Here is a 60948-nt window from a genome sequence, read left to right on the forward strand (position 1 = left end):
ACGAGGCATCTCTGCTTCTGCACACTTAATTTTACACGCGTTTTCAACGCAGCCGCATGTTTGGTGAAAGCAACAAGTTTGTCACCTCATAAAAAAACAGAATGAGATACAGAAAAACACTTGATGAAATGCAAATAAGCTGAATAAAAGATGAGATTTCTGGAAAAACAATATTCATGTGAACGAGGTTGATGCATTATGTGTTAGATCATTTATATTATAGGAATCCAAATACAAGACAACATCCTATTTCACCAGCCTCATATCCAGTAAACTGTTTCGTGACCCTAATCTAGTTTTTATGAAGGCATTCGTTTTATTGTCTAATAAAAAGATTAGAAAATAGTGTGAAAGAAGCAGCTGTTGTTAAAATGTTTCAGATGCAGGTAAGGAGGGCGCACACGCACTTAATAGTTTCACTCTGTTGCTGCTCTCATGCTCCAGTCAGCATGTCGTCCTCGCTGCCGTCCAAAGCATCTGAACCCCCCCGAGCGTCTTGTTAACACCGTCCTGCTGGTGTAGCAGGCTTCTCATCACCCCGGTGGGATCACCGTTCGTTTGACTGGCTCAGTCATTGTTCTGAAGCACTCGCCTCTTGTTTCTTTGGTCTTCACACTGGTGTTATTCCAAACCCAAATATTAGACTTTCTCTGATCTATTTCCAAAGCAAAGTCTCATTTTCTGATCAATACTCCATAAGTCACCCAGTCATATTCAAGTTTTCACATTTTTATTTTAGTACTCCGAGTCAGGATTACTCAGGACTCGTGACTTAACTAAATTCCCTTTGGATCGTTATGAAATATTATTACAACTTCTATATGTGGACCTAAGTTAAGAAATGCCCCTGTTATATATAATCTCACTGTTTACTCCCACATGAAGCTCTTCACACAGGCTCATTAAAATTAGCGTCAATTTGAGGAGCATTAAAAAAAAACCTCCTGCCTCATTAATTCTCCATGTTTAGCCTTGACATCAACTTTCACTACTACACCCACAGCTTGCATCATCTTTTATTTTCTAATCTAGTTGGTTGTTCTGTAATTTTTTGAGCTTGGTTAATTAATCCTCCATCAGACCTTCAATGAAGACAAACCTGTAGATATTAAAAATGTCAGAAGGATAAAGAAGCGTCTCTCATTGCTCTTTTTCCTGAATAAAGTAGTGGGCCTCACACAGAGCAGCCACAAAGAGAGTTTTGGGTGCCAATCTCTTTTTTTATGTTAACAAATTGTGAAGTTAGCACTTTTCTTTTAGCGTAGGCCAAACGCCACACACACACACACACACACACACACACACACACACACACACACACACACACACACACACACACACACACACACACACACACACACACACACACACACACACACACACACACACACACACCAGCCTGCTGCTGTAGGACACGATTGTATGAAACGGCCCGTTTCCTCAGTCTGATTACATCATTTTTCCAGTTGAGAGATCAGATTGTTCCATTTAAATAAACACTGAATAACATGATCGGATTGATGTGGACTATAAAATCTGATCCTCGTCAATCCCACATTGCTTCACACTGTAATGTTGGCTGTTTCTCAAATACACACATGATCCCACTTCACTCAGAAGCCCACTAGTACTGACGATCGCTTTGTTCGCTCAACTGGATACGCTTCTTTTTCCTTGAATCTGCACCACCACAGAAACATCCTCCTCACTCAGAGTCTGGTCAGAGCGGTTTTTTACGTGTCGTTTCCTCCATGAAAACACTGAAGCATCACATGTGGACAATCCTCCATCAGTGGGAACGATCTGACTCAGTTTACATGAACTCAGATCGACTCGTAAACCAGGTTACATCTCCTCCGCTCTTCCATTGTAATTTGAAGTGGCTCGGGTCAAACTGATTAGATGTTTACATGATGACATTTTAGTAGGTTGACTTTTGGTCCATGCAACTGCAGCTACAATTCCCCGTCAGGTGGAGGAATTCTTATGGGCCTTTCTCGTGTGTAGTGATGAATGTTGCTTCCCCAAAAAGATGCTGACGGGAGACGGTGCTTCTTATTCGGTCACATCCTTGTCTGGTCCTTTCCGATGTCTTTAGTTTGAGTCGTCCCCTCCAACAGAGTACAGCGAGGAAACCTTCTCCAGCTCCACTAATGTGGCTCGCAGCAGTGTTACATACAGATGGCGACGTTTTAATGCTTGAACCAAAATGCCGATGCAGTAACATACGAATAAAACCTGCCAACGGTGAATCGACCCTCTTCCTGTGTGTGGCTGCAGACCTCTGATTTGTTCTGAAGCCAGAATCGAGGCCACGTTATACTACTGTGTCCGATTCAGGACGGCTGCTGATTTCTCTGGGTTAGGGCGGGGTCAAACAAGGAATCTATCAAAAGTGAGCGCAAGAAGGCTAAAACAGTAAATCCTCATTTATGGGGAGAGAAGACTGGCCCGTGTTGCTTTGCTGCCGAGTGAGAACCTGCTAATGGAGGTCTGTTTCTGACGTCTTGCAGGGAAAGAAACAGCTGAAGAGGAGCCACTGTTTCCCGCCCATGAACCGAGAACATCGGAAGATCATCCACGAGCTGGCCGAGGTCTACGGCGTGGAGAGCGTGAGCTACGACAGCGAGCCCAAGCGAAACGTGGTCATCACGGCCAACAAGTACGGCCAGTCGCAGACACCCGAGTGCAGCCGCCGACTGTGGCTCTTGAGGATGTGCCTGTATATCTTTGTTTTGTTCCCAGGGGGAAGTCGGCCTGCCCAAACGCCACGCTGACGTCCCTGATAGAGCGAGAGACGGTGGCGAGGGCCCCTCCACCCATCGCTCATATCAAACAGCACAGCAGCAAGTAGGCCTTTGTTTTTGCTCAAAAGAGGATGTTTTGTAAATCTATAACAGCGAATCTGTAACATTTTATGTTTACGCTCTTATTCCAAAATGGATTGAAATATTCTTTCCTCAAAAGGTTCAAACGACTTTTAGGATCACCTGTGAAACCAGTACAGTTTACAGAACTGGTTATTTGCCCACGTCTGATATATAATCAATTTTAAGGCCTCCAACAGCCATATATTTCAACAGACGTATGTTGGTGTGAATCAAGCTGTATTATCCTCATTGCAGAGCTGCTGGTGGGAGTTCCTGGTCGAAGGCAGTGAAGGAAGAGCCTGTTATCGATTATTTTGACGTCCAGGACTAACATGGAGCCAACAAACAAGAAGAAAATCCTCAGGTTCTACTTGAAACATTAAATCTACCATATCCAGAAAGTCTCATTTGTATTAATCCAATATCAATCAATATTTCCTCTGGCTTCACAATCAAATAAAGACGCATTTGCAGGTATTTCAATCGTGTGACCGTTTCTTTTTACATGTGAGAGTGAACGCGTTCTGAGACGAGGAGTTTAATGGTGCACAGATCCAGAAGAGGGATCACTTAGAAAGTCTCCTGTCTGTGTTCTTTGCCTCCTCTGGCTTATTTAGATATTCAATATTCTGCTATATCGGCATTGAAAGCTGCTCAGATGTGGACAGGGAAGGTGCTCTCTCTGGTTTAAGATTCTTGAGCATTCGGACGACGCCGTTGTTCAGCTCTTAGAAAATCTTTTGTTCTCTGAGCCGGAGCTTCAGTAGTGAACCTGTGCAGTTTGAGGTGGCAGGTGGGTGGGAGTGGGAGTGGGCTGCACTGCAGAAAGAAAGCTTTGTTTCAAAAAGCACGACTATGACCCAGAAGTGCTGCTCCGCTCCCTGGAAGCTCGATCTTCTGGTGAGAGCCTGATGGTATTTTCAGGTCAGACTGACCTGATCTGGACTCGCTGTTCCCACCGAGCTCTGGGATCCTTGTTCCCCAGCTAATGGACTGTTTCATGCTCGCTCCTGCAGCCACTCGGGTGGAGAGAGAGAGAGAGAGAGAGAGAGAGAGGGAAGAGCGTTCAGGTGCTGACTCAGAAGTCGGTGACTAATGTGCTGATAAGAGAGAAACTGGCCGCTCAGTAGACGCTGGAGATTTCTTTTTCAGGCGGCACGGACAGCATTCATCTTAAATTCAACCATTAAATAAAACAGCTTCTGCTTATTGATCTGCTTCATTTACATGTTTTTCTGCTTCAGCGCCCCTGAGTCAGAGGAATAATTCCTCATTAACAGAAGCCGTTTGGCATGTTCAAGCAGAGAAACGCCAGAAACATGCTGCTTTCACTTTACCGATCAAACATCAGGTGGTTTAAATTTGTTTGTTTTTTTAAACAGTAATTAAACAGGCATCACTCTATTTGTGGGTGAAAAAAAACATTTGACACTACAGTGGCAGATAAACTAATAGAATCCTATTCATCCTGACAGATTCATCAAATAGATGAGATTGCCTTCACAGCTAAAAACAACTGCTTCATGTGGAACAGGGAAAAGCATGTTTTATACCTTCGCCTCAAGCACGATGACAAGACTTTAATGAAAATAACTCGTCTTGTATTGATATTTATTAAATGCATGCAGTTGTAGCTTCGGTGCCAAATTCAGGAAACATTAAAATGTTGTTTTGGGATTTAGAAATTAGTTTAAAGTTGAAGAGAAAAGGGTTTTTTTTCACCTTGTTTTTCCTCAAAATGACTAATAACTTAATGATAATCACATTTACATAGCACTCCTCACACACAAAGTGATGGTTTGGTGACCTGTCCAGGCTTCAGAAAGTGTAAATCATGTTTGTACTGGCCACTATTTATACATCATGTCCTTGGGCTTCTGACTGGGTCACTGCAGACTAGCAGGGGCCCGGGGGCATCGCTTTGGAAACCAAACATTTGACTTAGCATCTATCGGGTACATTTATAATCTTAAGGAAAATACTGCGTTTTGACATTAGTCCAGTCTGGAAGGTGCTCATCAACACCCTGCACATGGAGGGAACCCACCGAGGATCACTGGTGAGAGTATACGCTGTTCACAGAGCGCTGGATTGAAGCAGGTTCATAGAAACTTGACCAGAATATAAAGTATCACACTGATGGGTTTAGGAAAGCGACCGTTGCCTTCCAGGTAGAAAGTCACTCGAGCCAGAGGCAACAGTGAAAACATCCTGAATGGACTGGACTTCACCTTGTTTAATGCCATTAAAGAGATACAGAGATGCTTCATGATGCCCAATTAACATGTTTGAAAATAAACATTAAATTTATCTATCTATCTATCTATCTATCTATCTATCTATCTATCTATCTATCTATCTATCTATCTATCTATCTATCTATCTATCTATCTATCTAATCATATTTGTAATGTTCATACTTTTTAAAAATGTTATAAAAAGTAAAAGTCCAAATAGGAAAAAAAAAAAAAAATCCATTTCCACTTTATTCTCGACATTGTATTTTGACTTTTATCTGGAGGTGCATGATAAAAAAATGTAATCTATTTTTTTCTTCTTCTTCTCATGAGTGGCCCTGGTATTGTTCTGTAGAAAACAGTATGAACACCAAGAATCAATAATTTTGTTTGAATGATGAATATGGTTCATTCTGGCTTTGTTTGTTTGTCTTAATAAACCATGATGTGATCTTATTCAGAAAGTGGTCCAGGTCTGTTTTTGTGCTTAGGGATCAGTTGGAGCTCCTTTGTTGCTGTGAAAAGGTTTTAACCTGCACCTCTTTTGTTCTTCCACTTCACTCACACATTATAATAAAGCCAACATTCTTTGTGCGCAGGATGAGGTGTCATCGCCGTGTGTGTCTAGTTGAATGAATATTCTTTTTTTTAATTTTTTTTTTATAATAATAATAATAATAAAGCAGAAAAAAGAAACCGAATTCAAGCAGAACGCTTGCTGGTGATAATTTGCAGACACTCCCTGCCACTGGGTGATTTTTCATGATCTCCAGCAGACACCGCGCCTGCGCTCCTGCTTCCCTTCCCGAACAAGGCTTCACCAATCCGGGCTCTGGCTCCATCCCCGGCTCGGCGTCCCACAGGCCAGCGCTAATAAGTCTCCTCGGCTGTCCAGTAATGGGGAAGTGAGGGAGGACAGACCGCCGCTGTGTGTGAACGCCGTGAGGAAGTTAAAGCTTTTGCACGCCGCGCCGGACCGGACAGCTGCACACAGACACATCCGACAGTTGCTGTTGTTGAGTCGATCTAGAAAAAAAAAAAAAAAAAAAAAAGAGAGAGAGAGAGAGAGAGCATAGTGATGGAGAGAAAGGTATGGACGCTTCTGCTACCTTGTGTTACATTACCGCGTTTGTTTGATTCCTCATCACTTTGCCTTTTTTTTTTTTCTTTTTTTTTTTCCCCCCCTGCTTCTGTGTCCGCATCCACCATTGCAACTCTCCTGTCTTGTGTTTTCTGTTCCGAGCAGCAGGATCAGTGCGCACCGGAGAGTTCTCTCCTCGTCTCGCTCTCATTTATTGTGCGCCTCAGTTTTTTTTTTTTCCCCCTTCCTATTCTAATCTGCGGGGAGAATTTCCACCTCGTGGTTCATTTTTTTTTTTTCCCCCTCTCAGGCTTGATCAGTGTTGTTGGTTGATGTAGGGTTTTTTTTTTTTTTTGGTTTTTTTGGGGAGGGAGGGGGTATTTCAGGCTTCAGTCGCCTGTCTGCATCATCACAGTCAGTGTGTAGTTGCAGCACCTCGCCGCCCCCCCTCCACCTCCACCTCCACCCCCCCTCCTCCTCCACCCCTCCCCGGTTTTTGCAGCCGACGCAGACACCAGCCAGAGCGGCTTGTTAACCTTGACTGGTGTGGGAAACAGACACTTGAGGAGTGGAGACAGAGAGAGAGAGAGAGAGAGAGACTGAACTGAAGCCCCCGCAGACAGTGCGCACCATCCATCCTTTTTTTCTTTCTTTTTTTTTTTTGCATGCCTTTAATTCATTACCTCTCTTCCGTCCCGTCCCTCCCCCGCTTTGATTTACAGTCGCTGCTTCATGCACACGTTCAAGTTCCCCCCCCCCCCTACAAGTGTGCAACAGCATTAGATGTTGCAGGAAAAGTTTCAGTTTCAGTGTGTTAATCTCCTGGAGGGAGGTGGGGGCAGCAGCATCAGCAGGGGGGTGTGGGGGACTGGTGGGGGGGTGGTCTGCTTCTGCTGATCCCAAGGAAAATCTAATTTTTGTAGTAACGCAGGAGTCAGCAACATATTCACTTGGGCTGGAACTGAATCTTCTCTGTGACTGCAGCCGGGGCCTTATAAAGGAGCCATTATCCTTTTTGTTGAAGGAATAGTTTCGGCCTCGGCCGCGTGAATTAAACTAAAAGTAATCCATGACTCTGGAGTACAGAGCAAAGACAGAGATACTTAAGTTACACCCGGAGCTGGACAGGCCGTATTCAGTACACACCCTCCTCGTTTCATTCAGGAGTTTATTTGGACGGGACAGTGCATTTTAATGAACAGGCCATCTCTTCTTAACTTTTCTGCGTGTAGCAGTTCTTCGAGGAACCGCTCTGGGCCTTGTCACGCCACACGTACTTCATCTCATGCCAAGTAGTAACCTTTGGTTGAATTCTGGACTTCCTGATGTTCTTCCATAATATAACATGTTATAGCTGCTGTTCTGATCCAAAGGTATTGAAAAGCTCCTCTTGTGCTGTATTAGTCTTTATATCTAGTCTGTGGCTGTCATATTATTACACATATGGTCCGTCTCTGAAGCCTTTTGATCATTTTAATTGGTCTACATAGGAATTATAACACATTTGAATCTAAATCAGTTTAACTTATTGCAATAATTAACTCTTTTACCTTCACATTTGTACGTCTTATCTGTATTTTGTTTGAAAATCAAACGTTGAAGTTGATTCATTCCTCAGAACTCCAGATATTTTCTGTAGAACCCTAAAGCTTTCTGGTGTCCATCCATCCATCCATCCATCCATCCATCCATCCATCCATCCATCCATCCATCCATCCATCCATCCATCCATCCATCCATCCATAGCATAAGCACAGCAAATCTTAATCCACAATTGAAATGATCAAATGTTTCATTTGTGTCTACAAACTATGTTAAAAGCAAATGTTTGTTGCTTTTATCTTTTACCAAATCAATTGTTAAGATTGTATTTGGCTATAAGCTACAGAAATTAGTCCAGAGAAAATATTTCCAGCTGCGACTTTATCGGGATGGAATGTGTAAGTTCTAGCGGGTAATAGTTGCCACGTAATGAAAGGATCTGCGATATTGTGTATCGTGTTAATAATGGCAAACACATTTGCTCTGATAATTAACAGTGCTCTTTCTCTTTACACCAGCGCTGACTGGGCTCTCGTTGTTGTTGTTGTTTATTTTCCAGTACATCGCAGCATTTCAGTTGTTTTTTGGTCATTTTTCCTCCATATGTGTGCGTCTAACTTCCCCTCTGTGGCCACCAGGTTTGAAATAACTTTGCAGTAACGAAGTGAAATACGATCCGAGATGTTATTTTGTGTGTGTGTGTGTGTGTGTGGGGGGGGATGACCCGATTCATGAGGCATCTGGTGTGGCAGCTTCCTGTGCGGTTCGATCTCCTGTGCGTGAATAATTGACATATTGTCCGTGGAGTGAAAGGCGAGCTGCTGCAGGTGGAAACACGATCATTGTATAGAACGCAGACCTGAAACCCTCCGCACTGAGGGAGCTGTTTGGGCTATTTTAAGTCTCTTTCTTTTGCCGGTTGTCGTGATTGTAGTCGTTGTTCTGGCTTCAAGCAGAACTAGAGTTTCTGTCCACATATCAAACCAGTATGCAGCTTCCAACTGGGAATGTCATTTCCCAGTGGTCACGCACATCAACCAAGAGGAAATTCACTGAAGTGTTGAGCGGGAAGAGTCGTCCTTTATTTCTAGGAGGAAGTGCCAAAATAAGGTGAAAATGGCTTATTCATGCACAGGCTGAGTGCATTTCATAACTTGGATGTAAAACCGCTGTCAGGTTGAGTAACGTCAGTCCCACTGCAGGAGCAATCCCAAAACCAAAGACTTTCCCTGTGGGAAGTTCATAGCTTCATGTTTCCACCTGGGAAAGTGGGAATTTTCCCCATTTCCCATGAAGACAGCAGCAGCTTTAAAAGAGAGATATTTGTGTACTGGATAGAAACTGCAGTTAACAAGTAGACCAGCTATTTATGATAACTCATTTCAAGTAAAGGTCCGTATTTACAGACATAAAGGGACTAAATAGAAACACCGGGACAAGTTGATCAGACGGGAAAAGCTGAGCCAGTTGATTATCTAATAGACACCCTGGGTGAAAATTAAAGAATTCTCAGTTTTCATTAAAACCTTCTACTAATTAAATCTCACACACACACACACACACACACACACACACACACACACACACACACACACACACGCACACGCAGCTTTATCAGCTTTTTGATTAATTATTTTCGTTCATTTTAAGACATGATTCCAATATTTAATTACGCTGCCATCGTCTCACTGTGTCACTGTGCTGCAAGAAGCACTCAGGATCCTGGGTTTTCTTTACCACTGCACTTCTATATTAACTGTAAATGTGCCCGTCGAAGCCCCCCCCCCCCCCCCCCCCCCTCCATTTCCTTCCTGCTCTGACTTTTATGTCTGATGTTGACTTATGGAGGACTTGGTGACTCAGCTACTTGCTGATTCCACGGCGCTCTCAGATGTTCTTCATTTTGATGCTGTTTACAAATCATATTCGGGCACTTGGGTGCAAATAGTCGCCGCACAGCATTGCATAACTGTGGTATTTAGAAAGAAATGGCTGCACGCACGTGTTAGTTTTTCCATGGATTCAGTGTCTCAGAAGTGATTTCCCCCACATTTCCAGGGAGTTTGCCCGCGTACGATACACATTGCATTCCTCGGGAGCTTCCACGTTTTCCTCGTTGCACCGTGATTTGACTGAGTGTGAGGAGCGAGATGCTTTCTCAAGCTGACATTTTCTGTTAAAAAAGAAAAAAAAGAAATAGGTCTCCGGAACCAGAATAGCCGAGCTAGAACTGCAGTCTTCCCTGACCCAGCTTCTGGCACAGATATTCCTTTCTTCAGTAGAAAGAACAGAGCCATTAGTATGCGAGGGGCCGTCACAGCTTCTGAGGTCTGATCGGGGATCAGAGGACCAGCTCCTTTTCACAGCCCTCTGAATGCTCGACCTGGCACGCACACGCACACGCACACGCACACACACACACACACACACACACACACACACACACACACGCACACACCCCTCAGTCACTGTGTTCACTCATGTTTGAAATTCTCATTGGGACACGCATCAAGGTCCGACAGAGCCTCTCATGAGTTTGTCAAACTTATTTTTCGCACTGTTTCTCACACCTCCCGCAGTGAAACCGATTAATCAGACTGGACACACACACACACACACACACACACACACACACACACACACACACACACACACACACACACACACACACACACACTGGCTCTGTTTCCTAAATAGTATGTCACCCAATTAAATGCTCGCTGGCTTTGTGTTTTGTGTTATTTGCAGGGATAAATGGACAATGGAGCACTTCCTTTTTCTTTTTTTTTGGGGGGGGGGGGGGGGGGGGGGCTGATGAGGAATGTGTTGGCTCAGTTTCTGTGTGTTACCCTGGAAACAAATGAGCTTCCTGTTAAACGCTGAAAAATTAATGATTTTATTGGCCAGCCGGGCTGGAACGGAGTGTGATTTTTATCATTAAGTTGTGATTTCAGTCCTGGTTTCAAAAGAAATGAATGGAGGAAAATCACATCGGCTGCTACTTTTCTGTGTTTTTTTGTACGATTTAAAGAAGCTGGATATCTTTACAATTAACACCTATTACATCATTTTACATTTTAAATGCAACAGCGGGACATTCACTCGTAAAAAAAAAAAGTAATTAGTCAAAGCTTCTAGGCAAGTTTTGCACATTGCGAGTATGCGACACACGGCTCTTTCAAAACGCCACAAATACAGATTAATTTCTCCAATAAACTCCATTTTCACTCTGCCCTGTGAGATTATAGATTTTAAGCCCTCTTTGTAACCTAATTTCACATGTGGCCCTCTCTGCCCAACAACAGATTATCAAGCTTTTTTTTCTTTTTTCTTTTTTTAATCGCTGCTATAATACCTGAAGCCCTCACTCGATGCATACGTGTGTGTGTATATCTGTTTTTTTTGGACTCTTGTATATTGCTTTTTAAGGCGTTTATTGCTCCCATTTACAATGCAGGTAATGAGATTGTGCTCTGGGCTCTGAGACAAACTGTCTGCGTCCTGGTGGTGCTCCAGTTCAGCGAGTGGATGGTTTGACCCAATTAGACGCTCACGCTCGATATCGCGCCGTGCTGTGTGTGTGTGTGGAGTTTGGTGCAGTCGAACATTTACGAGCTGCAGTGTGTGTGTGTGTGTGTGTGTGTGTGTGTGTGTGTGTGTGTGTGTGTGTGTGTGTGTGTGTGTGTGTGTGTGTGTGTGTGTGTGTGTGTGTGTGTGTGTGTGTGTGTGTGTGTGTGTGTGTGTGTGTGTGTGTGTGTGTGTGTGTGTGTGTGTGTGTGTGTGTAGACAGCAGAGCTGCTGTTCACACATATAAATGTGAATAAATGTCAATGTGCCATTTTGGCTGGAAAAGTTCTTAATTATTTATAGTGGGGGAGGCAGCAAAAGGATTTTCTTAAAGTGTGAGATAGAGCGGCCGTGTTGGCTTCATCCGCGCCTCATCTTTGTGAACAAGTGTGCCGTTGTGGCTTTTCGCCATCATTTAACGTGCAAATGTTTTTCTCGAAGCATTTGTGAACGCACGACGTCGTCTCACCGGAATGTAAAGACCCGATAGGATGAAATATACATTACTTCAGTTATCCAGTGAATGTTTATTTATCTTTTGATCTGTACCACATTTGTGGTCTGAAAGAAACCTTTTCCATGTATTCCGGCATCAAATGGAATGCTTTTCTTTTTGTGGAAAACAGTATTGAATGTCTGATGACTCATGGCTGCGCTAGTGGGCGTTTCTCATCAACTCTCATGCAGCCTCACCTGAACATTTCCTTCTTTTAAAAGGGGTTTGCCTAATGAATCAGCTCATTTCAATGAACTTGTTAGAAACCGTGTGCGTTTTCTCTCTGGGATTTAAAGCAGCCGTTATGTAGCTCGGTTCCTGTTTACGACACGTCTTCAGCCGAAATAGAAGCTTTCTTCTTTTAACGGCGGTTTTGATTTTTTAGGAAAATGGCTGCGGCTGTGCAACGTTTTCAAACCGCCTCATTTCTGTGTGTGACTGGTCCGCGAGGCGGCTAAACGCTCAACCCCTTGCTGGCGACATCCCGGTGCGAGGCGCCGCGTCACTGTCAATGTGCCTGCCCGCCACTAGTCGGAGCTACAGAGCCATCAGACAGTGGCCACGGCACAACGAAAAAGAACGAGGCAGCATGAAGATTATGAAAAAAAAATGCTAAAATGGCTAAAATATTTCAAACTCAACCATAAAAGTTTAGAAACTTTCACTCGAATATCTTATTATGAGTTTAAAAAAAAAAAAAAAGCCAATTTACTGAACACGGCTAAAATGGCAAAGAATTATTAAAATGACCAAAACAGTTTGAATCCAAAAATGAATCTTAAAGAAAAGATGATTGGCTAAAAATTGTCTACCATTTTAAATTGTAGTTGATTTAAGAACGAATACAACCTGTAGTTTATGTACTATATACTGTACGGAAACCTACATCAAACCTTGCGGTTTGCCTCATCCTCATTTAACGATTGTGTGCGAGTGCATGTTATTGCACATTGTGGACCAGTGGCCTGTCATGGGAACCTCTTCTTCTTTTTGTATGACGGTTGTCACCATCTGCGTGCCACTTAACCCAAATGAATTCAGAAGACCTTGATCTCGTCTATCTGGTGGGCGGTACATGTTCATTTTAAGGGATTTAAAGCAATAATGGAGTCTTCTCTCTTTACATCTGGACTGACTTGCTTTCATTGGAATTACAGAACCTAGAAGCCGTCAGATGTTGTTGGACTTTGAAGGCGCCACACACGGTTGCATAAACATCCAGCCGGCAAAAGCAACGCCGCTTCCAAAAGACGCTGCACAAACGGTTAAATCCCGTCTTTATCGGGTTGTATTGTATGATGCGAGAGCCCAGTTTGTGCGTCTCGTGTTTCACTGGTACGGTGGAGTCACAGAGCGCAGCATCGATTTTTTTTCTAAAAATATAAACCTGTCAATCTTTTTAAAAAAAAAAACTAAAGAGAAGGTCACTTTCACCAGGAGCTTTTCCCGGAATCGTCGTCTGACTTCTCGATGAAAACAAATGTCCATTGAACAATACATTTCTACAATGCTGAACCAACATTGCAGATCATTTCAGATGTGAATATATAATATATAATGAATATATTTGACATTTTCATACAAACAGGCTAATGTGGATCAGTGAGTGTTTTGGAAAGCCGGTCTGAGCCGAGTGTTCACAGATCTCCCGGGGCGTTCTTGGACAGAACAATCGGCTCTTCATCTCCCGACCGATGACCAGACGTGGCGGCGTGCCTCGCCGTCTCGTTCCCGCTCTCAGTTCTCAGTTCTGCCCTCGATCTGTCGCCTCTCTCTCCCATCCTGAGCGAGCAGAGCGGCGCTGAAAGATTGGGGCTGAAGCAGCTTTTTTGGATGCGGCGTAGGAAAGAAGAGAGAGCGAGAGAGCTTGAGCTGGAGGAATTACACAGAGCGTCCTGCCAGTTTTTATATTTCATCCTGTGGAGTTTTTCTTTCTTTTTTCTTTCTTTCTTTCTTTCCTTCACTGTGTTTGTGTCAGCGTTGATCCCGGTGACCTCAGCCATGACTAACCCAGCAGTGAGTTAGTTCTCTCGCCCTTCTTTCCCAACTCTTACAGTTCGTCTCTGAAATAGTTCCTCTGCTCAGTTCGCCAGCTGCTGCTCCAGTTTTGAAGTGGTCGAAGTCGGCGTGCCTCTCCCCCTGATTGGTCGCTGAGCCCCAAACGCGGGTGCAGATTATCCCGTTGTCATGGCTACAGCAAACAGGAAATGGCCCCGGAGCAGGTACCGCTCCGGGCTCTTCCCGGCGAGCCTGTGTGTCGCTCGCGGGGAGAAACTTGGCTCATTACGGCTGCGTCGTCTTCCCATCTGCTCCCACAATGCCCGCTTCTTTCAGAGCGGCGGGAGCCCAAGCGTAAACGGCGCCCGGATAGAGATGCTTTGTCCCAAACGGGCCCCTGAAACCCAAGGTCGACTCTAAACTCCTTATCTGCAGCTTCTTAGGTGAGGTACTTAACATACCTCCACAACAGAAATATCTGCGGGAAGAGAGCGGCTTTGTGCGAGCCTTCGCCGCCTCGCATCGCATTGTCCAAAATCGCTTTGATCACCAAATATCAACAGATGCTCTATTATCAAGCGGCCGTCATGGGAGACTTTCTTTTTTTTCTCTCTCTCTCTCTCTCTTTCTCTGCAGGTTCCTCTTCATTACATGTGCCTAGCTGCAAGAAATCACTGCTGAGATGCACTTCTCTGCTGGCTAATCCGCACTCGGCGAAGGTGCGGGCCTGCGTGCTTTGTACAGTCTCTTTGATGCCGGCTGATGGCTATTGAGTAGCTTTTCCGAGAGCTCTGGCCTTTAAGCAGCTTGAGCTGGGTTTTGTCTGCGGCTCTTAAACTGAAGAAAGAGAGGAGAGAGGCCCAGCAGTGGGGAGGGAATCAGACTTCCCCTCGTGCCCTCGGTACAGTCTGGATTCCCCCTTGTGCGCCCCATCTGTCCGTGACAATAACGTTGACGAGGGCAGGTTCATGATTTCTGGTATGTAAACGCTGCCACTGGGAGCCGAACGTGAGACTCCAGCGTGACATTTTTCTCTGACAATATTCCCCTTTTTCCTCATTCTGCGAGGTGAGTGTAGAATACAAGGCCAAAACCACTTCGCTGAGGATTTCCTCTTTCTTTCCTTTTCTTTCAGCTCCGTGTAAACACTGACGTCAGGCTGCAACGAAAATCCTCGCACGCAGATATTTCTTAAGGAATTGAGTGAGATTAGCAGTTAATCTCTTATTGGTGACCTGCTTTAATAAATGGTGCGTCAAAGTAAATGGTAATTAAAGAGGAGAAATGTAATAATAGTTATTGACATCGCTGGCTTTTTTTGTGTTTTCTAGTGTTTTAACTTTCTATTTTTAAACAGTGTTAATCATATTTTGAGTACTTTTTTGTAAATAACACAATGTATTGTAGGACAATTGTACGAAACAAAAACTGTTTGAGATTGGCTAAAACCCATTTTTTCCCTAAAAACGGTTAAATATGTGTTATTTTCCTCAGTGTTTTTGTCTCTGCAAGACATTTGTTTTCATAATTGACATTTAATGATGTATCTTCATACTGACTTTAGCAAAAACCTTCGAGTCAAAATGTTGAATTTACTCATATATTTTAGTTTTGCTCTATAAAGAGTTTAATGAATGTCAATCAATGTCAATGCTGTAACGTAAAACCTTGTTGAGAGAAGTGGACAATATTCACATGTCTTAACCTTAGATTGTGTTAAATAGGCTGTTGAAGAAGTTGCTGTTCTATTTAGTGTGACTACAAACTCGTATGCCAACAAACCATTATAGTGTGAATTGAATAAATGTCTTCTCACGAAGCTTTCTTCACATTCGACCCTCTTCATGAGGACTGTGAAGGAATTTATCACATTCAACACCAATCGGGGATTTTTTTTAGTGGTTTATACTTTACTTTACTTTAACAAACAGAAATCTTGACAAAATTTAATGATTGGAGTGAAATTATCCCATTAAAACTTAAAGTTTTAGGACTGAATTTATTACAAATTTGTACGAAAGGAATGAAAACTATGAACTATGAACAGATGCAGACTACATACACTTGTTAGATTAGGAATCGCCAGTTCATTCATAAGATAATAGACGGTACAGTAAATTATTGCTATTTTCATAATGGATAAATTGGTGAAGTCACTTTCAGGTATTATTCTTCTGCACCAGTATCAAGTTCTGAAGTATTTTTCTCTGTCTTGTATCTCTAAAAAATGTGCACATCGAATTGTGTTTTTTATGAATACTGACTTGTGGGGAAGGATTTTCCACTTCCATGAATATGTAATATCACTATTTCTGCTTGCTCGCTCAGATTGTCATTCTGAAGGTTTTATCATGGCTTTTATGAATGAGCGAATGCTTCCAGTATTTACTGGGATCTTGTACATTGTCTTTTGTTGAGGAGTTGATGGGGCAGCTGGTATTTATTGCAGAGTAGAAAACAGACTGGTTCCTGTCTTGTGCTGTATGTGTGGTGAGCTCTTTGTCTCCCTCGCGTGGCTAAATGAGGAAGTGTAGATTAAAAAAAAAACAATTGAGGCAAATAATTTATTGGAATTAAAAAAAAAAAATCTGTTCTTAATTAATATTTAGCTGTGTTTCATCTGCTGTATTTAGGAGTTCATACTCTGTGTTGATTGGGATTTATTCTACTGAGGCTCTCTGCCACCTCAGGACGCTTGTTTGCTCCCCCTCTTGGTCATTATTAACACTACTGCAGCTCCCTTACCCCCTGCTAGCCCCCCCCTCTGCCTCCCCCTGCCCCCTCCTGCCTGCTACACTAGGACATTACCATTTGGTGAGCCTGACTGGCTTTGGTGAGGGAGATGATGGGGCTCCAGCAGGGGGTACTGCTGCGCTCAAGCCTCTCTTTAGCATGGCCGCCCGGGCTGCTGGATCTCTTTGTTATCGTTGAACGCCCAATGTGTCCCTGCCGGAGGAACGGGAGATTGACACAGCGAACACGAGCTCCTCAGAGCTGAGCTTATAACCTTGTAGAAAAGTGAGACTCACACCTTTGAGTGATTAATACAGTTCCACAACATGTGTAATGAAAAGTCCCCCAACCCCCCCACCGGAGCAAAGGACTGATTCTGCTGCTGCTTTTGGCCCCGGGGAAGATGGCTCGAGGAAGAACTGAATGGGTGAAGGTCTAGACAGTTTTAAACTTCGCAGTTTGAAAGCAGCAGTACCCCCATCTGGACAGCAGGTGTCACCAGCATGCAGACTAATGCTTGCGACCTGTCAGAAGCGTGGCAGAGCCCACTTTTCTTATCAATATCTTCATCATAAGAACTGCTGAGCGGAGTGTGTGTGTGGGGGGGGAGTCATTTTTAGACTGCTGCTACTTCCCCCTCATGTGTACGAGGTTGTGTGAGACTAGCGTGGGTCTGAATTTGAGACACAGTGCATCCTCCAGAAGGTCATGACCTCTGAACTAGAGGTCACACACCCAGAAAGCAGCTGCCCACGATTGCACGGTTTTACGGTCAATGTTGTTCAAGAGTGGAGCCAGCAGGTTTGATAACCTAAAACGTGCCCCATTAAAAAAAAGAGATTCAGTGCTAATTGACTGTTCAAACTCTGTGAAGATCAGTTTTTTTTTTCCTACTCTGACACCCGCTCCGACACTTTTCCACTGTTCTTTGCACCCGCAGAACAAGAGGAAGTGGAAACAATAACTGTGACAATTTGCCTTCATGTGTCACGAAGCCAAGCCCCCTATTTGAGTCTGCCCCACTTCACCTCCTTTGTCATTCAAATAACCTCATGAATATTTCAATCCTCTGATCTGACTGAAGGAGGAGGGAGAGGACGAGGAGCCCGGGCGACGGAGCAGGCTTGAAAGAGTCATAATCTTTAGCGTGGCGTGGTTTTAGCCGGAGTAATGACCTGTGTGCCGACGGGCGAGGGATCATGTGTGTGTGTAATTAGACTGTGGGACAGCGTGTTACGTCACAACGTGGAAAAGCACAGAAACAACTCCTCAATGACTCTTTTCTTCGCTGCCTCTGTCAGTGAAGTGATGGTGTATCTGGGTTTTTTCATTGTTGTTTGAGTCGGGGGTGTTTCTTGTTTCTGCGGAGGGAAAATCACAACCTAATTACATGTCAAGTGACACAGTCACCTTGCTGCTCAGGCCGGCCTGTTTGTTTGCCATGACAGTGTAGCCACTGCCGGAGTGCAGCCCGCCGCGGACGACTACTGGGTGAAAGGTAAAAGCTAATGAGGAAACGGTTGTAACCTACGAATGCACCTTGACAGAAGCACAGGAAGTGAAGGTGCTCTTGACTTGGCCCTGTTGCCTTCTGTTGAAGAGGCTTCCGAGAACACACAAGTGTGTGATCAATTCTCTGAAGTGGCTGGGCTTTGAATTATCACTCATCCTCGTCATTAACCCCGCTTCATATAAGGCAGTTTCCACATGCGTTAATGAGATGCGGCGTGGCCCCTTTAAGAGCCCAATGTCCTTTTTTTGAGAATGAGCCCAGACTCTCAGCTCTCAGCTCTCTGTGTGTGTGTGTGTGTGTGTGTGTGTGTGTGTGTGTGTGTGTGTGTGTGTGTGTGTGTGTGTGTGTGTGTGTGTGTGTGTGTGTGTGTGTGTGTGTGTGTGTGTGTGTGTGTGTGTGTGTGTGTGTGTGTGTGTGTGTGTGTGTGTGTGTGTGTGTGTGAGCCGGCTCTGGCCTCCGGGTTGGTCACTACAGGGGAGGGGGGAGGGAGAGGGGCTGCAGCAGAGGAATGGCTCCCCAGCCCCCCTCGCGGTTCAGACCAAATGGCAGCTTCACTGTGCTGCATGCTCTTATCTACCAAAGGAATGCAACAGCTGTGCTGGGGAGCGGCATGGTGGGCTGGCTGAAACCCCCCTGCCAGACCCCCGCATGGCTTCTCCTCTCTCTCTCTCTCTCTCTCTCTCTCTCTATCCCTCCCCTCTCTACACCACCACCCCCACCTCCAAGCGACGTGCAGGGCTCCTGAAAGGCAGCTCAACTAAAAAGTGAGCGAGACACAGTGAGAGACAGTCACGGCCCTGCTGCACATTCAAAACAGAGGGAGGAGAGGGAGGGAAGAGAGAAGGAGAGAGAGAGAGAGAGAAGGAGAGTCAGGGACAGGCAGTGCTGAAAAGGAGAGCACAAAGAGAAGGAAAGTGGAGCAGGGGAGGGGAACAGGAGGCTGGGAGAAGGGAGAGGGAAAGACAAAAGAAGGAGAAGGGGAGACATAGCGGGGTGAACGGAGGGGACTAAGCAAATGGCTACGGAGGAGACGGCGGGGGGAGCCAGGAAAGCCACCAAGAGCAAACTGTTTGAGTTCCTGGTCCATGGAGTGGTGAGTGGCGCTGTCCGTCTTTCCTGTGAACGGAGCTGGGCTCTGGCATGCATCGTCTCTCTGTTTGTGTGTGTGTGTGTGTGTGTGTGTGTGAGTCGGCGCAGCCTCAGCAGCAGCAGCAGCAGCAGTGGCGGTCTGTGTGTGAGAGATAGCTGGGTAAAAGCTTGGCCATGTGAAGGTTATTTCCAGCCCCCCTCCCTCCCTCCCTCCCTCCCCACCTCTCCCTCTCTCTCTCTCTCTCTCTCTCTGGATCTCAGCCTGTTCGGAGACGGCTTGAGAAGTAGAGCAGCCTGGATGGATGACTAGATGGATGGATGGATGGATGGATGGAGCTGAGAAGGATGGGGAGCAGAGGATCTCTAACACAGTCGCATAGATATAGATTTTTAAAAAAAGGAAAACTGTAGAAATAGAAGCTCAGCAGCAGCAGCAGCAGGAGGAGAAGGAGGAGGAGGGAGAAAAGCAGCCAGCTCCCCCTTTGGCTGACGGAGGAGCAGACTGAGCATGCTTCTCTGGGAGTCACAGACAGACAGAGGAGGGAAATGACGAGTCCACTCAAAACAACACAGTCGGAGGAGCTTTTCCTGGCGGCGCGTCGTTTGTGGAAGCATTTGAACCTGTAAGGTCACAAAGACAATTATAAATGAAGAAGGACGTAGCGCGGTGGATGGAGAAGAGGCAGGCGGCCAGATCCTGGAAATCACACAGAACAATCGGCCCATTCATGTGAGGCGAGCGTGAAATGTCAAGTCAAGTGTTGCTGGTGGTTAGAGGTTAGGCAACTGTTACCCTGCGCTTTAAAAACGGCGCACCAGCCTCATGAGTGGTTCTGTTCTGATTTCAAGGGCGACGTGAGGTTCTCCCTCATGTTGGAACTTTTACCACGTTTGACTTTGACTCGATAGTGTAACTAGAACTGTGAGCCTAAAAATGAAGCCATGCGCTTCTGTTCATTCAGGAGTCCTTTTCCCTTTTTATATTTCAAATATTTATTGCTACTTAGCGATTATATTCATTTAGCTTTTACCGACTATTAATGACAGCAAATCATCGGAATAACAACGTTTGTAAAATTCCACGTATTTGTTCTTCTTATCTCCATTATCCAGTTTGCTAAAAGTCTAGACCAGATTCTAAATGGTCGTCATGATATGGATCTACGTTTAGCAAAACCACATAAATAACTATAAGCTGTGTGATGTTTTATGATTAAACAGATTTCGTGGCTCCAGAAGAATTTTATTTTGGCGTGAAGTAACAAAAAAAAAAACCGCCTCTCTTGATGGGAAAGGTTACAGACTCCGGGTCTCGACTGTGATATTTCCTCAGTGCTGTTTTCTCACACTATTGACGGAGTGAAGGGAAAAAAACAGAGTTCAGACTGCTTGTTTGATACATGGACTCTTTTGGACGAAACGATATTTAGTCGCCGTCCTGTGAAGGAAAATCCTTCAATCTGGGAGAGACAATGATGCTTGGAAATGCAGGGAAAAGAACTTTCACCATCTTGATAAAGCGAAGTCTCACAATCGTTTCCAATCCAGAGACGGGATCTTACTTCCTCCACCAAAGACTTTCTGTTCACTTGTTTGGTTTATGAACTCGTTCGTTTTTTCGGACTTTTGCATGTCAATATGTGGCGTGATCAGTGTTAATGGAGTCATAGACTTAGAAGGATAAAACAGTCACGCGCGGTATATTTTCCAGTATACAGTGTTTCTCAAGAAAAGTCCAATCTGGGTTGTATGCAGGAGAGTTTTGTGTTTTATTATTCCATGTAAAGTCAACTTGAACCACCTTCCACTCATCCTGCGGCCCGTGTGCAGCCTGAGATCGAAGCTGGAGCTCAGACGATTAATCAAAATGAAGTGGATTAAATGTTTATTGTTACATTGTCTCACGATCAATGAGTTGCAACAGAGAAGCTTCTAGCCGTTGAGTACGTGCCGTTTCTCTGTTTGAATACTTGAACAATTTCACTGCCGTTTCGGGCCGATTTCCATAGGATTAATTAAGAAAGTGATCAATGGCCTTACGGCTGTCATAAATAGACGCTGTTGTTCGTGCCCTCGGCTGAACTCGCTCCTCCACGCTGATCCTGAGACTTGGCATCTCGTCCTCACCTCCTCAAGTACGCCCGGAAGGTCGCAGGGACTGACAGCGTGTGTTTGTCAAAGACTTTTTTTTTTCTTCTTTTTTTTTTATGTCTTAAAGTCCCCCAACTTTGTTTGATGGAGTTCAGGTTTTAGACCTAACTCCATTTTAATCAGTGCTGACGTCGGGCGGAGTGACACCGGCGAGATTTATCCACTGTAACAAGATGAGGTATTGTCTCTTTGACAGGAGCGGTCATTACAGGGGCTCCGGCGCTGAAGCCCTGCGCACTGAGACAGCCTGTAGGAAACAATGGAGCAGGTGATTGATGAGCCAGATGAGCGTTGTCCTCTCAACAGACCAATTAACCTTGATGAGGCTCGGGCTGCTCCAAGCCAAATATTTCCCCCTGCTTATTTTCTCTCCTGTCCCCCCCACCTCCTCTTCTCCTCTTTGTCTCCCACACGTTTTTTTTTTTTTTTTTTTAAGATGGAAAAAATCTGGTTCGTAATAGTTGCGGCACGTTTTTCTCGCCGTGTGTTCTGCAGAATGGAGAAATATTTATACTTCGGGATATGAAAGCGAGTATTGTTCGCTTGTGGCGAGCCGTGACGTTTTCCTTCCTTTCGATGCGAAAACACACACACACACACACACACACACACACACACACACACACACATGCACACACACACACACGAGTGCAGATGTTTTGACACGCCTGAGACGTACACAAGTGAAGTTGCTCCTGAAGGTCGTCGTGTTCTGGCCTCCCGAATTTCACTCAAATTTGTAGGTGGAGGAAAAGACTGACAGGCAGGAGTGGAAATGACTAATCGCCATATTTGGAAACGGTCTGTACATTCATGTAAAAGTACCTGCAGTGAATATACATACACAAGACCAGACAGTAAATGAATATACGTCTATATGTAAAGAAGGAATTCTCTCTGTTAGCAGAATGAACACTTTAGCGACAAAAGGTTTGAATGTTAAATTCAAATTGTGGGTGTGCTTTATGATTTTAAAAGTAATGAAGTGCATTCAAGTGTGAGTAACATGACATACATGATAATACTCCCAAAAAGTCCAAGTACTCAAAATGTCACTTACTTGCATTAATGTACCCGTACATGTTTACTCTCAGTTGTCAGTGTAAAGAAGTCTGTGGTTTTATGTACAATTCAGACCACGTAAATCATCAGTTGCGCTCACAATGTGACGTTCAAATCTTTTCTTTGCATTCTTATCGCAGACAGATTCTTTCAACAGAGAAAAAAAATCCGACATTACTTTGGATTTTACTATATATTCTCATTTGTTTTATAGACTTTATAAAGTTATTTTCTTGGATTTGAGCATCATAGTAAAGTGTCAGTGCCCCTGCTGATCGGTGGGCTGACGTCTCTTCCTCCTCCCCTCCCGTGATGTCTCCCCCCCCCCCCCCCGCGGGCGTGGAGGTCAGCGAGGGTTGTGGCGAAAGGAAAATCCTCCCAGCACTCTGGTGTGGGAAACCCCGATAAGCCAAATCGTGATATGAGACATGACATTGTACAACAGAGCAAACTTGACTTCGACTGGATTTTCTTCATGAATTAGTTTGATCCTCTATGAAAAGGACACACACACACACACACACACACACACACACACACACACACACACACACACACACACACACACACACACACACACACACACACACACACACACACACAATGTGCGGACGATACAGAGTACCGGAAAGTCCGAACAAGTTTCTTTCACCTCCGCCGTGTTTCGGCGGGGATCTGAAAATCTCAGCACATGGACACGTCTGCAGCTCACTGACAAAGCCGCTCGATACTATTTTCACTATTTCTGTCCATTAAGTCCCGTGCTCGATGTTTAAGGTTTGCAAGGTTTCATTGGATGAATCTTGAAATCTTGCAACATAAACTGTGGGAACTGTCATTTAGAAGCTGATCTGTACGACTTTTCCACAATGGATTTCCACAATAAAAGACGTTGAAGCAAAAATGTACAAAAGTTTTGATCAAGAAAAGTAAACAATGTGCGCAAATATCAAATTTTAGTCCAAAAGTCATAAAAAAAACCAACTAGTTGGTGGCTGAGGCTGCAGTGATTCGTTGATCAATCCATTTTGTTGTTAAAAGTCAAATATTTGCATTTTCTACCTTGTGAGATGTGAAGACTTCGCACCTTCTCTTTGAGTCTGCTGAGGTTTTTAATCAGACAAAACAAAACATTCGAGGACGTCGCCTTGGCATTTTTCTAGCGTTTTCTGTCAGCTTATAGACATAACTCTCAATTAATACGTTTAAAATATAAACGTTTCAACTTTCATTTCTGTTTTTTTATGAATACATCAAGCAGATTTAGATGTGAAATAAACAATAAGAATAGAACAACGCTATCAACTGGGGAATAACTTGTTCAGGTTTTTAATTTTTTTCTGAAGGGGCGAAAAGTGAATTAGTCTCAGATGAATCTGATACAATTAATTCAACAAATTTATGCAGACTGAAACACGGAGCAACAAAATCTGAGCAAATACCAAGAATCCGCTCTTTAAAAACAAAATAAGTGTTATTGTGAAGTAGTTGTGAAGGAAAAGTATTGATTTGACGTATTTACTTAAGTAAAAGCTATAGAAAAAACTTTAGGTATAGGAGTATATATTTGCGTTCAGCCGTTATTGTTACAACTTGATCACTCTTGGAGTGATAAAACTTGTGTTGAAAAAAGCAGAGATATTTGTGGTCAAGGAAGTGGAAGTAAAATGTTAACAGAAAAAAATAAATACTCCAATAAAATGCCTGAAAAATTCACTTCAGTTTGAACGCCTGAGTTTCATCACATTTAAACTTCAGCATCCGCCGGATGAATAGTCCCAATCTTGCGGAATTAACGAAGATGCGAAATAAATCGAGTATTTGCCAAGTTCATTCGCTCCGTGATCCAGATTCTCCGGTTTTCGTCTCGAGGGTCAAGATGCGTATTTCATCTATTTTAATAGAAAATCTTCTTGATTAGTTCGTCTTTGATCACAACACCAACAACTGTGAACGCATGACCTCCCGTCCAGAGGTAACAATCAAAGTGATGCTCAGAGTGGAACAGCTTTATTAGATAAAAACGCATGTAACGTTGTACTGAAAGCCAACAAACACATTCAAATTAATTTCCGTGATTACGGGCTCAAAATAAGCATTTGAAAGCAATGTTTTGAGTTAAAGTAAAAAAAAAAAAAAAAATCCTCATTTTGGATGCTGATTTACTATTGTTGCTGCACTCTTAGCTTCAGTGTCACAACCAAAGTGAATAACAAAAAGTAGGCATCGATTTTGTGACAGTGAAGTGGATATAAAATGTTTCCCGCTGAAGGAACGTCATCCTCAGTTTCTTTTTTTTCTTTTTTATTAGCTTTCAGGGCTGCGATCGAAGCCTTTTGAGGGGCCATTCATGTAACAGCCCACAGATTCATATGTTTAGTTCAGTGTGGGTTAAGTTTGGCCTCTTCAAATCCCTCCAGCCTTCCCAGAGATGCCAACACACTTCTCAGATATCCATCCACATGGCAGATTCGATTGCTGGCTGGCTGGCAGAGCTCCGGGCAGAGTGTTGGAGTCAGTTCAGCAGGTCAGATTATAGAGTGCCGCTCATTGTGTGTGTGTGTGTGTGTGTGTGTGTGTGTGTGTGTGTGTGTGTGTGTGTGTGTGTGTGTGTGTGTGTGTGTGTGTGTGTGTGTGTGTGTGTGTGTGTGTAGATTTACATTATCCAGCTCTGGTTTTCTATATCAGTTATTCGGGAGGCTGGATTTCTCCAGACGGCGGGTTGTAGCGGCGCTGCCGACGGTGTCTGCGCGCTCTGAGTCCCGTCTGAAGCCTGTTGTTGTCCAGACAGTAAAAGACGGAGCCTCTTAAGACTCCACAAGGTGACAACACAGGAGCAGGGGGCCCTGACCATATGTTGTTTTATCCTCTCCCGCTCCGAGACCCCTCTCAGTTGCGGTGACCCTTTACATCCCCTCTATCCCCCCCCCCCCCCCCCCCCCCACCCCCTCCTCGGCGGGGCAAACTCCCCCCGCCGGAGTGACAGCCGCGTCTGCTCGAGCCTCTTATCACTAGATCTCCTGCCTGGTCCATTTCAAAGGGCACATGATACGTCAGCCTTCGCCTGTCATACGTGGCAATAATCTGTTTCGGGTTATTAAATCTGCTTGTGAACACGTGCATTTGCATTTCGGCGCACTTCAATATCTGGTTTTTCTTATTGTGCCCTCCCTGCTGACTATTGGCCCGCACTTTGTTTGTTTCCAGCGTGTTTGTTTGACGGTCTAAAGATCACCTCAGCACGCACATGCAGTGATTCACTTTGTAAATGTGGCACATGTTCGAGCAATGGAGGCACAATCTTTCGGTGTTTCTTCCAGGTGTTCACGTCGTCTGACACTCGCCCATCATTGCTTCAGTTCACTCAGTTTTATCTATATAGCAGAAATTACATTGCACGTTAAACAAATACAAGGAGTGAAATGTCTGGTTTGAGACAGAGGACAGAGACAGAAACAAACATTAGACAGTGAGCGAATCCACTTTCTTCAGGCGGTTTAAACCTTTAGCAGCCTAACTAGAAAATGGTTCGGGGCGACCATGAGCTCACCATAACTATACGCTTTATCAGATAAACTGAAATTGGGAGCTGCTTTCACAAAAAGAAAGCTCCGCCTCCATTTCAGAAACGCCAGGATTTCTTCATTTATTTTCAACCACAAACTTTTAAAAACAAACTTCTGTGTTTGCATCTACATGATTTCTGTGAATAATTCCCCAGACACAAACAGAACCCTGTTTAGTGCTCCTTAAGTGAATTTACATATTTGCAGCAATAAAAATAAAAAAAAAATTAAAAAAAGTCTCCACTTTACATAAAACATGGCCATTAAAAGGCACATATCTGACACCATATATGCGCTGCTTTCAATAATAGAAAGACGTAGAGGAATAGAGCCGCAGCATACTTTATGTCACAAGGATTTTCATATTCACACATTAATTTGTACTGGGATTGCAAGTGGCTTCACTCAAGGTGAGACAGCTGTATTTACACAGCACATTTTCGTCCCCTTCAAATATGACATAAAAACATAAGGGCCTATTTTAAACACTCGGCCACAATTTATTTTAATTTATGTCTCTTATTTCTAAAAGAGAGTTTTTCATCTCATGCATTTAATCGAAAGCCGTTTATCTGCATGTAAACTGTTTTAAATGCGAAATTGGATAAAGTCCGGAATAAATGTGATGCGTTGCATCGATCAAACTGCCCAAACGTGACCCTGTTCACAGAAAGTAGTCAGATCACTCTTCTCCTAAAGGATTTGAGGTTTTAGCTCCTCGGCAGCTCATTTTCCAAAGTGAGATCCACTGAAATGCTTTGTCTATTTCACATATCAAGTTTCCCCTCTAATCCTGGAAAAATAGCGCAGCAGCCACTTCAAGTCGATTCAACAAGAGGATTTATTTAAATAGCTCAGATTTTAATGTTTGTATAAGCATAAGACATTATTACAAGTTTTACTGTATCCAGTGCCGGTATAATTTTTACAATGTGAAATACAATAACTCAGACTCAGACATGATAAGAATGATTAAAATAGGACAAATAATAAAAAGAAAACGAACCCTTCAAGCAGAGATCACAGCTTGAAGGTGATTAAACAATCTGATTAAAGCTCCGGGCGACACTAGAGACAAGTATTGTTCATCACAATGAGAATATTCTGGGTTCAGCTCCAGCCTTGGGGGGGTCTTTTTATGTGGACATTGAATACTTTTTAGGTTAATTAATGTCCTTCCCGGATAAGTAATGTAAAGACTATAAAATGAGCTTCTCATTTGCATCCCAATGTGTTTAATAAGCACAGACAGTTGTGTAAACGGTTGAACTTGACCCACTCCACATTACAAGTCGACCAGGACACAAACTACTTCACAAGCTTGGAGGTTTGTGTGTGTGTTGGCTTTTTTTTTTTTTTTTGAGTAAGGTTGAGCAAAGATTAAATCAGAAGGAGTATTTAGAGTGACTGTGGTGCAGAGCGGGTTTGTCCTCTAATCGCAGGGTCAGTGTCTCGATCGCCGGCTAATGAGCACGTGCTGAAGCGTCCTCGAGAAAAGACACTGAACCCCGAGTCGCTGGCGGCCGAGTGCGAGCGCCTTGAAATGTTGGCTGCGTTTGCACTGGTGAGTGAGAGGGTTAATGAGACCGGAGGAGGAAACCAGTGAGGGGCAAATCAAGCTGTGGAGGTGCTGTCGATTTACCATTTTATATCCTGAAATGTGCAGTGATGTGGAAAATGTGCATTGTGACAACTGGGTTCCTTTTGATAGAAATATTTGACAATAAAAGGTCATTTTATCACATGTCCACTCTTGGGAGGCACGATAAGCATCATTATCAATGATTATCGGCCCAATATTGGAAAAATGATGCCACACACAGAAAAGTCTGATATCCTGATTCCTGATATCGAGATCCAATTATAAATAGCTATCATTTCCTTCATTTATCTCATTTTCAGTCTGTTTGCTTGCCCTGTGACGCCGTTGTCGCCTGCATTACATCATGCGCTACCTCGAACATAAACATGGCGCCGCATCACCGGCCTGGGCTGTTTCAACACAAACAAACTAAATCTTTGCCTTTCTTTGCCTCAGGTGTGTAAATAAACGATTATAAATGTCATCGGTTGTGGGAATGCATCAATCATGCGTCAATTCAGGGAGAACATGCAAACTCCACTCAGACGGGCCTTCAAACCCAAACCACACTGCGAGACTGTCGTGATTTATAAAAGTTCCTTCTGTCAAATCTTCAGTTTTGTGTTTGTCACACGTTGGTCATGTTTTTCAAAATCAATACAGTTTCACAAAACTGAATTTCTCAAGTGTTTTCTCCTCATATATGAGAGATAATTGCCACTCTGTGACCTCGGAGTCTGCGAGTCCCTGGTTGTTTGGGTGCTTCCAGCATATGGAGAAGAAAAGAGGACCTGTTAAAGGAAGCTGTTGAAGAAAATGTACCCGGGTATGATTACAAGTCATTATGAAGAGTGGGAAGACTTTTATGTATTTTGAGCTGTGCGTTGAAGAGTTAAAGTCATTTAATTTTAATCAGATGTCTGGTTATTCTCTGTGTCTCTGCTGGAGGGAGGTCTGTACTCCGGATGGAGTCAGATGTTATTTGTATTTTCTTTTTTCTTTCTCCCTCCCGCTCCGTTTCAGACAATAAAATGAGGCAGGCAGCTGTTGTCATGGGAGTGACAAGCACAGGTGAGACTTCCCCAGTTGTTCCCAAGCGTCAGGACGGGAGTGCGAGACCGCCGGCTCTGACACTGTTTGCATTGTTCAAGAGGCGCCTTATTTTTTTCTTTCTTTTTTTTTCTTTTTTTTTTTTTCTTCGTTGTTTGCTTGCGTGTGTGAGACAGTGTGTTTACTCACTGTGAAGAATCTCAATTTAGTCTATTTTTCAGCTGCCAAAGCTGATTTTTGTTTCAAGATGACAAGAAAACAAGAAAAGAGTCCAAAAAAAAATAAAAAATAAACAAAAAAAACCATTTACGATTGTTCTCAGTTCAGCTGCTCTTGTTTCTGGTATTTAAATGAAATTAGTGCCAGAGTCGTTAAACAAGACAAAAAAAAAAAAGCAGATTTCCCCTCTTGGAGCAGATTGTTTTAAAATGGTTTAAAGTTTCCTGAATGCTGCATATTTCCTCAATAGAAACCTGATTTCTTGGTGTGTGTGACCCGGGATAGAAAGATGTAAGCTGTCGTCACCAAATTGCGTAAAGCTTGTGCTGTTTGGTGGCTGTTGGGTTGCCAGAAGTCTCCGTAAACAGGAGGGGGGTGAAACATGAGTTTGCACTTTGTATTTTGAGAGGTCAAGCCGGATCAGGAGCTGACGTGGAACGCTTTGTTGCAGCTGTAATTCACGATTTTGTCAGACGAGAGAAGAACTTCTGCCCGCACCACCTCAAACCCACCAACTGATCTGATGCTTCCTTTGTTGTATTTTTAGAAATTCGGATTTGTGGTTATAATTACTCAGGAAAAAAACAAGAAGATCGAATGGGTTTTTATTTTCTGCACACATTGACCGTTCTCTTTCTGCTCCCCCTTCAGCGTCCTGGTATGCCGTCTGGAGCGAGGATGCCCCACCAGGGAGCTCCCATGGGCCCCCCCGGCCCCCCGTATGGAGGGAGCCCGGCGGTGCGGCCCGGCCTGCCCACCCCGGTGATGGAGCCCAGTCGTAAGAGGCCTGCCCCCTCCCAGCAGGTCCAGGCGCAGCAGCAGCAACAGCAGCAGCAGCAGGCCGTCCAGAACCGCGCCAGGAAGTGAGTCTGACTCCCCCCTCCTCGCCCCCTGAATACCACCCCCCACCCACCCCACCCCCACTACACTGCATGACCTGCGCATGGCGGCGTGTTGCGTGTCTGCTTTTGTGTGAACTGCGAGAGCACAACAGGTGTGGTTGCACTTTCACCTTCATCTATGCGAATTTCAAGTCCAAGCCCAAAGTCATTTTTGCTGTCATTTCACAGATCAGTTAAAAATAGATTTACAAAAAAACTGAATGTATTAATTTAAATAAATAACCTTTAAAGATAAACAGTCATCCTCCCATCAACAAACACACAAAAACTCTCACAGTCCTGAATTAAATGTAGTTTAAGTCATAAAACAAAATGTTGATAATACATTAATCCTCATAGAGAGGATTTGGCATGCATACGTGTCATAACTATAATTTATTGAGCATTCCTAATATCCAGAAAATTCAAGAACCACCAGAGAATAAGAGCTTTCCTCACATTATTATGGCTCCCAGGAGTTCCTCCGTACGACTGTCCACATAATATTAACCTGAGCATGAGCTTCCCATCACCATCCAGAACACAGAGGAACTGCCCCCATATAGAAAGTAGAAACTGAATCTTACAAAAAGGTTTTTCAACCATTAAATGAAAGTAAATCCAGTCAGTCTAGTCTGTAGGGGGTAAAATGTAGATATTATAGTTGCGTTTAATTATTTTTGATTACAAATTATTTATTGTCTTGCATAAACAGTTATTACCGTCATAAAATGCTTGGATTTATTTTACAATGATGCTTATTTAACCTTAAGGTACAAGTTTTCTCTACTGTGTTTTGTTACGTGAAATTTGGATTGGTGAGCAGCGGTTTCCTGTCAAAATGTCCTTTAAAGGAAAAAGTAACTTTTCTAACCTAAATAACAGGAATCACACAATGCATTGAATTAAAAACAGGCACACAGTTGAGGCAGAGGGGATGATCTGACACAAATTTGCCTCTTTAAATAATTCATCATCACTTCATTTTCAGTTTACGAGTCATTAAATCACTGCTGGGAGTTATTATGAGAATGTCATCAATTTTCTAGTTCGTGCACAGAACTGTGATCCGACGATTGCAGCAGAAACGATGAGAGACTGTGAGATATTTGATGGGGAAACCTTTTTTTTTTATATAGTTGACAACATGTATTGGCCTTTTTAAGTCTGAATCAACATTTGACAGATCTCGCAGAGTTTGTTTACTTGAATAAATAAAAAAAAGAAATCAACAGTATCTCTCCCAGGGCGGAAACTTTAGGCAATACATCAGTTCCTATAGTATCGCGAATCCCTCACTCGAGATGCATTTCCACCCTTTCGACGCCAGATTATTAAAGCACGTGATTAACAGAGTGTGTGTGTGGGGGGGGGGTGAAGAAACAAATTTTCCATTTGTGTGTTTTCATACTGTGACGTGGTGAAATCTTTGAAATCTCTAAAAGCCAAATGAAAAGTGAAACCATGACCTTTTGTGCGTCTCTTTTCAGCTTTCAGTTCAGTTTTTAATGCTCAGTTATGAGAGCTTGCAAACGGCCTCGCTCCCTCCGCTCGGCTTCTCGCATCCCTTCGCCTCGCTCCCTGCTTTGTGTGTCCACTCCTGCATCCCTGGGTTTTGTTTTTTTTTCTGTTTAGTTTTTTTTTTGCCATGAATGAATGTGACCTCTGTCCATCCGCAGCGTCTCTGTTGTCCAGTTTTCACCGTCGCGTTCACTTCACATCCGCACAACTGTCTGCAGAACTTCACATCGGCTGATTGTTCCACTGTCTTTTGTCGGCTATTTGGCTAAGATGTACATAATGTCAATACGCGAGAAGCTCTCACACACATACACACATACTCATGCACACACACACACACGCACACACTGGAGCTGGATGTGTTTGAGGACAGGAGTGTGTGGCAGGTATGGTCATTAGAAAGTCGATCAATATGCACACTCGGTGGACCTCTCCGTTTCACCGTCTCGCTATCTGCAGCCCGATTGATCCACTTACAATTAAACGGGCTTGTCGAACAGGTCGGGGGAAATGTTGTCCGGCGTCGGGGGCTCAACCCCCCGGGGGGCGGCGGGGGCTGATCTGATCGGTGCGTCCAGAGGTGACCTGTCCAGGTGTCTTTGTCTCTTCTGGCTGCCGGTGGCTTTGCGAGCGTCCTCTGGCAGGCGAGCCGAGGCTCGGGATCCTTCGCTCAGACGCCCCACGCTGCTGCCAGCTCGGGGCGGCCCGCCGGTGTTTGCAGTGTCATTGAGACCTTCTGGTCGCCGCTACGAATCCCTCTGCATGTACGCCATGCCGCTGCTAAAAATAGGATTCAATTCCAGTTTGCTTTGCATAAAGTGGTTTAAATACTTGGCCCCGTGTCCTGGAAAGTGCTAATTTATCTTAACTTCTATGTTGTTGATGAGAAACGGAACTGTTTGTTTAGTAGGAAGCAGCATTGTGTTCACGGTTTGAGTCGCACCCTGATGATGGAAGCACAGCTAAGATATTTGCATTTAGCTTTTTCATATCATAAACATTCATCTTTACAGGCAATTTTAGATTTGTAGCATTTCGGTGTATTTTCAGACGGAAAAATTGAAAAGTTCTTTGTGTGTTTTGATGCAGCAGGAAGTTTTCAGAGCAGTAATATGAAAGATTGTCTAATGGTGCGTTATCCTATTTGAATATTGTCATTATTGACTCTATGACTGTTTGCAACACGCGTGTGTTTTTGTCCGTAGCGCTGGATGCAACATCATTCCTCTTTTGCGTTTGTAAAGATCATGGCACGTTTCATCACTTACAGGTCTATAAAATTCCCACGTCACATGCACTAAAAGGAGAAATACGTGTTGCTGCGAGTCTTAGAAGTGAGCTACTGCTATTTTTCACAGCTGCTGTCTTGTGGAAATGTTGAAAAAAAAATCCCCTCTTGTACCATTAGTATTACATTTTAAGTGGTTAGATTCCAAGTACTTTGTTACTTATTACTGCAGACTTTCTGTCACTGATGAACTCTTGGGAAGTTCGTCACAGCATCAAATCCGTCCGTTTTTTTTTAGCATAAACATTAAACAGTCCTATTTCACACTTTTCCACGCTGATCTCCAGTTTCAAGATTTTTCCCTTTTACTTCTCCATTTTGGAGCATTTTCCCTTTCTTCCACTGTGGCACATTGTATAATGTAGAAAGTAATAAGAGTGAACGCTCAATGTAAAAAGCTTAAAACACTCACTCAACTGTAAAACAGCATATTTATTATAAAAGCTGTGATCTAAAGATGTAAGGAAGTATTTTAATGGCATTGTAGGCCCAAAATCACTTAACTTAATATACTGTGTGTGTGTGTGTGTGTGTGTGTGTGTGTGTGTGTGTGTGTGTGTGTGTGTGTGTGTGTGTGTGTGTGTGTGTGTGTGTGTGTGTGTGTGTGTGTGTGTGTGTGTGTGTGTGTGCTAGGGTTTTGTTACTGTCGTCACCTTACTGTTGTTAATTAGAAAGAAATAGTTGCTAATTAAAGATTTAATATCAGAGAACAAGACACTGTTCAGTTTCACAAGCAGATATTTGAGGTTATTAGGAGAAAAACCACCTATTGAATCAGTTTTTTTTTTTATCACGTGAGACATTGTCTCCCCTTGTGTCTTCAGATGAAGTTAAATGTGTTGCCTCTCAACAGCCTACCTGCTGGCACACACCAGATTTAAAATGGGAGGGAATCCTGAATGGCTCTTAGTTTCTAGAATCTTCCTTCTTCGTCGCCTTTCAGTTTTCTTCTTCCTTTTTTATTTAAATTTTTTTTCCTCCTGGAGTACTGCATTACTTCTGGACCTCTGAAACTTGATTTTTGCTTTTAATTTTGTCCTTCGCCCCTGAAGAAAAGCCTAAAAAAAAAAAAAAAAAAAACCTCCAGCACCGCTCAAAACACATGCTTACCTTGAACACTTGAGGTTGCTCAGAACATTGTGAGTCGTGATAAAACAAGTGTCTAAGTGCTAGGTCACAGCGTCAGATCTCTCCTGGGTTGTTGTTTTTTTTTTTTTTTTTTTTTGAGGGGCTGTGCGAACATGTAGAACAAGTTGGTGATTTCGTTTGAGCGTCTCTTCATCTGCACCGAGCGTTTGTTTCAACGTCAACCCAGCATCTATACACACACGAACACACAGACAACACAGACAACCCCCCCACCCCCCACCCCCCCCACCAGAGCTCACCCGCTGAGGTGAACTCTGCTCGTCTCCTGCCCCCTCCTGTGACCCCCACGTTCACAGTGTGTCCATTATCAGTGTATTGTCTGTCTCTGTGTGTGAAGCATGATTGTTTTGGTTCACCGAGAAACTTTGTTGAATGAGTGTGTCCCTCAAGACGAGCGGGACGCCTTCCCCCGGGGTCCTCCTCCGCTGCACTGTGTGCGTGCATGGACACGGTCACATCCCAGTGCCTGCCCCCGTCTGACTCCTAGAGTTTGCATCTACTAACAGAACCCTTGAACCTATCGCACATCCAACACGTACAGACATACCAACAGCCAGAGCCACCAGGTTGTTGCCCCTCTTGACTTGCTGCCACTTGGGTGTGTGTCTCCCGCCACAACTCTAATCGGACAACCTTCGAATCCCCACCAACTCCTAGGAAGCCGGTCGGATTCCCTGGAGCCAATGAGATGCCAGCGAGGCAGATGGACATGAGAGAGCCCCAATCAGATCCCACGCTCGGATCAAAGTAGGAGTTCATTCTGCTGCATGTCCCTTTCCTTTGGTTTGATGACTCTGGCCTATTTAGCCTTTCACCTGAGCCCAGCACTCCCCGCAATTCTTTTTTTTTTCTTTTTCTTTTTCTTTTTTTTCTTATTTGACAAAAAAATCTACATGCAGGCCTGAAAACTGACTCCTTAGAAGAAATAATATATATTTTTAAAAAAAAAACGTATTGGTGCATGCTTTTGCTGGAGCATGGCATGATGGGATCAGTTTTGTGCAGCCAGTGCGGAAACTTTAATGGGAATCCAGGCCTTAAACCATTTTAATAGAGTGTAAAATGGCGGATTGTTTGGTTTTTTTTTGTTTGTTTTTTCTCCCCTTCCCTTTTCAATGCACTCCCGGATCCTTCAATTCTCCTTGCAGCAGGCTTGTTTCAGTATTTGGCATGCTGATGTAACATTCTGCTTCACAGACTGATGCAGTGCCCTGTGACAGAAAATGCCTCTACACTGCAAAAACAGAAAAGAAAACCCGCTCTTAAAAAAAAACTGGCAGAATCTACAGTAATATGAGATTTCTTTTTAATTTGAATTTCTTTTATCGCATATGTCTTTAAAACAATACACTGGTAAGGAAAAGTATGTGAATCCTTTAAAATTCAGTGGAGTTCTACATAAAATCTGCTCTTTCCCGAAGCTCTTTTTTTGACCTTTATATTCCACAGACTGTTCATGAAAACTATAGACTTAAAAAAAGAAAAAGAAATAGTCAGTACAGTGGTACCGACAACTTCTACACAAGAAAATCCAGTCACTGTGAGTTTTGGTAAAAATGGGCAACAGCACTCACTCAGTCCGCCATGAAATCAAAGATAATGCAGCAAATTAAGTCACAGCAGAGTGAAACCCAATGCACTTGACAGGTTTGTTAAGATAAGTTAAATATTTTCTTGCATACTCCATTGTTTTTGGGTTTTTTTTGTCTCAGAATGGCAGAGGATTATATTAAGTATTTCTAATGCGCAATGTGGAATTAAAACCGCAGGCCATAGTCATTGAAAGGGTTAAGAAAGATGTGAAACATTCAAATTTGTTTTGCTTTGTGGCGTTAAGTCCAGTGTGTTGGTCTGTTTCTGATCAGATTTTCAACAATTCCTGCAGGAAAAAAAAAAGACAATTTCAAACTCTTCACATCCTTTTTGTTGCCATGATCATTCTATAGAAAAGTAAAAACAGACAAACTTCTTACTTCAATATTCAGAACCTTAGGAGGTGTTTTTTTTTGCACTGTGAGACGTTCGTCTATGCATTTTCCAGGAATTTAGATAATTAGGTAACGAAAACGAAAACTCGCACACTCAGACACACATCAAATATTTAAATAAAAAAAAATCCATCACATAAAAGTCATGTAAAGCCAGAATTTCGACCCGTGTGAAGTGAAAGACTTGCACAGATTCAACGATGGTGTTTAACATTTCGGGGAAGTAGGCTCATTTTGCTTTATTGTGGAGGGTCAGACGAGTAAATCAATACCTCTAAAATAAAGATTAAACTGCGGCTGCGAGATAGAAAGACGCGAGAGGGATTAACTTTACTTTTGGCAGCTGTAAAAGGGAGCAAGTGTAACCTGGAATATAGAAAACTGCTCATGCGGGTTAAGAATATGAGGATTATGTGTATGGTACGTTACATTAGAGATAGAGGGGGTTAAAAAAATAAAAGAGGAAAAGGTTTCAGAGACGGTGTTGCTCCCAGTTCTGAAAAAAGACTGACACATAACTCCTGTAATACCAAAACATGTCATTTATACATTTTAATCTTTGTGTTGATTAAACGACTGAGACACGACGTGTTAATTATTGAGCTGTTGAGGCGGAGAGAGGCGGATGTTTTTGTGAACAGACAGAATCAGTCATTGGCCTTAAGAAATCCATCTCCTGCTTTTTAATAATAGAATCTCTCTTCTTCCAAGAAAGGAAATCAGATTATCTTCCGGAGTAATGAACCATTAAAAATGTTAGGTGAGGATGTGTTCACACTTGAAATGAAGCCGAGTTAGATTGCTTATCGAGGTCCTGCTGTAGATCATGGTGTGGCGCATCTGAACGACGAAAACAGATTTTCTTGCAGGCTTACGTTCTCAATTCTCACCTGGTTGCAGAAAATCAGATTTCCTTCTGCTGTTTTGACTCATTTGTGCTTTTTAAAAGTGATTCTGAACCCTGAGCTCCTTCAAATACTACTGCAATAATCCCAGGTCTGCATTTAGGTGCTGCTGTGCAAGAGCAGATCCCATATATCCATATAAGGGTTACATTTTTATGTATTTCTATCAGAAAAAAAAAACTACTTTTAAATTGAGGGCGCATGTTCCAGATTAGATAGACATTTTGAGTAGTTAATAGTGAGGACTGTTTTACCGCTTGAAAATTTGATGGGAAATTACCCCCAGTCGTATATTTTCTTTTACATTTATTGTTCATCAAGAGAAACATGAGCGATTAGCGGGGAGACGCAAGATAAAATCTGGGAAATATATTTCTCATTTCATGGGCTCCTTAAGGTTTTGTCTACATCTTAAAAGCGTCCGATAAATAGTCCTGATTCCATCGCTCGGCTCACTGATAACAAATGCCAGCGTGAACACAAAGTGAACTCGGTTAATATGCTTTTTCTCCTGCTTTGATGTAGACCAGAGGAGGGCACCACATGTGTGAACACATCCTTTATCTCTTTAATTCATCTCGGTTTGCTCGTTAAAATCCTAAAACCAGACCACAGCTAATCTGTATATCCCCCAGAGCCTCGCCCGGAGGATGCACAAGGAAAGATTTCCTATCTTTCACGAGGAAAATAAGTCTAAAGTCTTGCTGGGGTTACTTTATTCTTGTTCTTTTTTTGCAGTGTTGTTCAATTGTTCTCAGGCAATGTCCCTCCGCAGACAACTTGCATGAATCGACATGGGCGCTGTGCAGATGGTGATTAAACATTTAGGGGAGTTTGAATAGAGACGGAAGCTGCAGTGTTGTTTTTATCATCATCTGGACTGAAAAGTTCTGACAAAAGACACCAAACCTTGCACAGATTTAGTTTTTTTTTTGGTGTCGGTTCCTCCTCGGTAAGTATGAGATGACAACAAAAGTTTGTGTGCAAATTCACAGAAAACTCATAAATCGAGTGAAGTTGCATGCAGCTTAAAGGTGGAAGAAAAAAAAAAAGCAAATCTGCATCCTTAACACACATCCTGTCACCATCCCTGGTGCATCGGCCCTGGTGATTCTGCAGAGTGTGTGTGTGTGTGTGTGTGTGTGTGTGTGTGTGTGTGTGTGTGTGTGTGTGTGTGTGTGTGTGTGTGTGTGTGTGTGTGTGTGTGTGTGTGTGTGTGTGTGTGTGTGTGTGTGTGTGTGTGTGTGTGTGTGTGTGTGTGTGTGTGTGTGTGTGTGTGTGTGTGTGTGTGTGTGTGTGTGTGTGTGTGTAATGAATATCTGTCAAGCCAGGAGACGTGTGATGTGATACTTTTTTGGCTGTTGGAGGCTCCCTCTCTCCAGGTGGACTGCTGCATCTCAGAGAACACACAAACACTGGGGCACGAATGTGCATATAGCCACACACACACACACACACAGCTGGGACGCTGGGGTGCTGGATATGGCCCAGTATTTTAGCAGATGGCCTGGGTGCTACGCTATCAGTCACCATAGTAACATGCTCTCTTTTTCCTCTTTCTCTCTGTCTTTCTCTCCCTCTCTCTAGTGCTAAGAGAAGGAAAATGGCAGACAAGATTCTTCCGCAAAGGGTGAGGCTGCATATTTCTACCTTTGTTGCTCTGTGCTTTTTTTTCTTTTTCTTGTGTGTTTATCTTTTGTGTGCAGAGCATAAAATTCCCGGTTGGTTTTTGATGTCTGGGGTTGTTGGAAGCCGCAGAGGGCCAGATGATTATTTGTTATTTCCAAATGAGAAGGGAGAAGGATGAGGGCAGCCATCAGAAGGTTTGAGGGCTTTTTTTTTTTTTGTAGGGTTTCACTCTGTTGTTTATACGGTGGCTCATTGATTTTAAATGGAAACAGTCAGCGGGATGCAGCCACCGCAAGAAGGACAGAAAGAGGCTGCAGAATCACCACGTTGCCACAGGTGAGTCCGTGCTGGCTGAGGTTGAGATTTTTTTTTCCTCCCGCGGTTGCAGTATTCGGCCCCCGTCACCTCACTACGTCCCGGCCTGGCACACCGAGGGCTTTTCATGCTGATGCAGCGGAGGTCTGAGGACTGTGAGCAGCGTCTGGGCTCAGCTCTTATCCCCTTCGCTTCCAACATAACCCAGACGGGCAGATAGCGGCGGGCACGGCCGGGGCGCCACTCCACAATAATGAGTCAGGGACGGGGAATGTCTGCCACACTCCTCCATCAGCCCGCCACCTCGGTCCGGCGAAACGCTGCGAGATGGAGATAGAGCGGGAATGGGAACGGACAATGAAGCCAGCTTTTATGGAAAAAGAAACATGAAAGCGAGGCAGAGATGGGGGGGTGAGGAGAAACTGTAGGACTGTGTGTGTGTGTGTGTGTGTGTGTGTGTGTGTGTGTGTGTGTGTGTGTGTGTGTGTGTGTGTGTGTGTGTGTGTGTGTGTGTGTGTGTGTGTGTGTGTGTGTGTGTGTGTGTGTGTGTGTGTGTGTGTGTGTGTGTGCGCGTGTGTGTGTGCGCGTGTGTGTGTGCGCGTGTGTGTGTGCGCGTGTGTGTGTGCGTGTGCGTGCGCGTGCGTGTGCGCGTGTGTGCGTTCGTGTGCAGTTTGGTAAGCAGCAGCCCTTGATGCTCTGAGGACTTTCATCGGTATGGTAATGTCTGAGTCCCGGCTGGTTGGCTGCACAGTCTGCATCTCATTTTGATCCCTTGGTGGACGGCTGCTTTAATGATGCACCAGGCAGCAGTGGGAGAGTATATTTACTCTAGTACTTGACTCGGGGAGCTGTACTCAAGTGTTTTATTTGAACCCCCTTTGTGCACTTAATTCAGGATGAAGCATTATAATTCACTGGCTCTCCCAGTTCCTTTCTGTTCTCCAAGTCATAATCTACCCTAATATACCTTAGAAGGATCATGATCAGTATGTAGCTATTCTGGAGTTCAAATACTGCATTTTTATTCTATACCTCTAAGACTTGCACATGTTTACTGTTTCTGGAAAAAAAAACAAAAAAAAAAACATCAGTTTGTGTTGGGTGGAAAATGTGAATGTAGTTGTACTTTATTTTTTGAAATAAGTAATAATTTAGAGATTGACGCAGGTGGTAAAGTGGGTCATCCTCCAGTTGCAACCTCTGTGATTGGATCCCTGACTCCTCTTCATGCCTTAAAGTGTCTCTGAGCAAGGCATTAAACCTTGACGGGCTCCCAGTGAAGGATGAGCCCCCTGCATGTTAACACTGCCACCACCGCTGTGTGTGAATGAGCTTTAAAGGGTAAATAGACTTCGCTTCAGCGGTGTGGTTTTCTCATAATTGGCTTCGAAGCAGATTGGAACTTTCCTGTTACACACATGGGATATTTTAAAAAGCATCTTCATGCACAAGTCAATTATACACATGTTTTTGGACCGTGGGAGGAGGGGGGAAAAAAGGTATGATATTAAAACTATTTGAATTATTTGATTATCATTTCAGTCTTGATTTAAAAAAAAAAAATCCCATGGCTCCAGCTTTTCAAGTGTGACGATATTTGAATAAATTAGATTTTCTTGTTAGATTTCAGACTGTTTGTTATTGTGGGCTCTGGACAAGCGTGACGCCACTTCTCTGTGTTTCAATCCCTTTTGTTTCAGTGTTTTAAATTAATCAGTCACTTAATCACATCAATAACAAGAAACAACTCACCTTTTCAGGCCCTCTGGATCTTTTACGCGTGTAAATAAAGTCTGACAAATATTGCTGTGAAGCGTGTCCCTATGGAAACATTTGTAAAGTTGGACGCTCACGTTTCTCTGTGCAGATCCGTGAGCTGGTCCCAGAGTCTCAGGCCTACATGGATCTGCTGGCGTTTGAGCGTAAACTGGACCAGACCATCATGCGTAAACGTGTGGACATCCAGGAGGCACTGAAGAGACCGATGAAGGTAACGAAAGAAAATCTTGTCTCATAACATAGAGTGGACATCCCGACGGCGTCCCGGCACAGAGTCCTTAGATTTAGATATTGAACATGCGGAGCAGCGCACTCGCAGTCCTCTATTGCCGGATGCGACGCGAACGTTTCGAACGGCTTTCCGCTCTTCGACAAACGTTACAGGACTGTGACTGGACGCCGGGATGATTAAAGCCGCTTGTTGCACCTGTGATTGTGTGAAATATGCCTTTAAACGGTGCTCTTGGTTGTGCCCTCGTGTCAGCAGCAAAAGCGTAAACTGAGGCTTTACATTTCCAACACCTTCAACCCCGCCAGACCTGACGCCGACGACTCCGACGGCAGCATTGCATCATGGGAGCTGCGAGTAGAGGGGAAGTTGCTGGATGATGTGAGTTATAGTTGTTGTTGTTGTTGTATTCATTCTGCCTGTGTCGCCCAGTTTGAAGGAAGCGTTTGGTGATCTGCTGGCTGGATGCTGTGTCAACTCTGCTGGATGAATTCAGGGAGAATCACTAAACCGCTTCTCTTACGCAAGAAAAATACAGATTCTAATCTTCCCCATTAAGTATGAAAGTGTGCCGCTGTTTGATCTCGGAGCTGCTTCTGTGTCGTCTTTGGCCTGCAGTCACGATCCGTTATGAAGCACTCGAAAACGATTCAGCCAGGAACACATCAGCCGACCCAGGATGTTGAAATGAATGATTGATGTTAGAAAGAGTGTTTAGAGACACTGGCGACGCTTTGGAGTGATTTTTAGATTTAGTTTAGGGGCACGAGCGCTGCGGGTAACAGTTCTCAGCAGTGTGTTGTTTTTCGCTGCGATACGAAGCTTTTAGGTTTCACAAGCCACAAATATTTCTGGTCTGGCTCGCAGGAAGTAGACCCTGAGAATGTCTGCCGTTTCATTTTCTTTCTGATTTCACTCGGCCTCTTGTGGCTTTGCGAGTAACGAGTAACGTCGCTATAAGCAAAGACAACGGTTTGCATCTCCGAGTGCACTTATGGGCGTTTCATGGCCGTGACCGCGCGATTAAAATTTAAAAAGATGATTCGAACTTAAAAAAAAAAATCAAATGAGGTGTTTGGAGAGATCAGGAGCTTCAGGAGTTTGTACGCTCACCTTCAACTGAGTTTTAGCTCGACTGACATAGACGAAGGTGATACGATAGCCTGAATAATAACCCTCTCGCGACTCTAACGCAGGGGTTTATTCAGATTTTTATCGTTGCAGATTTGTCAATCACACACAATGACTTTTTGTTCCTTTCACCTCAGCAGTTGATTTCTGGTAGGTTTAAATTACATGTTATTATGTGAGTTACTGAGCTACGTTTCGCTTAGAATTTCATGTATCTACTTCTAGATCCAAGTTTACCTCAATGTTTGATAACTTAACAGCTTTAATGTTACTGTGTGTTTTTGGCAGGACTCATGCAGATGTGTGACATGCTGGTTAATCTTATATGTGATTGGACAGTGGTACTGTGAAAGCCCCAGTTTTAGTTATGAGAAGTATGCAGTGGTTGAATTGTGTAAATTTATTTAAAAAAAAAAAATTTTAATCTGCCAAATTCAACTTTTTTATGGCAGGTTAGTTTTTCAGGGGTTTATAGTTTAACTGTGTTTTCCAAACTGTTTGTGTCTGTTCTGCAGCCGGGGAAGCAGAAGAAGAAGTTCTCCTCGTTCTTCAAGAGCCTGGTGATCGAACTGGACAAAGACCTGTACGGTCCGGACAACCACCTGGTGGAGGTCAGCTGACACGCCGCTCGCACGCCGCCGCGGCCGTGCACACGGCAACAGGGCTCGACGTAGAGGCTCTGCATTTCAGCAGATTTAATCCGTTCACCTCTGCAGACATTTCCCATGTGTTACGACTGTCGTTTCATTTGACTTTCTTTACGGTGACGTCACAAAAGATACCTTTGCAACAGTTCTTTCACATACCCTCGTTCATAATCAAATATCTCCTTATACCTGAAATACGGATTACTTGTGCATACATTTGTGCCACACATCGACCCCATGCTAATCTGTATTTCTGACTTGTCTCGATGCTCGATAATACCTTCTCTTGCCAACCGTAGAATGTAAATTGATCATTTAGCGTGCTGGAAGGCTCCGGTGTATCGGCCTCTAAGTGTCTGAACATTCTTGTTTCATTTGAAATGAACGCTTAAGTGTCAAACACAGATGTTCACCTTTAAATTAACGCTGGAAGTCTTGAGGAGTGACTCATCGAGTACGTGGCTTTTGTCTTCCTGGAGGACGGCGACTTCGCATCGAAACCCACGTGACAAGTCGAGGAGGTCTAAACTCGAGCCGGCTGGCAGGCGAGCAACTGCAATTAAAAAGAAAATAGATTATACAGCTTCGAATTAAACATTTTAATGATATTATTATGTTCAGCCGCCGTCCTTGAACCCACCGCAGTTGAGCAGCGTCCCCCTCAGCATCACAAAAAGAGCTGCTTTTGTGCGTCGAATGACAAGTCAAAGCGTCCGCTTTGAAGAAGTTTATTCATTTCAAATTTTGACGTTTGACCTCAGAAGATTTTCTTCTAAAGCTCATGTTACATTTCATGGCTGGAAAAGCAGAGATGTAAAGGTCCTGGCGTTGCTTGTGCATCTCACTGGAATGGCTTATTGCAGCAGTACGAACACAATGTTAATATTTATGTCTGGGCTCTGCTCAGTCAAAATATCTGCTGTGAAACAGGATACCTCTTTGTTTCTGAAGAGATACAACAACAACCCAAAAAAAAATTAAATAAATGGTGTCGCTCTCAGAATACTTTGGAATATGTTTGGGGAAAGCAACGTATCTCCGCTTCTTTGCCAAGAATTTAATGAGAAAATTGATACGGCTCTCACGTCTGTCCTCTTTTAAATGTGAAAGTACAAAGAGGACACGGTGAGTTCGTCACCATGAGTCTCCAGGAAGTCAAGAAATAATTCAGCACATCAGCCCTCAGTGAAAACCAACACTTTTTTTTTTTTTTTTTTGTTGTTTTTTTTAACTTCTTTTGTAAACAAGCGACATCTGGCAGTAAGTCGGTCTGGAGTACTTTAACAAGATTAGTTCGTTTTCCTGTCTGACTTTGAGAACTATTAACTTTGTAAGAGTATCGGTGAGAAGGTCTACGATCACTTTACATAGAATGTAAAAAAGATATATATATATATATATATATATTTCACTTGGAAATACACTGAAATTGGTAATGTTGCACATTTTCCCCTGACAATCAGCATTCATGAAATACTTTGCAAGACATTCAGCAGATAATTAACACATCCTTGGCAAACAAAGAAACAAACTTACAACAGACACTTGAAAATCGGGCAACAATTCATGGCCTCTCCCCGTTGCGGCAATATGGAAAAAAGCTCGGACGCTGCTTCATGAGAACCTGCGTGATTTGCTTTTCATTTCTCACTATTGCTAAATCGTGAAGAGTTCAAGACAGCTATACAACTTTTTCACAATTCAAACTATGACTTGGTGAGGCTCCGCGACTCACACCGGAAAGCTGCAGGTCTGTTGAGATATTTGAGAATTTGTTGTAACGCTGCCAGACAGGAGCATAAATCAGCACTGATTTTAGGAAACGTCACTACAAACGCTGGTTTAATTTCCCTTAAAATCTTCCCTGCAAAAATACCCGATTTCATCTGATGTGACAGGTTTCAAAAATCCCCCTTTTTCTAACAGATGGGACTGTTTATTTCTCGCCACAATCGCCCGTAATTCGACGCCAGCCTCGTTGTGCTCCACCCAAGTCGCAGTCTGAACATGCAGTTGCTTTTAATATTTGCTGTGTTTGATACAAACGTCCGGAGCAGTGACGTCATCCAGGCGACGGTAAAGCACGATGGATCCTCTTCGATACTCAGCTATGATAGAAGATTTATCGTCATGTGGCCAATATTCAGAGACCCTGAACAACAGTCCTGTTGGCCTCTTTGCAGGTCAGCGTTTTCATTTGAGGTCTCACTCATTTTCAATAACGGGTTTTTTTTTATGCGCCGTGCAAATCAGTTAATTGGACTGTTCAGCCATGCAGTCAAGGTCAATGAAAGCCTTTTGTTCACGCGCAGCAACAACGCTTCGCAAAACTCTTTTTTTTTTTCTCCCTTTTATCTGTGTTTTTGTCTGGCTTAATGTCAAAGCACCATCACCCCAGCTAACCCACTCTTTTCCAGGTCCCCATCAGATAAATGCAAAACAAAAGCTCGCAATAATGCAGGCCGCGCTCTCTTTTCTGTGAAGAACTGATTTTCTAAAGAAGCGGAAAGCAGAGTTTTTTGAATTTTCACTATACAAGGTTGTTTAAACATGCAGATGGAAAAAAAAAAAACAACTGCTTACTTATTTGAGGAGGGAAAAAAATAAAAGCATTAGGTGCCCTTCACTTCGTATCTTCACAAAATGTATTGGCTTTAAAAAACCACTTCAGGAGTTTCAGAGTGAAAATTATGATTTCTCAAGGTTCCTCATTTTAAGAGGGTATTTTAGCCGGGCACTCAGATGCTTCTCTTTGAATGATTCTCCATCAAAAGAATTTCATTTCTACCTTGAGGTACAATCAGTACTTAATTTGTTCTGAGTCAGCCATTGGTTGAAGGAAAAGCATTACTCTGAATTGCTTTCCAAGTTACCGCAATCCGCCGTGCTGGAGATGCTTTAAAGTGCTTTTCTTTTCAGTTTGTGAGTAGTTAAGAATAAGTGGAGATGTAAATAACATCCGTGATTAGATGCTGGAGAGTTGTTGAAATATGTAGAAACAAAGACTGAAGCACATATTTGTTTTTTGGAAATACTTGTATTTGGACATATAACATTGAATTTACAGGGTTTTTTGTTTTTTTCCCCTTCTCCAGCACTCCACTGATTGTCCTGAGTGTGATGACATTAAACCACATGGTTCACCTTTTGCCATGTTGCTTTTGTTGGCAAACACTGTCAGATTATCTTTACATTTTTAATTTCCAGACTTTGACATAGCTCGGTGAGTGCCGTCTCTGGACCCGTTCAGGGAAAATATATTAAAATTGCTCGAAAGCACAAAAACCTGATGACAGGGATTGAACAACAGTACAAGAACAACCATCCATCCAATTTTAATAAGGCCAGAGTGCAAGCCATTAATCCTCTTGAGTTCATCAGAAATATCAACCTCATGTTGATGCGAGAGAATAATCACCACAGTCACCGGGATTCATCGTAAGGCAACAATCCTGCGAGTCCTACGAGAAAACATATCAGCCTGTCCAATAAGAAGCATATTTGACTTATTTCAGCTTGAACTAGTGTGCTCACCTACGCACCAACTCACAGCCACTGTACCCAAACAACTAATCAAACCGTCAACCAACCTCTTATCAACAAAATTCAACTTATCCAACAAACAGAAAATCACCCAAACAAGAAACCAATCTACAAATCGAAACTGCCTCTCTTCACGCACGCCGGTAAAATTCTTCAGTTTGGCAACAGACATGTAACTCGACTGAACTGTTACAGCTGGAACAGGAAAGTTTTCCCAAAGGAGCCCAAGCGCTTGTAACCCAAAAAAAAAAAAAAATGACGTTTTCAAGGCTTTTACGGCTGAAATTAATTAGCACTGCTGAAATAAATGTGTGAAACAAACTGATAATTAAGTGTAATGACCGTACGGTCTAAACAAACGTGTGTGTGTGTGCGTGCGCGTGTGTGTGTGTTTTCTCTTTTGTTCAGTGGCACCGCACGCCCACCACCCAGGAGACGGACGGTTTCCAGGTGAAGCGGCCGGGAGACGTGAGCGTGCGATGCACTCTGCTGCTGATGCTGGACTACCAGGTGAGGGCGCCGCCGCGCGTCGTCTCGGAGCGCTCGTCCTTAAATAGAGCCTCCTCTGTCGCCGCAGTGTGACCAATGTGTGCCGTGAAATCAGCGGTTGTAGCGACAACCTGCAGGCCTCGCGTCAGACTGATAACCACTTTGCAGTGCATTTAAAAGGCTCCCATTTCAAACCTGACATCCGTTTGCAAGCCGGGGGAATACGATAAGGATGTAAGATGTGATGGGGATGATGTAAAGGGCTCCCGATGTGGGCGGTAGTGGAAAAAAAAAAGTGTTGTAACGCGATTATGTCGTGTTCGCAGCCTCCCCAGTTTAAGCTGGACCCTCGCCTGGCCCGCCTGCTCGGCATTCACACTCAGACTCGCTCCTGCATCATCCAGGCCCTGTGGCAGTACGTGAAAACCAACAAGCTGCAGGACTCTCACGACAAAGAGTACATCAACTGTGACAAGTACTTCCAGCAGGTGCGTCTTTCCTTGTGTTCCATATATAGACAGCGGGAAGTGAAGGGGGGACCTTTGGAAGAAGAAGGAACCTCCAAAACATGGCAGCGTTCTATGAGGAAACTTTTACTTTCAAGATATTTTAATTGAACGCCCTCTGCCGCAGATTTTTGACTGCCCTCGACTGAAGTTCTCTGAGATCCCTCAGCGCCTTACCAACCTCCTCCTGCCCCCCGACCCCATCGTCATCAATCACGTCATCAGGTGGGTTTTGGTTGAAAACATGACACTAACAATGATGGATGCTGAAAGAATGATTCCACCTCAACCACACCGACAGAGTTTGTTGGTATTTGGTGGCTCCAGGCAACTTTATTTCAGCAAAGTCTGAAAAAATGTGAATTTTGTTTGTAAAGATTTCAGACCTGTGCCTCTCGCCCTTCACTTCAAAAGAGAATCTATGGTGGTCATCAAATTTGAAGAAGAAAACAAATTCCAAGAGTTCCTCTCTATTTACTGGAGGCTTGGAGTTGAGTCCTGGACAACAATCAAAGCTTTTAATTACGATTATTGACGTTATCTCCAGTGCGTAACTGCAATTAGTCCATCGTTATGCACAAAATGTGTTAATAGATTCAGATATTGTGCCTTTTTATTTCAAAGGTCTGAATTAAAAGCTGAGGACCTTTTATTGAAGCTTTCTCTTTCTCAAGCTCTGTAAGAATTGCCTCCGCTGCACAAATTGATATTTTACCTTCGCGTTTTCTCTCCCCCTGCTTTCCCCGGCAGCGTGGACCCCAACGACCAGAAGAAAACCGCTTGCTACGACATCGACGTGGAGGTGGAGGATCCTCTGAAGAGTCAGATGAGCAGCTTCCTCCTCTCCACCGCCAATCAGCAGGAAATCGCCTCACTGGACAACAAGGTGAGCTCGCACGGTTCCTCTTCCTGCAGGCCACAACACAAGAACGTATGTATGATGTGGAACTAAATATGCATCTGGCTTCATTGGACGGTTGTAAATATGGATGGTAATAATAATGTGTTTTATAAATACCGCGCAAGAATGAGACAAAGTACATTGGGTTATTTATTTACTGCTGTGAAACAAAATATATACCAGTATATGTCAGGTGTTGCTCTATTATTTCACTATCTGTGGACACAGTTTCTTTATAGTACATTTTATAAAATACACTTAATAAAACCTTTTCGCTAACCAGTTTTAACTTTCTTTCTTTTTTTCTTTTTAATTAAATGATCTTCACCAGACCTTTATTACTACATTTAGAACCATTTATCATAAACACCGGCTCTACGTACATCTCATCATATCATTCTCAGAGCCTCCCGACTCTTCTCTCCATAAATAATCGAGCGGCTTGACCCGGAGCCAGACGTGTCAGAAAATGATCTAATGCTACTCACCAGGGAAGGAAAGAAAAAAATCATGACCTTGACATTAAACGTAACATTTTGGAGTACCTCCTAATGCGTTTTATTAGAGCTGTGTGTTTATTTCAAGGTTTTTAAGACGTGCAGACGTTCACTTTTAAATCTCCCTTCACAAGGTGGCGAATATAAACTGGTGACAAGTACTTAAGTTTTATGTAATTCTAGTTTTTTTTGGGGGGGGGATTTTCCACCACACCGTTTCAAGCGTTTTGGATCAATCTTGTTCATTTACATGGGACGTTTGAGGAAAACGTTGCGGCTGGTTTGTTGTCGTCCTGACCTGCAGCTGCATTGACTTGTTCGAGAGTCATTCTCACCTTTGCTGCCCTTCGTCCACACCTGGCGGCTTTGTCGGTTCAATTCCGCCCACTGAGCCACATCTGCTGCTCACAACGAGCCCTCGCCCTCACTGTGTCTTTCTCTCGCTCTGAGTGAAACAAGCACATTGGCTGGGAAATTAGTAAACCTCGCCGAGAGCAGGATGAGTCACCATCCCAATTTCTTGTCACAAAAAGAGAGCAGCAAGGAATATTATGTAGAAATGAACAAAAAGGACATTTAGGACTATTATTTAGCATGCATCAAGCTGAAGAGGAACCGTCTATAAGAAAAGAGGACACTTTTAAGAGTTAATCGTCAAGGCTTTTGTGTGTCTGTTAAGACGCGCATCATTAGTTTATAATGAAACACTCTGCAAACTCTGTTTTTTAAATCTTCTGTACTTGTGCTTCTTCAGATCCACGAGACCATCGAGTCCATCAACCAGCTGAAGATCCAGAGGGACTTCATGCTCAGTTTCTCCAGAGATCCTAAGGGCTACATCCAGGACTGGCTCAAATCCCAGAGCCGGGACCTCAAGGTTCGATATTGCTATTTATATCCTTGCTCCTCTCGTAGCCGCGCAGACCATTCCCGTTATATCATCTGACGTACAGTAATACCTCAGGATGTCGGAAACGGCATCATTCATAAATGCAGACCAGTCTAACTAACATGACAGGATTTCTATTTATTGTTGTCATTACTCTGTAATTAGCTCTTAAGGCACGTCCTTGAACAAGTCATACGCAACATGACGTTTACTACACAATGTTAGAAATGCCTGTAAAACCCGTATCATTGTAGTCTGCCTTTGTAATTATCCAACATGCATATTTTCTTCTTTTGTCATTGATCTTGCCGTCTCGCGGCCTGTAGCTAATGACAGACGTGGTGGGTAACCCTGAGGAGGAGAGGAGGGCTGCGTTCTACCACGAGCCCTGGTCCCAGGAGGCCGTCAGCCGCTACTTCTACTGCAAGGTGAGGAAACGTTGCCTCGGTGTCTTTCATACTCGCTTCACACTTTCCTGCGTCTGTCTTGTTCACATGACAGCATATTCACAGCTCTTCTACTCCGCTCTCTTTCCTTTTGACAGATCCAGCAGAGGAGGCAGGAGCTGGAACAGGCCTTAGCGGTCCGCAACACTTAAAAAAAAAAAGCCTTTTTGGAGTTTCTGATTTGGATGAGGTCATCGCTGAAGTTGGGTAAAACTCCAAATTTCAACTTCACCGAGGAGGTTTTTCATTTTTACTTGACAGCAGCGATGAGCATGTATGGAAGCCCGATCTAAGCGCACATCCATGTCCTCTGAGTGTTGGTCATGCAGGGCTATGAAGACATCGCCATTCAGCAGCAGCAGCAGCAGCAGCAGCAGCAGCAGCAGCAGCAGCAGCAGCAGCATCATGCCTCCAGCCACTCAGAGGTCAGCCCTGCTTTGTAAATAAGTCACTAGGAAACCCCTCCACATGTCGAACTCGCTCAGCCGGCTGCTCACAACAAACCACCACTGTGTTTTTTGGACTCTCATCTCAAAGGCAGAAACTGCTTGTGACGTAACCCGGTCGCTCCTCGCCGCACTCTGGATGAGTTTTTTTTTATTTTTTGTTTTTTTTATGTTGTCCTAATCTTTTTAAATTTTTCTATAAAGGCATGAGGTTGGGCGTGGGTTTTTTTGTTGTTGTTTTTTTAAGCCTGACTGTGTGCATTTCCATTTGTCGTCATAAGGAGAGTGCTTTTCGTAGGGTTAATTAATGACACCAGCAAAGTGGAGACGACACATGCTGTCTTTAAACCCTGAGGTGTGGATTTCATTCACTTTCTGGTTTGAGCGAACAAGTGAAAAAAAAAAAAAAAAAAAATCCTCCTCATATTATTAGCTCTGTGTCTTGTTCAAACTAAGTGTTTCAATGAAGGAGAAAACAAGTATTGATCCGAAAACTACAAATATGCCCGATCCACGTCAGGCCTTGTCGACTCACTGCCTATTTTTCAATGTAGTGTTTTGCCAGTTCAATGTCCTGAAAGTGTTACCAAAGGTTGCAACGAGAAGAAGAGAACATGATCACTGAAATAGAAGTGGGCAGAAATCCAGGCCTGGATTTAAATGAGAGAAATGTCCTTTTCAGATAGCTCGATAAATTCACTCCTGAACCCCTAAAAAATGATGGCTTGAACCAGGGGTCTGAATGGGTGGGAGGACGCTGGCAACAAAAAGTATATGAAATCAGTGTGATCTTTATATGGAGACGGTTACTGTTTTAGTCACTCAAGGTTTTGCACTACAGCTTATTTTATCATTTGAGTTTGTCTCCATTACACTTTCCAAAAAATTCTGTATTCAATTTAGATTTTTTTAAGCTTTATTAATCCCCCCCCAAAAAAATCTTATTTGGACTCCTCCCACTGAAGCCCCCCCCCCCCCCCCATGGAGATGGACTGATTTAAACCCAGGTCGAAGAGTTTTTCTCCACTTCTAATTTTTTTTATGTTACACACACAAACAAACAAACAAAAAAAATGAAGGTTTCTTTTTTTTTTTTTTTCAAGAGATGTGAATGTAAATATGTTTTTTTTTTCCCCCCTTGAGAGGGCCAGCTGTACAGTATATGACAGACTATCTGTGTGTTTGTTTTGGTGAGGGGAGGGCAGGGGAGGGAGGGGGGAAGTTACACGCTGCAGCATGGGAGCTCCATGAGTTTTAGATTAGTGGGGCAGGAATGTTAGCGTTCCTCTGCGGCCTATCTTGGGTGGGGGTGATTTATTTTAGGTTCTACGCCGTGTCGTATCGTGGGAGCTGGAAGCTTCAACAAAGACAGACCTCCCTCGCTTTTGAGTCTCAGTAGCTGTAACACACAATATAATCAACACCGGTCTCATTTTCCACCTGTGTTTTTTTTTTTTTTTCAACAAAACTTGACCTGTATGTATATGTTGTTGGAGACTCTTTTTTTTTTTTTTTTTTTTTTTTTTTATTACTCTGATCTTGGTGAAGCCTTTTTTTTTTTTTTTCGGGGGAGGTTTCTTTGCACTGTGCTGTGACTCTTTGTCGGGACTCTCTTGGTCATGGGTGAGGCCCTCCTTTACTATCCCAGCATACTCAAAAAGTGATTGGATGATTTCACGATGACCTATGCATGCTCCACGGACTTTAACTGACACATCTGATGAGACGATATGTGTAAATACAAGAAGCTGGCAGCAAGCGGCCTGTGTGATGAGCCAGGGACGCTCGCCGCATTCGACGAAATGCCTTCTGGAAACTTTTTTGCCAAAAATGACATGCCCTACCAGCAACTAACTGTAGGTATGATTTTTTGTTTTGTTTTTGTTTTTCTGAGTTGTTGTTTTTTTTTTACTAGGACTAAGTTATATTAACTGCACTCAGTAGAGGTAGTCATAGGTAGTGATCTTGGTCCTGTGTCTGACCTGAAGTGATTGTTTTTCTTTGTATGAGCAGGGCATTCACATGGTTGTCACTGAGTCACTAGCGCTCTCTAGTGGAGGAAACTACAAGCTGCGGCTCCTCGGCGCTGATCAGAATACACTGCTCACAAATGTTTCGGGATATTTGGTTTTTGGGTGAAATTAATGAGGAAAAAAAGTGCATGCTACAGTGATATTATATCATGAAAATAGGGCATTTAATAGAAGCATGCAATGATGATTTCCTCATCTTAAACCGTTGAATGAAACAAAGACCAACTACAGTGGAGATTATATCCTTGTCTCAGTAACTTGTCATCTTCCCTTGAGCATCAACAACGACATCTCACGCTGTTCACAAGGCGACTTGTTGTCTGCTGAGGCCTGAAACTCTTCTTGAAGGGCGGCCCTCAGGTCACTGAGGTTGTGGGTACAGAGTTACGAGCCTCTGCACAGAGACTCAGCTGATCCCTCATGTTTTCTGTGAGATTCAGGTCTGGAGAAAGTGCAGGTCTCTCCATTTAAAGTAAGCCAGCCTCCAGCAGCTGTTCCCTCATGATGCCGCCTCGAGCTGGAACATGAAGACGAAGTTAGGACTGTGTTCATGCAGGGGCACAATGACTGGAATATGTCATTCTGGTAGTATGGGCTACCATACACAAAGTGAGCAGTTCTGTGATTAGCTCGACACGCCTGTCCACACTCTAACACGGCAGTGGCTGATGCATAGTGCTCAAATACCTGTTTAAAGGTTAGAAAGGTCATAGTGCATTTCAATTCCATCCTGAAATTTCACCCTAAAGCCGAATATCCCTTAGTTTTTGTGAGTGGTGCATGTGACAAAACGTTTAAACAAACTACTGTGTTCTGTTGGCTAACACCCTGGCGTACTGTTGACATGTTTGTCTCAATCCCTGCATGTGTTTCTGAAGAGCGGGAGCTGCTCTTTCTCTCTGTTGACACTGCTGTTAGAGGGTCACCGACAGGAAGTTTATAGTATATATGATACTGTATATCTGTAAACAGCAACACTTGTTTGGTGATTCCATTACAAGAGACAAAGAAGGAACAAAAAAACAAACAAAAAAAAAAAAAGGGAAAACAGCTGCAACACTGCGAGACAGCCTGGATGTAAATAAAGAAGCGCTTGCCAAAGTTTGTAAATGCCATGATATCTGAAGTGTCTTGCTTTATTTTTTCACATCGTTACGACGGCACCATCTTCTCACTCCGCTTGGGGTTCGGAGCTAAAGAGCCAGGGCCCCATCAAAGTTGGCTAAGAGAGATATCCATAAATGCCTGGAAACAATATTTCAATTAAGTATGGAATTAGATGCTCTGACAATGTATCTTGGTACCATAATAATAAGCTCAAATACTTAATGTATTACTTCAGGCAAGAAAGCAGTCACCACAGAGTGGTATCTGCACAATGAAAAAAACTAGCATTGTCTATATAAAATGCAAAAAGGAAAATGTGGATAGGATGGACTGGATGCATTGCTTTATACAGATCTAAAAACAGCAGCCACACAGCTGATAGATCATCTCACTCTTACTTAATATTTTTGCCTTTTCTCATCTAAACATTTTTAATGATCTTGTATTCTACCGTATGTGAGTCTAATGTGTACAACATATGATCAAGAGAAAGGGTTTCCTGCCTCATGGTGATCTCAAACCCTCACAATTAAAGTCAGTGGGTGAATAATTCAATTTGAGTTTTGCGTGGCAGTGACAGGAAGTGATGGAAAGATTATAGTGGGGCTCCTTAGTTTGAATCAGCTTCGTCCGATGTTTCCATCCACGCTGAGCTCACCTTCAGACACAGTTAAACAGGTTTATTGTCCTCGCCGTGTATCCACTGGACTGGAGCCAGCGAGTCTGATCAAATAGCCGAGGGTCGTACCCGTGGTCGCCGGACATAAGTGAGGGGATCATTATGAAAACGAGGAAAGGCAGAGCCGTTCTTCTCTCACTTGTTCAGCCATAAAAACCTATGTTAGTGCTTTAATGTGATGTGATATGCCACATTGCTCTGGTATATGGCCTGCTGCTAACAAGAAAAGTCCTTATCAGACTTCAGATAGTCTTGAATAAGGTCACCAGACTACTTAGTGCTGCACACACAGACTCCCTGTAGAAGTCAAACTTTAGGAAGGCACACTGTGATTTATAAAGAAAGGGATATCACCAGGTATAATCTCTAATCGAAGGTACTATCAACCTGATTCACTGCCAGCCCATTTGTGTCCCATCAATCTCTCTAACAGGCATAAAGTAATAAAATGAAATTAAATATTTCTTGAATCTTAAAACAAGCAATACTATCCAGAAGAATGAGCTCATCTGTTCCACGGACAAAGCAACAATAGATAAATCTGGTTGTGTGTATGGAACTCTACACAATGAGGAAGAGGAAACATTAGGAGAAAAAAAAAAAGTTTTTCTCTACAATCTCAACAGAGTGTATGTTAGTTTATATAAAAACTGCTTCTAAAAGTGATCAGATTAACGTTTTTCATGGGTTTTGTCCAATCACCTGTTAGACGGAGAAAATGACTCCTCTCATTTTCCTGCTTCAGTGTTGACTTTGTGCCCGGACTCCTCGCTGGGGAAACGTTTCTTCAGAGGTGGCGGACAGACTTTTTATTGTTCGCTGACCTCACCACAAGGAAGCAGGTGGAGGTCTGCTCTTTTCCTTTGCGAGCCGACTGCAGCCCCGCTCCCCCCTCAGAATGAGCCCCTTTCACTCTGCCGCCCCGAGCCGACAACCCCTCACACCGAGACGTTGTGTGGGTGGAGGTGGAGGAGGAGTAGGCTGCAAGAAGCAAGCCATTCAGACTATTCAGCAACGTCTGCAGGAAGGTTAACCGCCATTGCCACTATGCTAGGGAGCTCCGACCCTCCCTCTGGGCACTGGGTTCACTTCTCTCCCTTAAACACACACTTATACAGAATTCTCGCCAAAAATCCCAGGGAGGCCCGGGCAGGGGTGGAGATTTACTGACTTAATGCGAGGAGACGAGGCGGGGCGGACTCCTCCGGAACAAACTGTTCACTGCCTGCAGGCCCCGCAGCAAAGCCTACGGACTACAAGACACATTACTCTGGATATGAGCAAACCATCATTACTGAGCAGCACAGTCTTCTTCCTCTTCGGCTCTGCCGAGCAGAAAACACACACACACACTTCCAGGAATAACAGCTTCAGCTCCACACAAACAACCTCCAAACAGAGAATCATCCTCTAATGAGAGAGAGAAACGAACACAGTCACACATTCGGAATGAAGAAAACAGCTAGAGTGCAAATATCACTCTTTAATATATATATTTAAAAAAAAAAAAAGAACATTTGAAAGAAAAGGCAGCCAGCAACTTTATATTATTTCAGACATCTTCATGAAGGAAGACTTATTGCTCAACTTTATTTTCTTATTTATTAACAGTGAAGCCTTTTGTTGATCATGAATCCATCACATCTCTGAAGAAAAACAAATATATAAATATGGTTTCCCGCCTCCTGGATGAATACGTGAACAGAAGGAATCAAAGCGAGAGCTCCTGCGTCAGTCTGTTCAGGGAGTTGTACAAAGTGACACCTCCCCGACTCATTCATCACCTTGACGAGACAGATTTAAAGTCTGAAGTTTTCATGCGTAGCGCCCGGCTCGGAGGATTGTCGCTGCATGATAAAACTGTCAGCTCAGACATCGGCACTCATCTGATCCGCTGAAAAGTCCTTGAGTGAAATAGTGCTGCTTCCTGGCTGATCCTGACCTCTGTTTACCCTGTACAGCAGCGAGAACGGCGGTAGACGTGTGTGTGTTCAAAGTTTTTGTGAACGTCCTCCACGGTTCAGTTCCGGCGTCTATGTGCTGTTGGCCTGCTCCTGCTCGAACAGAGCCATCGCCAGATGCGAGCGTGAGCCCAGACCCTCCAGGTTGCTGAGGACACAGCGGTGGTAGATGTCCTCGCTGAAGCGAGGGTTGCACGCCCGACGCACGTATTTCTGGATGAGCGCGGGCTCCACGGCTCGGAACACGTGCAGGCCTGAGTAGCGGACGAAAATGTCATACACGTCCATGCTTTCCAGCAGCTCCTCGTTGTCCAGGATGTCAGCCGCCATCTTGGTCCGGGCGGTCATGTAGTCCGCGTTGTAGAAGCAGGCCTCGTCGAAGACGTGCCGGTCAAAGTGTCCGTCCCGCAGCGAGTCGGAAGCAAAGGTAGAGGAGGCGGCAGAGGGCTGCTGGTCGCGGTACATGACGGCGGGGTTGAACTCCTGGAAGTGGATGGGGAAGAAGACCTGCCAGTTGCTGATGGCGTTCATGCGGCAGCGGTTGAGAAAGTCGGCGTTGACCTCCGTCCAAACGCTCGCCAGGAAAAAAAGCGTGTCCACCGGGTGCTTCTTGGAGATGATGTCCATCAGTTTGACCTGCGAGGGAACTTCGGTCTTCACACTGATCCAGGGGATCTTCACGTCGCCGTAGCGTTTCTCCACTTCCCCGATCATGGCCTTGATACCAGCAAACACGTCTGTTTGGCTGACTCGCTGTGCATCGAACGGATCGTAGATGAACAAGAAGGTCAGCAAAACGTTGTCGTGAGTGTCCAGTGTGTTCATCACATACATGTCGAGGAAGTTTCCAACGTAGTCCTGATCCTGGGCAGTGACGGGCAGGATGACCTGCACTCGCGTTGCCTCCGTTACATACGGCATGGGGATGATCTCAACTGCACTCAAAGGTCGGAGCAGGTTGACCCGCTTGGCGATGACCTGACTGTGGCCTTTCTGAGTGTAGGCCTCCAGGGCGAGGTCCAGCATGTACTCCATGCCACGCGTGGGATCGAAGCGGCGGTAGCCGTTGAGAAGCCGCCGCTTGCGGAAGCGGAGCTGCGGCTGGTAGCGCTCGTTCAGGCGCTCCACCGCGATCTCCAGAACCGCGTTCACGTCGGCACGGTCGGCTCCTCTCATCTCACACTTGGGAGAGCTGTCCACGCAGGAGTAAATGTGCTCCTCGGTGAAGTACTCCCAGTTGATCACCTCAAAGCGAGTCCTGGGCTTGAAGGGAGGGTTGATTCCGATCGGCCACGTCACTCCAGCTTTACCCTCCGGCGTCAGGTCGCTGAGGTTGTTGATCTGCATCTGATGAGTACACACACAGAATCCATATAAAAATCTAGGTCATAATCAAACCGCTGTTTACATATTTTACTGCTCCTCAGAGGGAGTGACAATTAAAATCAACTCAGACCAGCTTTCGTTAAGCTTCGAGTTCTTTTCAGGTACTAAAACATCTCAGAGCAATTTACAGATCATAACAGTCACTTCACTTCTCAACAAAATCACTCTCTCTCTTGCTTTGGTTTGCTGACATGTAGAAATACTGTACCAGTCAGGCTATTCTGCTGAGGCTTGAATAGTGGGTGCAGTGGAGAGGAAAACAAAATGTATGTGTGGACATAACACTCAGCGGGCACATGCTCCCGTCAGGAATGAGTCATGCATTTGTTTACAGATGCTCAGCAGCACAAACCTGCAGCTGCTGGATCTGCATGTAGGTCCAGTCCAGCTCGATCTGACTGAAGCGCTTGTGCAGGCGGTACATGACATTCGGTTCAGACACGGGATGAACCGTGAAGGCATTTTTAAACTGGGCGCTGTCTTCGCGCTCCGGGTCTGCGTTTTTCCCGAGCTCAAAGTAACGATAAGTCATCTCCTGCGAGTCACACAAACGTTGACACAGGAAACAAATGTTAGGACAGGGGAAATTCTTACACACCACATCAGAATAATGAAAAAAATATACTTTGCAAAATCACAAATGAATTAACTTTTTTTTTTTTTTTTTAAATAACTGGAGATGTTTTTGGAATAACCAAAATTAGAGTGGCCTTGTGACTCCCTCACAACTTTCATGGAGTTGAACATGCAATAATGTAAAATGCACAAAAAAAAACAAAACACTTCAATATATGATGTTGATGACTTTGTTATTTGTATTTCTGAAATACATTGGGGGTTTTTGTGTGTTCTTGGGCCAAATTTCAACAAAAAAACGTTTTTCTTTTTTTTTAATATGATTCCACCGGCAGCATTTCAGTTATCAACTTTGTTGTTTTCAGTCATTTTTCCTTGATCTTTGTGCTTCTGACTCGAATCAGTTGATGTACTGCAGTTCAGTTTGTCTTTTGCAATAACATGTTGACACAATCTATCATACAATCCCCACTTTTATGTTTTAAGTTTATAAATACGGTTATAACAAAGAGTTACCCATATCTATGTCAATCCCCACAGATTAGTATGCGTTTTGTCTCGTTTTGTTACCTGGTGCACCTCAACACAGCTCAGACCCAGATAGTCAATAATGCAGCGGCCCAGCCACTCGTCAGGCCTCACACTGAGGATGTCGTTACGGCAGGTGTCCAGATGGGGCTGCAGACGGGCCAGTAGACTGCGTGACAGCAGGTAGCCGTATCCTCCGTGGCAGTACCGTGCTTTCTCCTCCCCGCCGATGAACTCCTCCGCCCGGCCCATGTACAGGTCCTGACCCGCGCTGAGGTGGCCCACCAGCTCCGACAGGCGGTCTGCCTGCAAGTAGGTGTCGTCCTGGGCTAACAAGAACCAGTCGTAGTCGGAGCCGTAGTGCTGGTGGAGGTGGCGCACCGTCTCGTACATCAACCACACGGGGCGGTCGTCTCCGTGGGCGACCACAGTCATGCCGTGAGGCACCTTGGGACTGCGCAGGCCCGTGAAGAAAAAGGTGCGATGGAAGTGGTGGGCGACTGTGCGATTCACCGCCACGGCCAGCGTGTTGAGGGTCGCTCTGGAGGTCAGCACGCCCACCAGCAGTCGCTCTCTGATGCCCAGTTCAGTATGAATGTATCTCGTTCTGGAGAGAAGGACAAGAACGGAAAAGATCTGACCAAACAATGACGCACAAGCAGGATGAAGGTGGCACCTTGCCTTGAGAATTTTTCTGCTTCCATTACAGGAAATTACAAAGCTAACAGAATCTTTAGTGGAAACTTACGGGTTTTTTTAAGAAACAAGCAAATATCAAAATTTTGAACATGAGAAAGTTTTCTGTCAACAATGAGACGGTGAAACAGGACAGAATAATATTGAATAAATCTCATCAGAGCTATTTAAAAGATTCATCTGATATGATCTCTAATCAGAGGAGCAGACCACCTATGATGTTTACACAATTTAGTTTATTTAGATTATCACAGAAGAGATTTAGATGTAATCCTATTAAATAGAGATGTTCGAAGGCTAAACACAGTGTGTTCAAATTGTGTGTAGTTTCTAAAACTAAAATCTGGTTACATTCAAAGTGGTTAAATGCAGTCAGGTCAGTGTGGATGAAAGGTAACAACCTGTCCTTATTGCTTTGAAGCACATATTCTATATTTGAATACATTATAATGACATTTGTCAGCTGGTTTAATAAGAGAGTGAAGTCCAAAACAATCCAAAATGTGAAATTATTTTGATGCAGAAATACTTTATATATCCTGATAAAGTTTGTTAGGTGAAGCTTTTACTACCAAACCATTCGTAATCCTTTATGTCGCCATTTGACCCTCACATAAACTGCAAAATATTTAAAAACAAGATACAAGTCTTATCTGGTGAAGAAAATCCTCTACAACTGACTAAATGTGATATTTGCATGTATCAGGATGTGTTGACCTTTCAGTGACAGACCCTAAGGTGCAAAAAAGACAAAGTAAAGGCAAACTTTGCCCCTGATCTTACCTGAGGACTTTCTTGTGTGGCTTGTTGGGGTCTTTGTGGTAAGGCACGATACGTGGCTCAACGTCTTCCTCCCCAGCTCCATCCCTGGGGTCCCTCTGGGTGTCCCCTCTCCCCATGAAGAGCCTGCCATTGCTCAGTTCATCTCTGCAGGGGTCGTCTGTATCTCCCTGTGTCCAGGGCACCATGAGGAGACTCAGGCTGCAGCCCAGAGACAGTCCGAGGATCAGGGGCAAGGCAGGCCTGAACAGGGCCAACAACGAAGACACACGCATGGCTGGTAGTTCTGATCCGAGCCACACTACAGATCGTCTGACATTGCCAACAGCACTCCCGACTTTAGATCACTTTCTGCATGGGCCCCACGGGAAGCAGAAATTATAGAAAAGATCCTCAATTATCAGATCATAAGTCATGAGTGTCTGATCCACCTCTGAAGTAAATGTGAATGATAAATACTTTTACCATAAAATCCCCAACACGACAAGACATGCAGTCATTGTGAAAGTGCAGCCACTCTGTCCTCGTAAAATAACAGTTACACACAGTCAGTGAGACAAACTGATCCAGCTGGTTATCTTCATCATCACCGCTGTAGTCTTCACGTTTCCTTAATTAGCATTAACATTTTTAGGGGGGGGGAGATAGTTAGCTTCACGCTAACTGCTAATTCCAAACTCCCACAGCCGAACCGTTAAACGTCACCAGGTAACGTTAGTAGTTTAAATTTAATCTAGTTTCAGAGGAGCGAACGGTTTCATTAGGTTTAGGAAACAGAAACGTTATTGTCTGCCGGAGGAATAAGCACAGCTAGCAGGCTAACGGCCGTTTTCGGTTGTTTCAGCGCAGAAACGACGACCGACGAGTCTCGTCCACGTCCATCCGTCTCCTCGTCGAAAAACAGTCCAGCACGGCGGAACACAAGTCCTCCATGTTCGTCGGGGTTTTCTACTTCCTCTTGAATGCGAGTGCCAACACACGCAGAGAGAGACAGAGAGAGGGGGGAGAGAGAGAGGGGGGGGGGGGGGGGGGGGGGGGGACAGAGAGCGAGAGAGCAGAAGCAGCTGGTTTCCACTACGAGCTGAGCTGAGCTCCCCCGCTACGCTGCTGCAGCATCACCAGGCAGAGAAGCACAGCGGCGGCGGACCGCTCGCTGAGGAGTCACACTGGGTGTGTTGGAAAAAAAACGAAGACATCTATATATTTGGATGCCTGTAAGTTCTATTCCCACAGTGGACAGGTCACCACTTGAGCATGACCCTTGACC

General features: G+C 43.9%; 3 protein-coding genes across 12 annotated transcripts in view; 2 read left to right on the plus strand and 1 right to left on the minus strand.

The window, feature by feature from the left end:
- Positions 1-3351, plus strand: part of nfx1 (nuclear transcription factor, X-box binding 1) — a 12627-nt gene extending 9276 nt beyond the window's left edge. The window contains exons 21-23 of the mRNA XM_080489176.1: positions 2514-2662; positions 2746-2850; positions 3126-3351. Coding sequence (XP_080345302.1) covers positions 2514-2662; positions 2746-2850; positions 3126-3201 — 330 coding nt within the window. The 3' untranslated portion in view covers positions 3202-3351. The remainder of the gene's footprint in view (positions 1-2513; positions 2663-2745; positions 2851-3125) is intronic.
- A 2507-nt stretch (positions 3352-5858) lies between these two features.
- Positions 5859-50330, plus strand: smarcd3b (SWI/SNF related BAF chromatin remodeling complex subunit D3b; the record flags this gene model as incomplete). Of its 10 annotated transcripts, none has more annotated exons than XM_080489100.1 (14): positions 5912-6197; positions 29408-29619; positions 34253-34342; positions 38076-38118; positions 40300-40422; positions 40696-40821; positions 42087-42182; positions 46170-46271; positions 46577-46738; positions 46884-46981; positions 47507-47642; positions 48909-49031; positions 49370-49471; positions 49588-50330. In XM_080489100.1, the coding sequence occupies 14 exons, from the start codon at positions 6186-6188 to the stop codon at positions 49639-49641; spliced, it is 1479 nt and encodes a 492-aa protein (XP_080345226.1). In that variant the 3' UTR covers positions 49642-50330. The 10 variants fall into 10 exon arrangements, with proteins under 10 accessions (XP_080345229.1, XP_080345226.1, XP_080345230.1 ...); XM_080489097.1 differs by lacking the exon at positions 5912-6197 and adding an exon at positions 18755-19130; XM_080489099.1 differs by lacking the exon at positions 5912-6197 and adding an exon at positions 19048-19130 and having other exon boundaries at positions 40699-40821.
- A 4895-nt stretch (positions 50331-55225) lies between these two features.
- Positions 55226-60645, minus strand: chpf2 (chondroitin polymerizing factor 2). Its single transcript, XM_080489650.1, has 5 exons — positions 60147-60645; positions 59685-60032; positions 58248-58812; positions 57454-57636; positions 55226-57062 (listed from the first exon to the last, which is right to left on the minus strand). Exons 2-5 carry the CDS (start codon positions 59954-59956, stop codon positions 55788-55790), a joined length of 2295 nt encoding a protein of 764 aa, XP_080345776.1. The 5' UTR covers positions 59957-60032; positions 60147-60645; the 3' UTR covers positions 55226-55787.
- Positions 60646-60948: the final 303 nt, after the last annotated feature.

The sequence above is a fragment of the Lipophrys pholis genome, assembly GCF_963383615.2.
Source record: "Lipophrys pholis genome assembly, chromosome: 20".
In the NCBI taxonomy this organism is placed as follows: Eukaryota; Metazoa; Chordata; class Actinopteri; order Blenniiformes; family Blenniidae; genus Lipophrys; species Lipophrys pholis.

What these genes read in the sequence shown, in the direction of transcription:
- chpf2 (XM_080489650.1), bottom strand. Translation starts at nt 59,956, where the DNA reads ATGCGTGTGTCTTCGTTGTTGGCCCTGTTCAGGCCTGCCTTGCCCCTG. An exon ending in GCTGTGTTGAGGTGCACCAG is followed by an intron (nt 57,637 to 58,247) that starts GTAACAAAACGA and finishes TGTGACTCGCAG; the next exon opens with GAGATGACTTATCGTTACTT. An exon ending in TGCAGATCCAGCAGCTGCAG is followed by an intron (nt 57,063 to 57,453) that starts GTTTGTGCTGCT and finishes TGTACTCATCAG; the next exon opens with ATGCAGATCAACAACCTCAG.